This window comes from Tachyglossus aculeatus, chromosome 16, assembly GCF_015852505.1.
Source record: "Tachyglossus aculeatus isolate mTacAcu1 chromosome 16, mTacAcu1.pri, whole genome shotgun sequence".
Taxonomy (NCBI): Eukaryota; Metazoa; Chordata; class Mammalia; order Monotremata; family Tachyglossidae; genus Tachyglossus; species Tachyglossus aculeatus.
The window spans coordinates 4811383-4881995 of record NC_052081.1 but is presented as its reverse complement, the minus strand read 5'-3'; the positions used below and the strand labels follow the sequence as shown (position 1 = coordinate 4881995).

Below are 70613 nucleotides of genomic sequence, written 5' to 3'. Positions count from 1 at the left end.
AAATACCAACATCATTATTATTATTATTACAAGCAAATCGGTTTGGACACAGTCCCTGTCCCACGTGGGGCTCACAGACTCGATCCCCATTCTCCCCAAGAGGTCACTGAGGCCCAGAGGCTCGGCCAAGGTCACGCAGCTGAAAAGTGGCAGGGCCAGGATTAGAACCCACGACCTTCTGGTTTTCAGGCCTATGTTCTCTGCAATGCACTGGACTGCTTCTCTCTCTAGAGAGAGAGAGAGAGAGAGAGAGAGAGAGAGAGGTCATGTCCTCTGCTGAGAGCTTCATCCAGTGCTCTGCCATCAATCAGTGGTATTTATTAAACGTTCACTGCATACAGAACACTCGACAAAGGACCATTACAATAGGGTTGGTAGATAAGCGCTTAGTACAGTGCTCTGCACATAGTAAGCGCTCAATAAATACGATTGATGATGATATGTTCTGGACTGCAAGGAACAATAGACTGTACAAACCCTATTGTGCTCTCCCAAACGCTCAATCCAGCCGTCTCCGCAGCACAGGACTGTCAGCTCCTTGAGGGCAGGGATCATGTCCCCTAAAGCTACTATACTCCCCAAAGGGCTCCGTCCTGTGCTCTGCACGCAGAAGAGAAGCTCCTTGAGGGCAGGGCTCAATCTGTCGTATTGAACACTTACTGTGTGCAGAGCACTGTGCTAAGGGCTTGGGAGAGTACAGTATAACAGAGTTGGTAGATGCGATCCCTGCCCACAACAAACTTATGGTCTAGAGGGAAAGATGGTGTCAGTTACTCCACTGCTCTCCCATCATCATCATCAATCGTATTTATTGAGCGCTTACTGTGTGCAGAGCACTGTACTAAGCGCTTGGGAAGTACAAGTTGGCAACATATAGAGACAGTCCCTACCCAACAGTGGGCAAGCACTCAGTAATTAATTACTATTATTATGATGACATTTATTAAGAGCTTACTATGTGCAAAGCACTGTTCTAAGTGCTGGGGAGGTTACAAGGTGATCAGGTTGTCCCGTGGGGGGCTCACAGTCTTTTATCCCCATTTTACGGATGAGGTCACTGAGGCACAGAGAATAATAATAATAATGATGATGGATTTGTTGAGCGCTTACTATGTGCAAAGCACTGTTCTAAGCGCTGGGGAAGTTACAAGGTGATCAGGTTGTCCCGTGGGGGGCTCACAGTCTTTTATTCCCATTTTACAGATGAGGTCACTGAGGCACAGAGAATAATAATAATAATGATGATGGGATTTGTTGAGCGCTTACTATGTGCAAAGCACTGTTCCAAGCGCTGGGGAGGTTACAAGGTGATCAGGTTGTCCCTTGGGGGGGGCTCACGGTCTTTATCCCCGTTTTCCAGATGAGGTCACTGAGGCACAGAGAAGTTAAATGACTTGCCCAGAGTCACACAGCTGACAACTGAAGGAGCCGGGAGCACTTATTGAGTGCTTACTGTGTGCAAATCACCGTACTAAGCGCTTGGGAGAGCCCATTATAACATCAAACACACTCCCTGCCCACAGCAAGTTCACAGTCTAAGAGGGGGAGACAGACATTAATAGACATAAGTAAACAGATAAATAGATAAATTACAGATTTATCAGTACAGTGCTGTACAAAGGGCAGACTGTAAGCTCCTCTCTGAAGCGCTTAGTCCAGCGCTCTGCACACAGTAGATGCTCAGTCAATACTATTGATTGTTCTGGTTGGGAAATTCCACCGAACACAGGCCTTCTTAGTTTCTTCTCTGGCCCCAAATATCTGGTTGTCCTGTGGACTTTATTTTCCAGGCTGTTAATAAGCAACCCTCTCTAAAATACCCCATGCTTCTCCTCTGGGAGCAGGATTCTTATCCCTACTTGGAAGAAAAACTAATGGTTAGATGCAGGGGGGGAGGGGGAGGAGGAACCAGGAGGAGGAGAACCGCAGCTGCTTCTGCTGCTGCCAAAATAGACCTTCACCCTCCCTCCCCTCCACCCTATCAAAGAAAAAAAAAAGCAATTCACAAACAAAAAAATGTCTTTGACCCAGACAAGTGTTTTTATTTGCTCTCAGTGTGTTCTTACATATGGCTGCTCAATCCCCTCAGGATGTCCCGCGCTGAGCATCTACACACGTGTTAGCATGTAAGCCCTTTGGGGATCACATCTCTTCTTTATCTTCTTCCCAAGCACTTGGTACAGTACATGATATCATGTGAGCGCTCGATAAATCCCGCTACTACACTTTTTTTCAGCTCAGGAGCCAGCTAGGATTTTTATGACCTACCCTGCTCCTATTCACCCTGTGCAGTGAAGGTTTTTATCTTTTAATAGGCAATCTGCATTCCACTTTATAGATTACAATAGCCCTCCTGGTTTAGCTATTTTCTACAGAAATGGGCCCTTTTTCCTACTCTTCCCTTCATACATCAGGAAGACCAATCCCACCAAATTGGTTTCAGATACAGAAACCTGGAACAGTCCAGTAGAAGAACATAAAAGCCCTCATTTCCATTATTTTGCGGGCTCTAGAATGAAAACTACAAAGATTGATTTATTTATTTTTCCCAAACTCCTGTTTCTCAACCAGAAGACTTTGTAGACCAAGACTCTGCACACAGTAAGCGCTCAATAAATATGATTGATTGATTGGCAAAACAAGTCAAGTTCTCATCGTGGGCAGGGAATATGTCTGCCAGTTCTGTTGTATTGCACTCTCCCAAATGCTTAGTACAGTGCTGTGCACACAATAAGCATTCAAAAACCACCGATTGAGTAGAAGTTATTGAGGTGAGTTTACATGGGATAGTAGCAGGTACTCCATTCTCACATTATGCAGGGGTTAGATTCCTGAGAGACCCCTCATTAGAAAAATTCACATTATAGTCAGGGTTATTGCGTGCTGACTGTGTACAAAGCACTGTACTTAGCGCTTGGGAGAGTATGAGTCTAGAAGGGCAACAGGCATTAATATAAATAAATAATTGAATTTGTAGATATGCACGTAAGTGCTGTGGGGCTGAGAGTGGGATAGATAGCAAATGTGAGCTCCTTGTGGGCAGGGAATGTGTCTGTTTATTGTTGTATTGTACTCTCCCAAGTGCTTAGTACAGTGCTCAGCACCCAGTAGGTGCTCAATAAATGCGATTGAATGACTGAAATGCTTAAAATCACAGTCCTCAAGGCTCGATCAGTGCCACCCGTGTGCACACAATTACTTCTAACAAACACCGCATCGTGTTCTGTAGAGAAAATAAATGTTCCAATTCCCTAACAGCCTTCCACCCAAAAAGGCACAGTAAAAGCATACCTTTTGGAAGAGGAGTGGAGTTTATTTTAAAGCTGGCAACAGGAGAGTCAAAAGAGGCTAATTAGGTGTTTTGCATTTTTGTTGTAAAAAAAATGCATATTTGGTGAGAAACTGGAAACTCGGGTTTTATAGAAAGGTAACTTGGAAAAACTCCTTGGGAGTTTTAATGAGCCAATTCATTCATTGTGTGTGGCAATGATTCAAACATTTTAAGTAATGGGTACCCCGATAGAGGCATTTGAAAGCTGATGTTTTCCTAAAGTGCTTATCAGGGCACTGTGCCGAGTTCATCTGGCTCTTTACTAGTGTGGGCTTGCTGCTTAACATCCATTTGTCAATTCAATCACTCAGTAGTATTTATTGAGCTCCTATGTGCAGGGCACTGTACTAAACACTCTTCCCTAGCAGTCTTTTGCAGAGAAGAAAATCAATCATTCATTCAGTGGTGTATATATTGAGCACTTACTATGTGCCATGAGCTGCAACTGAATACTCTTCTCTGCAGTCTAAGTTCTTTCACTCACCAATGGATGAAATCATTGCTGAATTACACCACTCCCTAGGAGAGCTCATTGGCTCCCATGGCATCAGCTATACCCCTCTATGCGGATGATTCCCCAATCTGTGTCTTTAGCCCTGATTCTCTCCCTCTCTGCAGTCTCGCATCTCCTCCTGCCGTCAAGACATCTCTTTGTGGATGTCCCACCACCACTTCCAACTTAACTTGTCCAAAACAGAACTCCTTATCTACCCACCCAAACCTTGCCATCCCACTGACTTTCCCACCACTGTAGATGACACCACCGCCCTTCCTGTCTCCTAAGCCCATGAACTTGGAGTTATCCTAGATTCCTGTCTGTAATTCAACCCGTATGTTCAACCTATCACTACGTCCTGCCAGTTCAACGTTCACAACATCGCTAAAATCCGCCCTTTCCTCTCCATCCAAACTGCTCTTTATTCACCACCAACCGCACAGCATTTATGTATGGATCTGTAATTTATTTGTTTATATTAATGTCTACCCCCACCCCCCAGATTGTAAGCTCGTTGTGGGCAGGGAATGTGTCGGTTATTGTTTTGTACTCTCCCAAGTACTTAGTACAATGCTAAGTAAATATGATTGATTGACTGAAGGGAGAATAGTTTTTAAGTCTAGTGATTTCTTTTGTAAGTAAATATGATTGATTGAAGAGAGAATAGTTTTTAAGTCTAGTGACTCCAGGTACTGTATATCTTTGTTTATTGGATTTTTCAATTCATTTAGTATGAATTCTGTAGCAACTATTTTTATATTTTGCATAGGTAAAATTGAGGATATTAGAACTGTGATAGTAGTAATAGTATTAAGTGCTCTTACTGGGGCCAAAACACCGTACGTACTAAGCGCCGAGACCGAATGGGTGAGAATTAGGCCAGGGCTCACAAAGGGGACTGGCAACGGCCCCATGAGGACAGAAATAAAACAGTGGAGACAGAAATCAGCACAAAAGGTGGGAAGATGCAGGATAAAATACTGCGGTGAAGTGAGGAGTTGGGAATTCGGCACTGCGGTCGTGGCCAAAGCAGGCCGTGATGATCGGAGCAGAGACGCCAAGTAGAGAATCGAATGATGCCAGAGGTCTCACTTTTAACCCGCTGACCCCGATCATCCAGGTCACCAGAGAAGCCTCGTTGGCACCAATCTTCCGTGGGGCAATCATGCCCTGAGATTTCTTTCGCCTAATCTAGGATGGTCAGGAGGCTTTTCTAGGTTTCCCAACTGGGGCTTTTCACCATACCCGATTTGGCTTTTGAAACAGTACGACTTATCCAGATACCTCCACCCGATGCTTGTTTCAATGTTGAGCTTTTTTCTTATCTTTTTTTGGAAGGAGGGTGGTGTAAGTTTAACCAGTAAGAATGAACTTCTGCTTCAAAACTCCAAGTTGGGAAACAGCTTTTATTCTACCAGTGCTTAAAGCGATTCCCTCATTACGAGGACCCCTGGCAGACTGAAAAAGTTGATATTCTTCCAGCTAGGAAGTCACCAGGTCCTGGGACAATCAGGTTTCTTGTTTGAAACAATGCCTGTTGTCTCCCCTTTGCAGTGTGAGAGAGGGGAGTGGACTTGGCTTGTTTAAACCATCACCACTGCTGTAAATCAAGTCTGTGTCTCATTGGCCACGGGCTATCCTTTTCCCTCCCCCACACCCTGATTTCCATGTAAATAAGCAATTTATGTTGGTCCCTTGGCTAGAAAGACAGCAGTGCCACTTGGCTAGCTGCCTCCAAGGCCCTACTTTGGGAGCCAACATTCACCTCCGTAGGGAAGCAGCCTAGAAAATGTCCTCATGGTATTTTTTTTGGGGGGGTAGGGGGTGAGGGTACTGTCTTTTGAAGTGATTCAACCCTGTTCCCCGGGCAGTCCAGCCACCAGAATTTATGGTGTGTTCCAGAGATGTTTGCCAGCTAGTTGGACTGGTACATATTTGGGCAAAGGGCTGGTAAAAATCAGCCAGTCCATCGGTGGTATTTATGGGTCATGTCCTATGTGCAGAGCACTGGACTAAACGCTTGGGAAAGGACAAGAACAGCAGAGTTGGGAGCCCCGCCTACAATGAATTTACAGTCCAGAGGGGGAAAATGTGGTATCGTTAATTGGACAATGGGCTTTCTTTTTCATTCTCCTCTTCTTAGTCCTGTTTCCAGATCACTCTTGTTTTTGTGCTTCTTTTAATTTCCATAAATTTTGATCATCATCATCATCATCAATCGTATTTATTGAGCACTTACTGTGTGCAGAGCACTGTACTAAGCGCTTGGGAAGTACAAGTTGGCAACATATACAGTCCCTACCCAACAGTGGACTCACAGTCTAAAAGGGGGAGACAGAGAACAAAACCAAACATACTAACAAAATAAAATAAATAGAATAGATATGTACAAGTAAAATAAATAAATAAATAGTGTAACAAATATGTACAAACATATATACATATATACAGGTGCAGTGGGGAAGGGAAGGAGGTAGGATGGGGGGATGGAGAGGGGGACGAGGGGGAGAGGAAGGAAGGGGCTCAGTCTGGGAAGGCCTCCTGGAGCAGGTGAAGACCTTCTCTCCCACCCCTAATCCCAAGGAACAGCCAATTCATTCAATCGTATTTATTGAGCGCTTACTGTATGCAGAGCACTGTACTAAGCGCTTAATGATAGCATTTATTAAGCACTTACTATGTGTAAAGCACTGTTCTAAGTGCTGGGTAGGTTACAAGGTGATCAGGTTGTCCCACAGGGCCTCACAGTCTTAATCTCCATTTTCCAGATGAGGTAACTGAGGCACAGAGAAGTTAAGTGACTTGCCCAAAGTAACACAGCTGAAAATTGGCAGAGTCAGGATTTGAACCCATGACCTCTGACTCCGAAGCCCGGGCTCTTTCTACTGAGCCATGCTGAAGCACCTCATTGTCATTGCTTGGGAAATTGGGTGTTTTTTTTTTTCCCTTGGGGGAGGTTTAGGGAGGCTTCCCTTTTTGCCTGCTACCAGGACCTGGTATTTTCTGAGGGGCATTTCCTTGGAGTCAGCCAAAAAGACATTTCATCCACAAATGTCAAATGATTCAAATAGGCATAGCTTATAAATTAAATGTTTTAAGGGCTACCACTTACTTTGTTATAGTAATGAAAATTTGAGTTGTTTTCAAATTTGTAATTGACCCCAAGTACTCAGTTTAAGCAAACGGCAATTTTAAGAGGGTATCTCGGAATTTTGCAGTAGAAACAAGTGTAGGATGGGGTTTGAAGTACAAGTATTCTGGTTTCCTTTATCTTTTCATAAACAAAACTCCACTATTCAAGAGCGTGTTTCAGATTTCACACAAACCGAAGAAATCCCTTGGCGTTTATTCCAAACCTAGAGCTTGGTCGGCCCTCCCGAAAAGACCACGCGGTTGTAGTCCCAGAGATGGCCGTGGTCTTGATTTTGATGCTTTTTTGTAGCTTGTGAGGAATCTGGAGATTAAAAAAAAAACCGGAAGATCGAAAAGATCACCCAGGTCAATCGGTGCATCCACGGTATCATCAATTCATCGTGATTATTGAGGGCTTACTGTTGTGCAGAGCGCTTGGGAGATAGGGCCTTTAGGGTCACTGATCTCTTGGACACCTGCCTGCCATTCCCAAACCCCTGTCTTCCCCCTTCCCCATGCCCTCCTTCCCTTTGGCGATGTCCTCCAAGTTGACCGGTAGGAATGAAAAGTTGGCCACCATGAGTGGAGGGTGGGGGTAGCATCAGTGGGTGCATAAATATAGACCTGAGGGGTCACGGGGAAGGTGAGCAGCACTGAAGCCTTGTTGTGATCATCCCACGCCTCAGGAAGTGGTGTAGAGAAGGCCAAGGCTGGCGACGGGGAGGGGCCCAGGGCCTGTTGCTAGGGGACAGGCCTACTTCCAACGCGGTGTTTTTATTTCTAGAATAATAATAATGGCATTTATTAAGCGCTTACTACGTGCAAAGCACTGTTCTAAGCACTGGGGAGGTTACAAGGTAATCAGGTTGTCCCACGGGGGGGCTCACAGTCTTAATCTTCTAAGTCTAAGTTTTTAGACTGTGAGCCCACTGTTAGGTAGGGACTGTCTCTATATGTTGCCAACTTGTACTTCCCAAGCGCTTAGTACTAGTGCTTTGCACACAGTAAGCGCTCAATAAATACCATTGATTGATTGATGGATTGATGAATCCCCATTTTACAGATGAGGCAACTGAGGCCCAGAGAAGTGAGGTGACTTGCCCAAAGTCACACAGCTGACAATTGGCGGAGCCGGGATTTGAACCCATGACCTCTGACCACGCCGCTTCTCCAGAAAAATGCCGTGTTCTGGCGCTTTTGTCAGGAAGCTTTGTGAAGTGGAATAATAATAATAATGATGGCATTTATTAAGCGCTTACTATGTGCAAAGCACTGTTCTAAGTGGAAGTGTCCTTGCAGTCGACTGCCCGCCCCCCCTCTTTTTTTTGGTAGGGTATTTAAGTCCTCAGTCTGTAACAAGCACTGTAGTAAGCGCTGGTGTAGTTAGAAGATCATCAGGTTGGATATGGTCCCTGTCCCACATGGGACTCAGTCTTACTCCCCATTTTACAGATGAGGTAGCTGAGGCATGGAGAAGTGAAGTGACTTGTCCAAGGTCACACGGCCGACAAGTGGCAGAATCAGCCATGGAACCCAGGTCCTTCTGACTCCAAGGACTGTGTTCCTTACACTTAGAACGCGCTGCTTTGGAATTGGTTGGGTTGTGCCTTCCCTTTTTATCAATCAATCAATCAATCGTATTTATTGAGCGCTTACTGTGTGCGGAGCACTGTACTAAGCGCTTGGGAAGTATAAGTTGGCAACATATAGAGACAATCCCTACCCAACAGAGGGCTCACAGTCTAGAAGGGGGAGACAGAGAACAAAACCAAACATGTTAACAAATTAAAATAAATAGAATAGATATGTACAAGTAAAATAATAAATAAATAGAGTAATAAATACGTACAAACATATATACATGTTTTTAGGGTGTGGGGTAAGGAAGGAGGAGGCTTCCAAGCCTTCCTGGTTTGGGGCATTTCTGGAACAGATGAGCAGCCTGCGAGCCCACATCACCCCCCTTCCCAGGTTTTCCCCTCAGTGGAAAGAGCCCGGGCTTCGGAGTCAGAGGTCATGGGTTCAAATCCCAGCTCCGCCAGTTGTCAGCTGTGTGACTCTGGGCAAGTCACTTCACTTCTCTGGGCTTCAGTTACCTCATCTGTAAAATGGGGATTAAGACTGTGATCCCCCCGTGGGACAACCCGACCACCTTGTAACCTCCCCAGTGCTTAGAACAGTGCTTTGCACATAGTAAGTGCTTAATAAATGCCATCCCCCTCGTCCCCCTCCCCATCCCCCCATCTTACCTCCTTCCCTTCCCCACAGCACCTGTATATATGTATATATGTTTGTACATATTTATTACTCTATTTATTTATTTATTTATTTTATTTGTACATATCTATTCTATTTATTTTATTTTGTTAGTATGTTTGGTTTTGTTCTCTGTCTCCCCCTTTTAGACTGTGAGCCCACTGTTGGGTAGGGACTGTCTCTATATGTTGCCAATTTGTACTTCCCAAGCGCTTAGTACAGTGCTCTGCACATAGTAAGCGCTCAGTAAATACGATTGATGATGATGATCATTATTATCATTATTATTCCCCCAACGGTGAGGTGAGGGTGGGGAGGAAGACTCTGAAACTACACACCCCCTTCTAGACTGTGAGCCCACTGTTGGGTAGAGACTGTCTCTATATGTTGCCAACTTGTACTTCCCAAGCGCTTAGTACAGTGCTCTGCACACAGTAAGCGCTCAATAAATACGATTGATTGATTGATTGGCGGAGCCCCTGAGAGTGCGAGTCCCTCATTCAGGGTGACCCCATTTTGATTTGAGCAGGCAGGTAGGCTCCCAGCAAAAATTGGGGTATCCCCTAAGAATTTGAAGGCAAGACCTTTACACTCCTCAGGTCCCTCAGATGTGCTACCTTTCTGAAATATGCAAGGTGCTTCGCACAAAGTAAATGCTCAATAAATACGATTGATTTAAGTGGGATGAGCCATTTCCTTTAGAGACTTCAGGTTGAACTCTTAAATGATTTACAGATCACCAGTTTGGCTCTGTATTTATCCAGAGACCGGTATGGGATCGTAAGACCCGAATAAAAGTTCTTGGGCTTGTGGAGGAGCAGACGCAATTTATTTATACCTGTACTCTCCCAAGCGCTTAGTAGAGTGCTCTGCACCCATTAAGCGCTCAATAAATACCATCGATTGATTTAATCTTCCCTTTCGTAGAAGTATGAAAAGCTGGTGAATGGTGCTTCTTTACAGTAGGTGAAAGCTTTTGTGATCGCTAGAGTCCAAGTTGTATAACAATAATAATAATAATAATAACTTGTGGTATTTGTTAATAATAATAATGTCATTTTATTAAGCCCTTACTATGTGCAAAGCACTGTTCTAAGCTCTGGGGAGGTTACAAGGTGATCAGGTTGTCCCCACAGGAGGCTCACAGTCTTAATCCTCTTGTTAAGTGCTTACTTTGTGCCAAGCACTGTACTAAGGGATGGGGTAGATACAAGGTAATCGGGTTCCACAAAGGGCTTATTGTCCTAGTAGGAGGGAAAAGTCATCTTGAATCCCCGTTTTGCAGATGAGAGAACTGAGGCCCAGAGAAGTACAATAACTTGCCCAAGGTCATACAGTGGGTATGTGGCAGAGCCAGGATTAGAACCCAGGTTCTCTGATTCCCAGGTTCGGGCTCTTTCCACTGGACCACGCTGCAGGGAATCGAGGTGCCGTTGTTGCTCATTGGACACTTCTGTAACTTTAAAAAAAAAAGTTTTTATTCGTATTTTTAATAGCGTGGTTTAAGTACATTAAGTACACACTTACTGCGATGTCACATTTCAGGCCAACGAGATCTGTCAAGAACTTAAATGGTTGCCACATTATCCATCCCTCGAGGGCTTAAAGTGGTGTGGCTTGTGAAGTTGTATGAGCTGCTTGGGAAACCTGAGGTGCAACCTGTATATATGTATATATGTTTGTACATATTTATTACTCTATTTATTCTACTTGTACATATCTATTCTATTTATTTTATTTTGTTAGTATGTTTGGTTTTGTTCTCTGTCTCCCCGTTTTAGACTGTGAGCCCACTGTTGGGTAGGGCCTGTCTCTATATGTTGCCAATTTGTACTTCCCAAGCGCTTAGTACAGTGCTCTGCACATAGTAAGCGCTCAATAAATACGATTGATGATGATGCAACTTCTTCAGAAAGCCACGCCACCCCCATCACCCGTGGCAGAAATTAAAATAATATTCTGCAATCTCCAAAGTCAGCTTTGAGGCTAAATGTATCGGCCATTCCCAGCCAAGCTGAAATTAAATCTAGGGCAAAAAATGAAAACTAACTTTGGTACGCTTTCGTATACCCAAGAACTCTGCATTTTGCCTTTTCCGATCAGTGGTATGTATTGAGCGTCTACTGTGTGCAGAGCACTGTACTAAGCCCTAAGTAATCCCTCCCTTCAAGCAGCGTATAGTCATGAGGAAATTCCAAGGTTTTGTTCAGAAGAAGCAAGCGGGTGAAATCGTAGCACATTTTCAGCCGACCAGGTGGCTTTTGATGTAATCGCGCGTGACTTTTTCCTGTTGGCAAGCTGAGACTGCACAGTGGGGAGGGATCAGGGTTTCAGGTTGAAGTTCCTTGAGTGTTTCTTCCTCCCAGCACCCTGCTGGATCCCAAATGACCTTTTATTGTGTTTACATAAAGTTGAGCTTTCAAGCCTTATAACTGTCAAGTTGCAAAAAGCCACCCAAGCCCGGCCTAGAGGAAGGAGCCCAGTCCTGGGAGTCAGAAGACCTGGGTTCCAATCCCGGCCCTGCCACCTGTGCTGTGTGACCTTGGACCAGTCACTTCGCTTTCATTCATTCAGTCATATTTATTGAGCGCTTACTGTGTGCAGAAGTCACTTTTTCAGTCATTCAGTCATTTATTGAGCACTTACTGTGTGCAGAGCACTGTACTGAGCACTTGGAAAGTACAGTTCAGCAAAGAGAGACAGTCCGTGCCCACAACAGGCTCACAGTCTAGAAGGGGGGAGACAGACATGAAAACAAGTAAACAGGCATTAATGGCATCAGTATGACTAAACAGAATTAAATATATTTATACTCATCAGAACAGGTAAAACAGTCAACAAGTAAAACAGTTCCCTGTACCTCAGTTCCCTTATCTGTAAAATAGGGATTAAGACTGTGAGCCCCCCCTTTTAGACTGTGAGCCCACTGTTGGGTAGGGACTGTCTCTATATGTTTCCAACTTGTACTTCCCAAGCGCTTAATACAGTGCTCTGCACACAGTAAGCGCTCAATAAATACGATTGATTGATTGATTGAGCCCCAGGTGGGACAGGGACTGTATCCAATCTGATTAGCTTGTATCTACCTTAACGCTTAGTACAGTGCCTGGCACATATTAGGCACCTAACAAATACCGCAATTGTAAAAAAATGGACAAAGTTAGAATTAGCTTTTACTTTGGTCTGTTAGTAAAAAAGGATGCATGCAGTGTGTTGGGCCTAGTGAATGAGTACTACCAAGTGGTCCCTAACATATTGTAACTGCTGTATTTTTTTCTTCTCAGGTCCCAAAACTGTTTTTTTCTGGGCACCAATAATGAAATGGGTAAGTTGGACTTTGGACAGAAATGTAATTAGAACACAGACCTGAAGAGCTAGAGCTTTTTTAAAATTCTATATTAACAGGTGACTAGAAAGTGCTTTTCTTTCACGAGCTCTAAATAGATTACAAATGTGCTCATTAAGCTTCAAAGTCACCTTGCTCCCCAGGAGTTAGTCCCATTACCCGATGATTGATGTTTTTCACTCCAGGTTTCAGAGAACTGTGACTTTGGGGCGAGGCACTTCTGAAAGCTGGGAGTGGAGCCAGGATTTGAACCCTGAGCCAGTTTGTCTCCGGCCTTTCTTGAGGCTTCCCAACTGATGTGCCCAGAGGTATACCGAACCAGTCAATCAATCCGGGAAGAACCACTTATGCTCACGAATTCCTCTGGGCCCATCAAGCGTCTTTCTGTGCTGTCCATTCTGCATTGGAAGAGGCCCCATTTTGGGATATTCCGCCGTTTTTGACTTGACCTCCTTGACAACCCATGATTTCCAGTAGATCACGCTCACCCATCAGGCTCGATGAAATAACAGGACAATGATTTCTTTACTTCAAGCCATTAGAAATAAACCATTAGGCTGGCCGGACCAAAAAATGAAAATCCCAATAGGGTAGATTTTCCCTTTTTAACCAAAAAATCGTGAGAATTGGGGCAAGTGAAAGTCAGAGACGATCAGCCCTTTTTCAAAGGTGGTGTCTGTTCTGCAGCTTTCACGTGCCCCCTCGTTGCAGAAAATTCAGAAAGTTTCTGTGTGGCTGCTTCAGTGTCATTCAGAAAAGGGTAGTGATGGTGCTATTTGCGGAAGGGGCAGCCCTGGCTGCTTATCAGTAGAAACTATAGGAAATGGCGGGGTGGGGGAGGGCGCGCACATGCTTTTTTTTTTTTAATGGCATTTATTAAGTGCTTACTATGTGCAAAGCACTGTTCTAAGCGCTGGGGAAGTTACAAGATGATCAGGTTTTCCCTCATGGGGCTCACAGTCTTAATCCCCATTTTACAGATGAGGGAACTGAGGCCCAGAGAAGTTAAGTGACTTGCCCAAAGTCACACAGCTGACAAGTGGCGGAGCCGGAGTTTGAACCTATGACCTCTTACTCCAAAGCCCGGGCTCTTTCCACTGAGCCACACGCTTAGATGGGAGGGGTGTGCCCAGTGTTCATTTGTCCTTTTCGTGTTTCATTCTGACTGTCTTGAAACTTTTTGCTTCAAGCCAAATTTGATCCGTGTGTCCTTTTTATTATTTTTTTATGGTACTGCTGAAGCACATACTGTGTGCCAGGCACTGTACTAAGTGCTGGGGTAGATATAATAATAGTATTTGTTATGCACTTACTATGTGCCAAGCACTGTTCTAAACACTTGGGGTAGAGACAAGGTAATACATTCATTCCATCGTATTTATTGAGCGCTTACTGTGTGCAGAGCACTATACTAAGCGCTTGGAAAGTACAACTTGGCAACATGTAGAGACGGTCCCTACACAGCAACGGGTTCACAGTCTAGAAGGGGGAGGCAGACAACAAAACATGTAGACAGGTGTCAAAATCGTCAGTACAAATAGAATTATAATCAGGTTGCCCATGTGGGGCTCACAGTCTCAATCCCCATTTTACAGATGAGGTAACTGAGGCACAGAGAAGTTACGTGAATTACCCAAAGTCACACAGCAGACAAGTGGCGGAGCCGGGATCAGAATCCACGACCTCTGACTCCCAAGACCGGGCTCTTTCCACTAATCCAAGCTGTTTCTCATATAAGATAATCAGGTCGGACACGTCCACGTCCCACATGGACTCACGGTCTAAGTCGGAGGGAGGAGGATTGAATCCCCATTTTACAGATGAGGAAACTGAGGAGCAGTGACTTGCCCAAAGTCACAAGTGGCAGAGCCAAAGATTAGAACCCAGGCCCTCTGACTCCTGGGCCCAGGCTCTTGCCATAGGCCACGCTGCTCCCCTTTGAATTGTAGCTTGATTCGTTCAGTTAAGTCTTGTATCCTGACAGATTGTCCCTTGTTGGTTGTTTCCGTGTCCTTTTTAGAACAGGCATCTTACACGCCTGTTGCCATGGGTACTTTACTTACCTTGGACTGAAGCAGTCTTCTAGGGTAACCGGTGAAAGCAGTCTGCCCAAATGTTAATATTGCAGGGCCCTTCCCGGAAGATCAGGTTGGCTTCCAACTTGGCAGTTGGTCCCAATCGATCATATCAATCCGCGGCATTTATTGAGCACTTGAGAAGCCGCATGGCTCAGTGGAAAGAGCGCGGGCTTTGGAGTCAGGTCATGGGTTCAAATCCCAGCTCAGCCAATTGTCAGCTGTGTGACTCTGGGCAAGTCACTTCACTTCTCTGGGCCTCAGTTACCTCATCTGTAAAATGGGGATTAAGACTGTGAGCCCCCCGTGGGACAACCTAATCACCTTGTAACCTCCCCAGTGCTTAGAACGGTGCTTTACACATAGTAAGCGCTTAATAAATGCCATCATTATCATTATTATTATAGCAAGCGCTTAATAAATGCCATTATTATTATTATTATTATTACTATGCGCAGAGCACTGTACTAAGCACCTGGGAGAGTCCATTGCAACAGAATTAGCAGACACGTGCCCTGCCCATAATGAGACCTGGTGCTGAAGCCAACAGTGTGGGTTTTTGGCTCAGTCGGTGAATTGGCTTCTTTTCCTTCCTTCCTTCTTTTCCTTCCTTCCTTCTTTTCCTTCCTTCCTTCTGTTCCTTCCTTCTGTTCCTTCCTTCTTTTCCTTCCTTCCTTTCTTTCCCCTTACTATGTGTCAGGCACTGTACTAAGCTCAAGGGTAATAATAATAATAATGATGGCATTTGTTAAGCGCTTACTATGCGCAGAGCACTGTTCTAAGCGCTGGGGAGGAATACAAGGTGATCAAGTTGTCCCACGTGGGGCTCACAGTCTTAATCCCCATTTTCCAAATGAGGGAACTGAGGCTCAGAGACGTGAAGTGACTTGCCCAAGGTCACACAGCAGACACGTGGTGGAATCGGGATTCGAACCCATGAGCTCTGACTCCAAAGCCCGGACTCTTTCCACTGAGCCACGCTGCTTCTCTGATACGATATGAGCTAATCCGGTTGGACACAATCCCCGTCCAACTTGGGGGTCACACTCAATCCCCATTTTCCAGATGAGGTAACTGAGGCCCAGAGAAGCGAAGTGACTTGCCCAGGGTCACACAGCAGACAAGTGACGGAGCCGGGTTTAGGATCCAAATCCTTCTGACTCCCAGGCTCGGACAGTATATTTGAACGATTGTGGCGCTGTCGTGAATCCATAAATGCTAGGCCGACTACCAGCGCGCTTGCCTGCCTGAAAGTCCTTAACACACGGCTATTTTAAGCCCGGGTGGGACTTGTACATAACCTTCTGATGACAGCATAGCCATGGAAATACTTTCCTTTCTCTTTGCAGCGGACGTCTCAAGTTTGTTTACAGCGCGATACCCTACTGTCCTCCCCCGCCCCGCACAACCCAGCCAGACAGTACGAGTCATTTTTCTCCGATAACTCAATAGCGACCAAAACACGGGTAATGTGTCTGTCGACTCTAGATCTACCTATCCCTCCTCTATCTGCCCCCCTCTAGACTGTGAGCTCGTTGTGGGCAGGTAATGTGTCTGTTGTTATAGCGTACTCTCCCAAGTGCTTTGCACACAGTAAGCATGCAATAAATACGATTAATAATAATGATTCTGTCATTGTTCCCTCCCAAGCGCTTAGTACAGTGCTCGCCACACACTAAGTGCTTAGAAAATGTGATTTATTAATGTGGTTGTGAGGTTCCTACCTCCCGAACCACCAGAACCTCGGATTTTTGCCTTCCCAGGAAGAGTCCCGATCCGTTCATTCCCCCCCGCCTTTTCCCACTAGACTGTTCCAGGAATCTGAGAGGGGACTGTCGGAATTCCAGGGATATCAAACTGCACTTGCAGGGCTTCCAACAGCTGGATCTGCCGTGACAGAAGTCTGTCCGATTCTAGCCCGGCCTCCTCCATCGCAGAGAGCAACTGTTCTTTGTCTCTAACCTCAGTGTCCTTCGCTCTTGCCGTCTCGCCTTCTTTTCCCCCCCCTTTTAGACTGTGAGCCCACTGTTGGGTAGGGACTGTCTCTATGTGATGCCAATTTGTACTTCCCAAGTGCTTAGTACAGTGCTCTGCACATAGTAAGCGCTCAATAAATACGATTGATTGATTGATTGATTGATTGATTTTCCACCTCTCTCTCCTCTCCCTTTCCTCTCCTAGACAGAACCAAGGCAGTAGGCCTGAAACAGTGGGTCGGTGATTAGGGATCGAGGCATCTCAGAGTCAAGAGCCCGCAGAGTTACACGTTCTTCACATCCCTCCGGCTCAGTGTGAATCTGTTTTTCTTCCAGCTTTTCCCTTTGAAAGCCAGCAGAAGGTGTATGGAAATACTTAAATGTTCACATCCATATCCCCAATTTCAGTAGTAATAATAATAATAATGATGATGGTATTTGTTAAGCACTTACTATGTGCCACACACTGTTCTAAGAGCTGGGGTAGATACAAGGTAATCAAGTTGTCTCACGTGGGGCTCACAGTCTTAATCCCCACTTAATAGATGAGGTAACTGAGTCACAGAGAAGTTAAATGACTTGTCCAAAGTCACACAGCTAAGTTGCAGAGCCAGGATTAGAACCCACGACCTCTGACTCCCAAGCCCGTGTTCTGTCCACTAAGCCACGCTGCTTCCCATTAATAATTGGATGGGAATAATTATTCCCAGTAACAATCTGGGGTATTTGTTCAAATCCCAGCTCCACCACTTGTCAGCTATGTGACTTTGGGCAAGTCACTTAACTTCTCTGTGCCTCAGTTCCCTCATCTGTAAAATGGGGATGAAGACTGTGAGCCTCACATGGGACAACCTGATCACCTTGTAACCTCCAGCGTTTTGAACAGTGCTTTGCACATAGTAAGCGCTTAATAAATGCCATTACTGTTATTATTATTACTTTTATTGGCTTCTTCTGAGCAAGGAGTGACACCGCTAAATAAATTCTGTGGTGGCTTCTTCTGCTAATGAATTGAATGACCCGCTCACATTCCTGATGGCCATTGGTGTTGGTTTGTGTCTCCTAGGGGTTGGTGGGAGCTGGATTAGCTGACATGGCCAGACCTGCCGAAAAACTCAGCACAGCCCAGTCTGCCGTTTTAATGGCTACAGGTGAATTCCTCACTGTTCGACTTGCCTGTTTCATTGTATTTTAACTGAGTTGACATTCTGCTTCAATTTGATAGCCACTCTGGCTACATCGTGAAGATTCCTCTGACTCAGAGTCTCTTCTCTCTCATACCTTGCTTCATTTTTCTAGGTTTTTGTTTGGGGGAGGGGGGCGGGGAGGGATCTTTTCTTATCTAAGAACTAATTTTTTTATCCAATTGGGAGAAAAATCCTGTATTAAAGACTCCGTTTTTATTTATCGCTACCTACTTTTTGTATATTTCTCGCTCCATCATCCAGCCTCGGAATTGCAAAATACTTGGATGCTTGTTAAACTCATCCATTTTTATGCTTTTCTAACTTGTGATTTTCCCATCCAACAGGGTTCATTTGGTCAAGATACTCTCTCGTCATTATTCCTAAAAACTGGAGTCTGTTTGCGGTTAATTTCTTCGTCGGTGCTGCAGGAGCCTCTCAGCTCTTCCGTATATGGAAGTATGTTGGCTAATATAATAATAGTAGTAATAATAATTTGTGCTTTGAAAATGTGTCCAGGTTTGGGGCAATAGGTTTCGGTGTAGAACACCCCCATGGTTATGTAAGCGAGATAAATAGAAAAGTCTTTGGTGGTATTAATGTGGCAAAGGAAGAGAACTCAAATGGCTGAAAAACTCAAGGAGCACCCAAATCAGTTACAACGTTAGCAGGATCTCAAAACCGGGGAAAACTTTCACCATTCTTGGGAACAGTTCCCCCAACATACTTTCTGACTTATTAAAGGCTATCACGGCAGAGCAGGAGTGTCACTTTCAGTGAATTGCACTTGATAAAGTTAATAATGATAATAACAATAATTGTGGGATTTGTTAAGCCTTACTATGTGCCAAGCACTGTACTAAGCGCGGGGGTAAATACTAATCAGGTCCCACAGGGGCTAATCCCAGGAGTTGTGACTTGCCCAAGGTCACACAGCAGGGAGGTGGTGGAGCTGGGATTAGACCCTAGGCCTGTGCTCTTTCCATTAGGCTGCACTGCTTCCCAAGGTGACAGAAGAGCAGTCAAACAGTGATCCAGTGTGATCCAACCCAAACCTGTTGGTTGCTTGTGATCCCATATTCCCTTTCAGCCACTTCTGGCCACCCAGTCCCCTGAGCTCCCAGCTCCAGAGCTTCAGCCCCTTTCCCAGAGACTATTTTTATGTCCAGCCTTGGAGCCGGTCTAAAAATAGGGCTAGGAGTAGCCCAGACTTCCCCACCCAAAACTAAAGGGGTGCTACTGAGGAAAGATGGGGTGGTGGGGGTGCCCAGAGAAGAGAAACAGGGTGAGGAAAATTAAAAACCAGGAAAGTGAGGAAAGCGGAAATCAGCCAGATGGCACCTGAAAGTCAAAAATTCCAGGACAAAACACCAACAGAATGACCCATGAGGAAAAACTGTGTCCATCCTGCGGAAACAGACAATAGCTCAGTAAATTGACTGGGGGAAAAACGAGCACATGACTATGAAAAAGAGAATCCCAAGAGAGAAGTGGTAGTAGAGATTAAGTACAATTTCTCAAAAAAGACTAAAAATGTAGTCACGGGACTAAAAAGCATAAAAGCTAAATACATGCCCCAAGAAATCATTTCTAGGGACAATTAGTAACTGAGCAGTTATCATTTTGAAAAATGAGAAAGATGGTTAAAGAATCTATTATAGCTTTCACCTTGAAAAAGGTGAAGTCTGTTGACATCAGATTCGCCAGAGGGGTAGAAGGAAATAACCTTATAAAAATCTAGGTGGTGAGGGAGAAAGCAAGAAATTAAACATCCTTCCACTAACCAGGTCAGAGAGAACAGGTAATTTCACTGGTCAGGAATAAACTGTTTTGAGGGCCACTACTGTTAGCTAGCCAAATTGCTAAACTATCAGTCGGTGGTATTTATTGAGCTTACTGTGTGCAGAGCGCTGAACTAAACGGTTGGGAGAGTACAATACAAAAGAAGTGTTAAACATGCTCCCTGCCTACTGTGAGCTCACAGTCTAGAAGGGGAGACAGACAGGGCAAGCGGGTCTGACATGCAGAAATGGTTTGTGGTGGTGTGCAGGCAATGGAGTAACACCACCGGTTTGATGTGTAGGTGTACAGTGAGCACAGAGCCTTTCTAGAGCCTTTACTCGGGCGCTCCACAGTTTTAAACTTGTCGGAGTTCCCGGACTTGGCTTCTCCCATCCCTCTTGCCCAAATTACGCAGCAAGACTCGATCGTCTCCGCTTGCTCCGGCTCGATTCTCGTCCCAGTGCAAATCAGTGACGGGGTCGGAAAGCTCTGAATGCCACCCACCTGGCTGCAAAGAAGGCATTCTTCTCCAAAGATCCGAGGTGTGCTTATCTTCTGTTGATGGCCGAGCCTAAATCAGGTTGTTCTTCAATTTCCCGAGGTCCCGTTAGATGATAAGTGCTACTTAGATTCATAAGGGCTGTGCCCAGAACTGTCTGGAATATATTAAAGAGCCAGCCTGGGTTCAGGGAATTCAGCTGCTCACAACCTTCAAGTAGATAGTAAGGATCTTATTCGGTGGAAATCCGGTCATCTACAATGCCTTGATTTCATAGTCGATTAGAACTCGAGTAATGCCCATCCTTAACATAACCTCTAACAAACCTTAGGGTTCAGTGCATTTCTCCTCAGTTTATTACACAAATTATCTTTCCAATAAAATCTACCTGTAGATTTATTGCCCTTTCCTCCTGCCCGCTTCTCGTCCCTCTCACGAGTTTTTCAGAACTTTGTGTGTTCTCTTTTGGATTTCAGGTACCAGCAGGAACTAAAATCCAAGGAAAGTCAGTAAAGAGCCCTCGGTTTGCCGAACAACTCCACCAGTGGACGTAACCCCCGGAGGAACCTCGATTGACTAAGAATCGTCGTCTTTGGCTCTTCCGAAGAGAATGCTAATAATATTAACACCCTGAGAGGAAGTGTGTCTGTAACTAGCTATCATGCAGAGTCTCAATGAACTGATAAATAAAACAACCTTTTAGTAATGGTTCATGCAGATCCTTTGGCTTGTGTAAAGAATGGAAAATTCTCGGTCAACTCTGAAGAGGCTTATCTCTTTTCCAGCATGGCCGAAACTCACGGAAGACCGCCCAGTAAGAGAGGAATTCTTTGGATTTGCGAATCCTACGGGAAGCAACTCTCAGATATTCAGAATAATGGGGGGAGAGAGTTGACATGAAACCCCCCCTCAAAGCACACGCAGTCAACCATGTAAGTTAGACACCAATTTGTTGTATTTATGAACATTTCCATTAAGCTTCTGGCAGGACTGTGTATAGTTAAAGTACCCAGGAAGAAATATGCGTGGGTGGCAATCGCTTTGGAAACGGTGCCTTTTAGTGCAAAGACCGAGTCTCGGGCCTCAGCCCCTGATGAAGATGAATTTGAATAACCACTTCCCTTTTCGTTTGTAGCCACTCCAGAGGAAAGGCTCACAAAAGATCAAAAGGCAGGCAAAGGAAGAAGGAAGTGTGGGAAACCAGGAGCCTGGATAGTCAACCCCTGACTGATCAAGAGGAGATACTCACTAGGGTAATCCATCAATCAATCAACGGTATTTATCGAGTTCTTGTGTGCAGAGCACTGTTCTAAGTGCTTGGGAGAGGACAGTACAACAGAGTTGGTAGAGATATTCCCTGCCCACAACAAGCTTATGGCCTAATTACTAATTTCATTTCAAAAGCCACGCTGACGGGCGATCTTTTCATTAATAACAATAATAATAATGGCATTTATTAAGTGCTTACTATGTGCAAAGGGCTGTTCTAAGCGCTGGGGAGGTTACAAGGTGACCAGGTTGTCCCACGGGGGGGCTCACAGTCTTAATCCCCATTTTACAGATGAGGTAAATGAGGCACAGAGAAGTTAATAATAATAATGGCATTTATTAAGGGCTTACTATGTGCAAAGCACTGTTTTAAGCGCTGGGGAGTTTACAAGGTGATCAGGTTGTCCCACGGGGGGCTCAGTCTTAATCCCCATTTTACAGATGAGGGAACTGAGGCCCAGAGAAGTGAAGTGACTTGCCCAACGTCACACAGCTGACAATTGGTGGAGCCAGGATTTGAACCCATGACCTCTGACTCCAAAGCCCGTGCCCTTCTCCACTGAGCCACACTGCTTCTCTGCTTCATTAGAATCCAAGACCACATTGTCACACAGATCACTCCCCAAACACAACTGTCATTGGATTATTTGGGCCTTGGCCCAGCTGACTCTCCTCTCTATTATCGGCACTGTAGACAGGAACCGGCAAAGTCCTATTTATCCTCCTCCCCCTCAGCTGGGAACTCCTGTCAACCTACTTCACTCATAAACCCTGAGAGCTGAACGTGGTGAGGGGCCCACAGTAAACTCCAGCCAAAGCCCTCAGCGATGATCATCCAATTTCATCCAAGTCGGTGACTCTTCAGGATCCCCTGAGGTCAGTTTCAAAGTCACTGCTGCCCGCGTGATATAACTTGTTAGAGCGATGAACTGTCGTGTCACCCAAATGGCTAGAGACTTGTCGAGTCCCCGAATTTCATCACGAGATTGTCCTTGACGGACTCTACCGAGTCACCGGGACAGAGCCGGTTACGAAACCAGACGTGCTTCAGTAGTTGCCGGTCCACACAGAGATCTTTAACTTAACCGTCTGAAAGGTGGAATTGCTATCTATTTTGTAAGGGCTTCTCTGAGCCGTTCCCAGAGCCCAAGTCAGAAAACTGAACTACGGCTAGTCGGGAGGAGAAAAAGAAAAGTCGAGCAAAAGTGTTTGATTAATCCACGGCCTTCTGATTTGGAATTTTTCCACCCGGAGTTAACCAAGCTGCATAGATATTAAGGGCTTTTGTGGAAGAAGAGCTAATTGGATTGCAAAGGAAGGAGTTTGTTTTCTTTTGCACCTGTGGTTCTGTTTGAGCCAGCAGAGCAGCGGACGAATGCCCAGAGAATCGAGCTGAAAGCCAACTCTTGAAAATAAAGAGCCAAAGAAACTTTTCCATTTTGCTCACCTTTCTTGGACCATTGCCTCCGCTCTGCCTTTTTTTAAACAGCTCTTTTACTCGGGGTTAATGGAGAGCCCTGAAACCAGAAAAGAAGATGGGCATTTTCATGGAGCCAGTTGGGAGAGACGGTGGCTTTTTCTCAAATTGGGTAGACTGAAAGTTTGCATTTTTCTCCTGCCAAAGGCAGTGGTTTCCACTCAGTTTTACTTTTTGGCATAAAAGAGGCATTAAATAGATGTCATCAGTGTGTTCTTTTTTTCCCGGATCTATTTTAGTGCAATTTGAGGATTAGTTGTGAATGCCCAAATAATAATAATAATAACAATAATAATAATAATAATAATAGCATTTATTAAGCACTTACTATGTGCAAAGCACCAAATCAAACATTCTCAAGTTTTAAAGCTAGAATCCTTTCCAATCATGTAGCATGGGAAATACTCTTCATGGCAATGAGGTTCCAGGAGACCAGGATGTTGTTATTTTTTGATTTTTTTTTAATGGTATTTGTTAAGAACTTACCATGTGCCAGGCACTGTTAGGCACTGGGGTCGCTACAAGATAATCATGTTGGACACAACCCCTGTCCGACATGGGTCTCACAGTCTTAGGATGCTGTACAGGATCTCACCCCTCGTGACAGCTCTAAGAGTGTGGGATCAATTATAGAACTACAGGCCCATCCTCATGAAGCATTTGTAGGATTTAAGCATTTTGCCAACTTTCCCTGCCTTGTGAGCCCACTGTTGGGTAGGGACTGTCTCTATATGTTGCCAACTTGTACTTCCCAAGCGCTTAGTACAGTGCTCTGCACACAGTAAGCGCTCAATAAATACGATTGATTGATTGATTGATTGCTCCGCCTGCCTTCAGCCGTCTCTTCTGTCCACATACTCAGTTAATCATTTTTTGAGCACTTACTGTGGGCAGAGTGTTAGACTAAGCGCTTGGGGGGCTGCAATATAATGGTTGGCAGGCATGTTCCCTGTCCACAAAAAGTCTAGAGTCTAGACTCTTCTGTCCCATGTGCTCTCTTCCGTCCACCTAACCTGACTGACCCTTCTCTTCTCTCTTTCTTACTCCTTGCCTTCTTTCCTCCTCACCCCTCTGAACTTTGTTGTCCTCCCTCTCTCAGTTGCTCTTTTTTTCAATCAGTCTTATTTATTGATACTTAACTGTGGGCAGAGCACTGTAGTAAGCGCTTGGAAGAGTACAAGAAAACAGAGTTGGTTGACATGTTCCCTGCCCACAAAGAATTTACAGTCTGCGGGGGGCCGAGAGGGTGTTTAATTGCTTACTATGTACTAAGCACTGGGGTAGATGCAAGATCATCTGAGGTATTTATTGAGCGCTTACTGAATGCTGAGTACTAAGCTCTTGGGAAAATACAATACAGAAATTGGAAGAAAAGAAGCAATCCCTGCTTGCAAGGAGCTTACAGAAGCAGCGTGGCTCAGTGGAAAGAGCACGGGCTTTGGAGTCAGAGGCCATGGGTTCGAATCCCAGCTCCACCACGTCTGCTGTGTGACTTTGGGCAAGTCGCTTAACTTTTCCCTCCTAGACTGTGAGCCCACTGTTGGGTAGGGACCGTCTCTATATGTTGCCAACTTGTACTTCCCAAGCGCTTAGTACAGTGCTCTGCGCACAGTAAGTGCTCAGTAAATACGATTGATTGATTACAGTCCATAAAATAATCAGTCCAGAATAGTCCCTGTTCCACCAAAAGAAAGAGGGACAAAAGGTATTGAATCCAGTTTCTCCTCTCTCTGACCCCCTCCCTTCCTTCCCTACTGCCCCTATTTTTCTCCTCTCCCCCTACCTTTCAGGCCTCTGCTTCCATTTCCCTCATCCTGCTCAATCCAAGCATCTCCTCTATCCTTTGCAGCCCTATTTCTGGAAATCAGGGCTGAAGCGAGCCTTAGCTTGGGTTACAGAATTTGGGGCCGAGGAAGGAGCTTCACCTGACTCCGCAGTTCAATGCAAGTCACACTGAGTAGGGGAATGTACTTTGTATTTTAACCTTGCCATGAAAATGTAGGTCAGAAGCACTCCTACCGAAGGTAAATAGACCCAGCTTTTACCAGCAAGGTAGGTGGAGGGCAGATAAGGAAAGGTCTCTGGACTCTTTTTCTTCTTTGCTGCAGGGGCTGGGAGCCAAAATGGAAGGCGTATCCTAGGTTGTTGGTAGTTTTCCAGTTTATTTTCTTTCCTGGCTGTTCCTGAGTGTCCCCACACCTGGCCCTCTTCCACCTTTTTATGTACCAAGCTCAGACCTGCACCAGACAATGTTGATTTCAAGCTGTGATACCACCCAGAAAATCCCACACCGCAATGTAACAGGAATTTTGTCCTGTGGCCCTGTGTTTTATTCCTTCATTGACTGGTTTGGACCGCTCCGCCCTCACCTCAATCATGGAAGTGGGCCCCTCCCTCAACTTCAATTCCAGCACAAATACCTCAGTGGGAAGAGTTTTCTAAACCTGGCCGGGCTTTGTTTAATATAAACAGTGAAATTCCTACCTAAAACCACTCTTCATGGGTAAGGATCATGTCTGCCAACTCCGCTGAATTGAACTTTCCCAAACGCTTAGTACGCAAAGTAGGCTCTCAAATATAATGATGGTATTTGTTAAAAACTTTCTGTGTGACGAGCACAGTTCTAAGCGCTGAGCTAGATACAAGCTAATCGGGTTTAGGGATTGATTCAAACCACCCTCAGGCAGCCCACTGTTGGGTAGGGACTGTCTCTATATGTTGCCAATTTGTACTTCCCAAGCACTTAGTACAGTGCTCTGCACATAGTAAGCACTCAATAAATACGATTGATGATGATGATGATGATGGTGTATTTGGCAAGAGCCAATGGAGAAGGAGGGAATCCTCCGTGGGTTATTAATTGTCCCTCCCTGCCTGCTTCATACACACTTTGCCAATATTGTGAAATATTGAGTGTTTACTATGTGTCAAGCACTGTGGCAGATATAAGGTAATCGGGTCGTACACAGTCCCTGTCCCACAGGAGGCTTGGCACATAGCGCTTAATAAGTAAGTAATTAATTAGTAAGTAAGTAATTAGTAAGTAATTAATTAGTAAGTAATTAGTCAGCGCTTCAATTCCCAGACTGAGCCCCCTCCTTCCTCTCCCCCTCCTCCCCATCCCCATCCCCCCCGCCTTACCTCCTTCCCTTCCCCACAGCACCTGTATGTATGTATACGTTTGTACGTATTTATTACTCTATTTATTTATTTATTTTACTTGTACATATCTATTCTATTTATTTTATTTTGTTAATATGTTTTGTTTTGTTTTCTCTGTCTCCCCCTTCTAGACTGTGAGCCCACTGTTGGGTAGGGACTGTCTCTATAGGTTGCCAACTTGTACTTCCCAAGTGCTTAGTACAGTGCTCTGCACACAGTAAGTGCTCAATAAATACGATTGATTGATTGATTAATAAATGCTGCTATTATTATTATTATTATTATTCTTATTGGAGAGGGAGTAGGATTTAATCCCCAGTAAATGAGGGTGAGGAAACCGAGGCATTGAGAAGTAAAGTGACTTGCCCAAGGTCACGCTACAGGCAAGTGGCAGAGCTGGATTAGAACCCAGGTCTTTTGACTCCCAGGCCGGGGCTCTTTCCACTAGACCGTGCTGCTTCTAGGCTTCTGTTCTTGCCACCAAAGGGATCCGTCCAGCCCCCTGCAAGCTTTGGGTGCTCAGGATATAGTGCTATTTTTTTAAAGGTATTTGTTAGCCACTTACTATGTGCCAGGCACTGTTCTAAGCGCTGGGTAAATACAAGCTGCTGGGTTGTCCCACATCATCATCATCAATCGTATTTATTGAGCGCTTACTGTGTGCAGAGCACTGTACTAAGCGCTTGGGAAGTACAAGTTGGCAACATATAGAGACAGTCCCTACCCAACAGTGGGCTCACAGTCTAAAAGGGGGAGACAGAGAACAAAACCAAACATAGTAACAAAATAAAATAAATAGAATAGATATGTACAAGTAAAATAAATAAATAAATAGAGTAATAAATATGTACAAACATACAAACAAATATACAGGTGCTGTGGGGAAGGGAAGGAGGTAAGATGGGATGGAGAGGGAGACGAGGGGGAGAGGAAGGAAGGGGCTCAGTCTGGGAAGGCCTCCTGGAGTAGGTGAGCTCTCAGTAGTTCCCACATGGAACTCACAGTCTTAATCCCCATTTTACAGATGAAGGAACTGAGGCCCAGAGAATCAATCAATCAATCAATCAATCGTATTTATTGAGCGCTTACTATGTGCAGAGCACTGTACTAAGCGCTTGGGAAGTACAAATTGGCAACACATAGAGACAGTCCCTACCCAACAGTGGGCTCACAGTCTAAAAGGGGGAGACAGAGAACAGAACCAAACATGCCAACAAAATAAAATAAATAGGATAGAAATGTACAAGTAAAATAAACAAATAAATAAATAGAGTAATAAATATGTACAACCATATATACATATATACAGGTGCTGTGGGGAAGGGAAGGAGGTAAGATGGGGGATGGAGAGGGGGACGAGGGGGAGAGGAGAGAAGTGAAGTGACTTGCCCAACGTCACACAACAGACACGTGGCTGAGTCGGGGCAAAAACCCCTGTCCTCTGACTCCCGGGCCGTGCTCTTTCCACCGTTCTCGCTATTGATTGACTAGGCTTCTCCTTGGGGGAGGTTTCACAACAGGCTTTGATGTTAGTAAGTAAAGTTCCCTGACTCCAACCGATCTGATGTCAGACCCCGATTTGAAAGACCAAAAGTAGGCCAGCCTCAGGGAGACCGGTGGGCAGAGAGGAGGGTAAGCCAAGTGGGGGGGTGGGGGGGCAGGAGAGGAGCGGGTAGAGTGAGCAGCCAATCAGGTGCCAGGATGGTGGGGGGGTGTTGGGGGGGTACACAATGAGCAGCCCAACACAGGCTTCCAGAGAAAACTGCCATTTGCGGTGGGGTTGGGACAGCATGGCCCTGGAGCTAACCGGGGTCCTCTGACTAGCTTGGACCACGATCCCGCCCTCCTCATCACTCCCGGAAGGTCATTCCCATCCCGGGCACCCCTGTTCCCTCCGTCCATCCCGCGGGACTCAAAGACAACATCTAGGCCGCAACGCGGGAGACTAGAGACCGAGAGAAAAGGCCCTGGAAGGAAGCGGGTTGAGGTTAGAGGTTCGAGACGGAGAGGGCCCTCGTTTCCTCATTCCCTGTCCTGCATCTTAGAGATATCAATCAATCGATCGTATTTATTGAGCGCTTACTATGTGCAGAGCACTGTACTAAGCGCTTGGGACAAATTGGCAACATATAGAGACAGTCCCTACCCAACAGTGGGCTCACAGTCTAAAAGGGGGAGACAGAGAACAAAACCAAACATACTAACAGAATAAAATAAATAGAATAGATATGTACAAGTAAAATAAATAGAGTAATAAATATGTACAAACATATATACATATATACAGGTGCTGTGGGGAAGGGAAGGAGATAAGATGGGAGGATGGAGAGGGGGATGAGGGGGAGAGGAAGGAAGGGGCTCAGTCTGGGAAGGCCTCCTGGAGTAGGTGAGCTCTCAGTAGGGCCTTGAAGGGAGATATGACCCTTTGCCTTTGACTTGGCCACTGATTGCTTTGTAGTCACCCTTCTCCCAAACACAGTTCCACAAAATCACCCCTCACTCCATTCCCATGCACAATTTGTTGCGTTTTTTGTGTGGAGCAGAACTCCATTTGAAGCAGGCTTCCCCCCACATCTTTTCCTCCGGCCTTCCATCGGATGCTCTTTCCCGCTCGCCCCCCAGGGCCCCGGATGATTGATTGAGCCAGCGATGGACCCCGGCAGCGAAACCCAGGATGACCGAGCCATCATCAGAATCGCCGCCCACTTGCCAGATCTCATCGTCTACGGAGAATTCTCCCCTCAGTTTCCCTCGCTGGAATACTTTGACGGCGTCCTGATGTTTGTGGATATCTCAGGCAAGCCAAAAATGGGCCTCTCCTGTTCGATATGGCTCAGCCAGATCGCGGCCTCAGGGGAGGAAGCGTCAGTGAGTCAATCATATGTATTGAGTGTTTACTGTGTGCAGAGCACTGTACTAAGCGCTTAAGAGAGGACCATATAACAATAAACACATTCCCCGCCCACAAAGAGCTGACAGTCTAGAGGGGGAGACAAACAGTAATAGATATATATACGTGACAGATGTGGACTTAAGTGCTGTGGGGTTGGGAAGGGGAATGAATAAAGGGAGCGAGTCAGGGTGACGCAGAGGGAGAGAAAAAGGAGGAAAGGAGGGCTTAGTCAGGGAAGGCCTCTTGGAGATGTGCCTTCAATAAGGCTTTGAAGTGTGGGAGAGGAATTGCCTTTCTGATACGAAGAGGGAGAGCATTCCAGGCCAGAGGCAGGATGTGGGCGAGAGGTTGGCGGCGAGATTGACGAGATGGAGGTACAGTGAGAAGGTTGACAGTAGAGGAGCCAAGTGCGTGGGCTGGGTTGTATTAAGAGAGTAGAAGAGGCATGTGATAGGGAGTCCAGAGTTGGAATAAAGGATGTGTTGGAAGCTTTTTTACCCGTTTTTGTTAAGCGCTTACTATGTGCCAGCCACTGTACTAAGCGTTGGGATAGTTGCAAGGCAATCAGGTTGGACACAGTCCCCGTCCCATGTGGGGCTCACAGTCTTAATAGTAATAATTGTGGTATTTGTTAAGCGCTTAACGTGTGCTAAGCACTGGGGTAAATACAAGATGAAGGAGGAGGAAGAACATTTTATAGCTGAGGAAAATGAGACACAGAAAAGTGAAATGATTTGCCCAAGGTCACACAGCAGAACCCATGTCCTCTGCCTTCTGGGCCCATGCTCTTTCCACTAGACTGCTTGTTAAGCCCCTACTTTTGCCAGACACTGAGCTAAGCGCTGGGGTAATCAAGTTAGACAAAGTCCCTGTCCCACATGGGGCTCACAGTCTGAGTAGTCAGTCAGTCGTACTTATTGAGTGCTTACTGTGTGCAGAGCACTGTACTAAGCACTTGGGAGAAGACAATAGAACAGTAGACAAACGCGTTCCCTGCCCATGATGATCTTACAGTCTAGAGGGAGAGACGGACTTTAACAGAAAGAAAGAAATGATGGAAAGGAGGTAATCGTCTACCACTTCTTACAGTCTAGAGGGAGAGACGGACTTTAACAGAAAGGAAGAAATGATGGAAAGGAGGTAATCGTCAACCACTTCCATATTTTTACCAAGAAAACTCTAGGGATTCACTACCAGAACGATTGCAGATGGAAGTGGGGCATTCCGGGAGAGATGTGTCCGTGACGTTGCTATGGGTCGGACACGACTTGACAGCATAAGACAACAACCACAAAGTGGACATAAATGCTGAAGGGCTGGAAGGTGGGGATGAATAAAGGGAGCAAGTCGGGATGACGCAGAAGGGAGTGAGAGAAGTAGGTGGGAGGCTGGCCGAACGGCACGTAGGGAAAGCACCCCCTGAAGCCCAGGTTTCATTTGGCACCTCCAAGACGCGGGCTGAGGGTCTCGTGCGCGTGCTCCAGGTTTCACGGCGATGACGGAGAAGTTCAGCACAGCCATGTACATGGACCGCGGAGCTGAGCAGCTGGTCGAGGTTCTCAACCGCTACATCAGTGCCATAGTCGAGAGTGAGTCATAATCATCATCAAAAAATAATCATAATTATAATGGTATTTGTTAAGCACCTACTATGGGTCAAGTGCTGTCCTAAGCCCTACGATACAAGCTAATCGGGTTGGACACAGTCCCTGTCCCACAAGGGGCTCACAGTCTTCATCCCATTTTACAGATGAGGTAACTGAGGCCCAGAGAAGTTGAAAGACTTGCCCAAGGTTACACAACGGACAAGGGGCAGAGCTGGCATTAGAACCCAGGTTCTTCTTAATGGGACGCCGCTTATCCTGCCCTCCTAGGGGTCTCCCCTCCCCCCCCCCCCCACAGATTCTCCACTGACGTGGTCCGGGAGAGAAGGTCTCTCATCCCCCGACATAGTGCTCATAGGAGGTTACAGGTGACATTTTTTGAGTGCTTACTGTGTGCAGAGCACTGTACTAAGCGCTTGGTAGAGAACAATAAAACAGTAAACAGTGACAATCCCTGCCCCCAGTGAGCTTATGAGGACTCAGGTCTCCTGACTTCCAGCCCTATGCTGTTTCCACTAGGCAGCTTCCAGGATCCCAGGAGGGATTGGTGGGAGATTATAATAATGGTATTTGTTAAACGCTTTCTATGTGCCAAGCACTGTTCTAAGCACTGGGGGAGAGACAAGGTGATCAGTTGGCTCCACGTGGGGCTCACAGTCTTAATCCTGTATATATGTATATATGTTTGTACATATTTATTACTCTATTTATTTTACTTGTACGTATCTATTCTATTTCACTTTGTTAGTATGTTTGGTTTTGTTCTCTGTCTCCCCCTTTTAGACTGTGAGCCCACTGTTGGGTAGGGACTGTCTCTATATGTTGCCAACTTGTACTTCCCAAGCGCTTAGTACAGTGCTCTGCACACAGTAAGCACTCAATAAATACGGTTGATTGATTGATTGATTGATTGATTAATCCCCGTTTTACAAATGAGGTAACTGAGGCCCAGAGAAGTGAAGCGACTTGCCCAAAGTCACAAAACTGACAGGCGGCGGAGCTGGGATTAGAACCCACAACCTCTGACTCCCAAGCCTGGGCTCAGTGGAGTCTGCCATTTTTCTTACCGTAGCCTCTGATAGTGTACTCTATCCCACGCATGAGCCCTATGCCCACCCCTAGCCCTCTTTTTATGGTACTTATTAAGCACTTACTATGCACCAGGCACTGTACTAAGTGCTGGGGTAGATATAAACTAATCCGGTTAGACACAATCCCTGATTCACATTGGGTTCACAGTCTTAATCCCCATTTTCCAGATGAGGTCACCGAGGCAAAGAGAAGTTAAGTGACTTATCCAAGAACCCAGGACCTCTGATTCCCAAGTCCGCGCTCTTTCACCTAGTCCACACCTGGACATGTTGTCTCCCAGCCTCTGCCTTGCAAGATTCCCTTTGGATGCACTTCTGCCCTCGTCCCACCTTATGGGTGGGTGGTTCCTTGTGGGTACCAGAGGGAAGGATGCTTTTTCCTTGGGAAGAAATCCGTGACTGACTGCTTTTTCTCTCTTTCTCAGAGGTGCTGATTTATGGAGGGGACATCTTAAAGTTTGCAGGTACGGGGGCCTTTTGGCTTTGAGAGGGCAATCAGTCAAGCAATCGATGGTATTTATCGAGTGCTTACATATCCAGAGCCCTGTAGAAAGCGCTTGGGAGAGTACAATACAGCAGAATTAGCAGACATGGTCCCTGCCCCTAATGAGCTTACAGTCTAGAGGGGGAGACAGACATTAATATAAATAAGTGACATTTATAATACATAATTTAATAATAATTATTATTCTGGTATTAAGTGCTGTGTACCAGACACTATACTAAGCACTGGAGGTATACAAGCAGATGAGGTAACTGAGGCACAGAGAAGTGAAGTGACTTGCCCAAGGTCACATAGCAGACAAGTGGTGGAGCTGGAATTAGAACCCATAACCTTCTGACTCCCAGCCCCATGCTCTATCCACTATGCTGTGCTGCTTCTAATACCGTTCAGACTGACACACTTCCACCCTGGCTGCTAGAGGACCGTTGATTGATTTGAAGGTTTAGCACTAACGCATCTCTTGATTTAGGGGGGCTCAAATGGAGGAGTCCCTTGGAGGCAAAAGACCCCCACCCCCAACCCTCACCCCCTCTTCCTTGGGTCTTTTTCCTGAAGGGGACGCCTTGCTAGCCCTGTGGAAAGTGGAAAGGCGGCTTCTGAAAAATATCATAACCGTGGTGATTAAATGTAGCCTGGAAATCCACGGGATATTCGAAATTCAAGACTCTGAGGAAGGCCTGGATCTCCGAGTGAAGATTGGTAAGTGGCGGCTGGGCGTTGCAGAGGGGCGACATGTGAGAGAGCTTCAGGAATCCCGGTGATGTTGTTTAATATTTATTAAGCACTCACTCAGAGCTAAGCCTATGATGCAGCTCATGGACCACATCATCAATCGTATTTATTGAGCGCTTACTATGTGCAGAGCACATGGGGCGAGAGCAGATTATCTTATCCTTGATTTACAGGTGAGGCCCAGAGAGGTTAAACAACTTGCCCAAGGACACACAGTGGGCCAGGGATAGAGTGGGGATCTGGGCCTGGATCTCCTGCCTCCCTGTACCTAGATCTTTTCCCTAGGCCATGCTGCCTCCCCTCTGACTCCTCTGAGTGGGGGAAATCTCTACACTGAGAACTGAAGACAGGGAAAACTTAGAGATCCTTTCCACCAGGGGAGAGGGACAACTTAACCCCCCCTTTCCCAGCCACCTCTACTCTCATCAACCCTGACGTTGAAAGACGAACCCCATTGCAGGCGGTTCAGGTCCTTTTTTTAAATGGTATTTGTTAAGCGCTTCCTATGTGCCCGTCACTGTACTAAACGCTGGAGTTGGACACAGTCCCTGTCCCACATGGGGTTCACAGTTTCAATCCCCATTTTATAGCTGAGGTAACCGAGGTACAGAGAAGTGAAGCAACTTGTCACGGTCATACAGAACAGTGCTTGGCATATAGTAAGTGCTTAACAAATACCATCGTTATTATACAGCAGACAAAATGGTAGAGCAAGGGATTAGAACCCAGGTCCTTCTGATTCCCAGGCCTGGGCTCTAGCTACTAGGCCAGGCTGCTTCTCATTCGGTCAAAAAGCCCCCCAGGACAGGCAAGGGATAACCACGGAGTGCCCACCAAGGGGGGAATAGGTCCCCAACCTGGTTTGTCACCGACTCAGGGCTGTCGGCCGGCCACGTCACCAAGGTGGTGTTCGGGGACGAGCTGAGGAGACACTTCCTGGTGATCGGGCAGGCTGTCGAGGACGTGCGCTTCGCCCAGGGCCTGGCCCAGATGAACGAGGTCATCCTGTCCCCAAACTGCTGGCAACTGTGCGACCGGAACATGATCGAGATCGAGCGCATCCCCGACCAGAGAGCCGTCAAGGTGACCGCCGAGAGGGGGGCCCGGGGCTGGGGGCGGAGGAGGCACATTGGCCCGGCCCAGGGTTGGTCCTCTGTGAGTCCCGCCGGGTCTGGGCCCAGAGTAGAAGTGGGATTGAGGAGTGGAGCGGAATTGCCCAGGGGCTACCTGATGGGTTGGGGGCGGGAGGAGAGAGGGATGATTTTATGAAATTTTCAGGCCCTTCTAAAGGGTGTCATTGAGGTGGCCCAGCATCCTCTCTGTGGCAGAAAGGGACCCGGGTTCCACAGCCTCTGGACAGGGATGGGGGGGCGGGGAAGAAAGGGAGAGTCTAAGGCTCCCCCGTCCCCCCACCTTCCCAGGATTGGTCTGGCACTCAGAGGACCCCAGATTCTGGACCTTTTCTAGAGGCCGCTCTTGGGGAACACCAGTGCCCACAAATGGGATGGACAACGACGTCAATCCACTGGCTTGAGTTGCGTTCCAGAGGGCGGGGATGCAGCAGGGGAGACCGTGGCTGCTGAGGCCCACGTCGCCCAGACCGTTCGAAAGACCGAACCTCCTGCCCTCCGGGAGCTTAGCAACCACAGCGCCAGCCCGGTTGGGGGGGACAAAAAGTCACTTCCTCCATTCTTTTCTTCCACGGATTCAGGTCAGCTTCCTCAAGCCCCCCCCGATGTTTAATTTTGACGAATTTTTCACAAAATGCATGACCTACATGGATTTCTACCCCACCGGGGAAAATCAAAGTGAGTCCAGCCACTCCGATCCTTGCAACCCAACTCCTCCTTTAATTCCTTTCCCGTACTCCTCCTTGTCATCTTTCTCCTTCAAGAACTATTTGTGTCTCTTTCCCCTTCCGTGCTGTAGGTGCAATCCCCCTCTTGATCAAGTGAGCACTTACTGTGTGCAGAGCACTGGAGTAAGCACTTTGGAGGGGACAATACAGTTGGTAGACACTATCCCTGCCTACATGGAGCTTACAGTCTAGTGCTGGAGACAGTAAAAGGAATTCAAAGTAGAAAAAGCCAAAGGGGTGGGCAGACTATCAAAATGCTAGGGGGTTTAAACAGACGAGCCTAGGCAACTCAGAATAGGATGGGGAGGTGAGTGATTAGGCAGGGAAGGCTTCCTGGAGGAGATGGGCTTTTAGTCAGGGCTGTGAAGCTGGGGAGAGTGGCGGTCTGTCTTATATGAAGTGGGGAGGGAGTTCCAAGTCAGAGCGAGGGCGAGAGAGATGAAACCGAGGCAGAGCGACTAGGCTGGTGTAAGAAGAACGAAGGGTTTGGGCTGGGTCGCAGTGGGAGAGGAGGCGAGGATAGGTAGGAGGGAGAGAACTGATTGACGGTCTTAGAGCCGATGGTGAGGAGCTTCTGCTTAATGCTAAAGTGGATCGGCTGGAAGTTTTTGAAGTGTAGAGAGGTGTACACACAATGATTTTTTTTTTTAATAAAAATAATCCGGGCAGCAGAGTGAAGAGTGGACTGGAGAGGGAAAGTGCTGGAGACTTGGAGGCTGATGCAGTAGTCGAAGTAGGATATAACAAGTCAATCAATCAGTAGTATTTACTGAGCGCTTATTGAGCGCTTACTGTATGCAGGGCTAAGCACTTGGGAGGGTCATAATAATAATGATATTACGGCACTTACTATGTGCCAAGCACTGTCCTAGCCACTGGGGTAAATACAAGGTAATCAGGTTGGACACAGTCCCTGTCCCACTTGGGGCTCACACTCTTCATCCCCATTTTACAAATGAGGGAACTGAGGCCCAGAGAGTAAAGTGACTTGCCTAAGGTCACACAGCAGACAAGTGTGGTTGGAGAAGCAGCGTGGCTCAGTGGAAAGAGCACGAGCTTGGGAGTCAGAGGTCATGGGCTCAAATCCTGGCTCCGCTGCTTGTCAGCTGTGTGACTCTGGGCAAGTCAGTTAACTTCTTTGTGCCTCAATTACCTCTTTGGTAAAATGAGGATTAAGACTGTGAGCCCTTCGTGGGACAACCTGATCAACCTGTATCCTCCCCAGCACTTAGAACAGTGCTTTGCACATAGTAAGCGCTTAATAAATGCCATCATTATTATTATTATTGTTAAGCGGTGGAGCTGATGTTAGAACCCAGGTCCTTCTAACTCCCAGGCCCGTTAATTGGGCAAATAATTGTCCGTTGGATATGAGGAGGGAGGGCGTTCCAGGCCAGAGGCAGGATGTGGGCGAGAGGTCAGCGGTGAGACGTCTTACTTACCCACCTCTGCCTGTCCTGTCCGAAGTGCTGAGACCACCTCCCCTCTCCATTCCCCCAGACCTGCTGAGACTTGCCTGTACCCTGGAGTCCAACGCCGAGCTGGAGAATTTCCTTCAAAAATACATCATGGAAAACATTTTGAAACAGGTATCTCCACATGTGCATCGGCAAGCTTGGAAGGTGTCAAGAAATCACCCAGCCTTTAAAGACCCTCGGTACCAATAGAAGTAATAATTGTGGTGTTTGTGAAGCAGTTACTACGTGCCAAGTACTGTCCTAAGCGCTGAGGTAGATTCAAGGTCGCCGCGTCCCATTTGGAGTTCACCGTCTGAATGGGAGGGAGAGCAGGGATTCAATTCCCATTTTGCCGATGAGGGAACTGAGGCCCAGAGAAGTTCCAGGTGACTTGCCTAAGGTCACACAGCCGACAAGTGGCAGAGAGGGGATTAGAACCCAGGTCCTCTGACTCCCAGGACCAGGCTCTTTCTACTAGGTCATGTTGCTTCTCTGTTCCTCTCACGATTGATCTTGTCAGCAATTGATCTGGTCAGCTTCCCTCTCTTTCCCCTTGGTGCTTTAGTTACCTGGTTCTAGTTAAAACAAGGGTTGGCTTTGGGGTCCCAGTGGGGTGGTTAGTTCTGGGTGGAGTTCTAGGGGTCTCTCCAGAGCTTCCTGAGATGGGGGGGATTAGCACCTGAACCCTCTAGCCCGACCTAGAGCAAACCTTAGAGAAGCAGCGTGGCTTAGTGGAAAGAGCCCGGGCTTTGGAGTCAGAGGTCATGGGTTCGAATCCCAGCTCCCCCACATGTCTGCTGTGTGACCTTGGGCAAGTCACTTAACTTCTCAGAGCCTCAGTTACCTCATCTGTAAAATGGGGATGATGACTGTAAGCCCCACGCGGGGCAACCTGATCACCTTGTATTCCCCCCCCCAGCGCTTAGAACAGTGCCTTGCACATAGTAAGCGCTTTTTCGACCCCCGGCCCACGTCATCCCCCAGGCCTGGAATGCCCTTCCTCTGCCCATCCGCCAAGCTAGCTCTCTTCCTCCCTTCAAGGCCCTGCTGAGAGCTCACCTCCTCCAGGAGGCCTTCCCAGACTGAGCCCCTTCCTTCCTCTCCCCCTCGTCCCCCTCTCCATCCCCCCCATCTTACCACCTTCCCTTCCCCACAGCACCTGTATATATGTTTATACATATTTATTACTCTATTTATTTATTTATTTTACTTGTACATATCTATTCTATTTATTTTATTTTGTTAGTATGTTTGGTTTTGTTCTCTGTCTCCCCCTTTTAGACTGTGAGCCCACTGTTGGGTAGGGACTGTCTCTATATGTTGCCAATTTGTAGTTCCCAAGCGCTTAGTACAGTGCTCTGCACACAGTAAGCGCTCAATAAATACGATTGATGAAACGCAGGCTCTCCATCCTACTGAATTTCCAGGGACCTTCTGGTCTTCTGGGAACTCTGAGAGTTGCCCTAAGATTCAAAGGTTTGGGCCTGCTCCTTCAGGCCTGACCCCTGTTCTGGATTAGCTGCAGTGTGGTTAACAGTGGTGTGACAGGATGGTTGCCGCCCAAATGAGAGCCTTGGCACGCCTTGAGCACCTCCTTCTGAGAGCCCAGTGGGCAGGGTTTTTTGTTTGTTTGGTTTTTCATGGTATTTAAGCCCTTAATATGTGTCAAGCATTAGGGGTAGAAGCAAGTTGACCACACCGGATACAGCTCCTGTCCTACATGGGACTCACAGTCTCAGTAGGAAAGAAAACAGGGGTCAAATCCCCATTTTCAGTTGAGGTAACTGAGGCCCGGAGAAGTGAAGTGGCTTGCCCTGCCAAGTGGCGGATCCGGGATTAGAACCCGGGTCCTCTGACTTGTTCATTCATTCGACCGTATTTATTGAGTGCTTTCTGTGTGCAAAACACCATACTTAGCCTAGGACTGAGCTCTTTTCACCAAGGCCGCACTGTTTCCCTTTGCCTGCCAGTTAACAGGCGGGATTCTTTTGTCGTGGGTGCAAAGCATCGTGGAAGAGTTGTGGGCCCCAACCCGAGAAGACCGACATCCCTGTCTTCCAGCCCCCTCTAGACTGTAAGCTCCTTAAGGGCAGGGAACGCGTCTGCTAATTCTGTTGCATCGGACTCTCTCGAGCGCTTAGTATGGTGCTCTGCACAGAGCACGCGCTCAGTAAAGACCATTCTTTGACATTGATTCCAGATTGACGACAAGCAGCTGCGGGGCTATTTGTCCGAGCTGCGGCCGGTGACCATCGTGTTCGTGAACCTGCAGTTTGCGGAGCATGGGAAAATCGAAGACGTGGGCCAGGCCATCCAAGACGCCAGCATTCACATCTCTGCTGTGCTGAGGACCTTCAGAGGCCAGATCAACAAAGTCTTTATGTTTGACAAAGTGAGCGGGAAACAGTTAAGGAGAAAGCAGGAAGACCCCCCTGGGATCCAGAAGTAGGGAATGTGTGGTCTTTTGGGGTCCCACTTCAAAAAAAGGGGGCACCCTCGGGTTGGCAGCACTTCCCCAGATCCCAGCCACTTCAACTGCTCTAGAAGAAGAATAATATTAATGCTGGTAATAATGCTAATGATTATGGTACTTGTTAAGCGCTTACTATGTGCCAGGCACTGTTCTAAGCACTGGGGTAGATACAAGTTAATCAGGTCGGATACAGTCCCTGGCACACATGGGGCTCTCATTCTTATCCCCATTTTACAGATGAGGTAACCAAGGTCCAGAGAAGTGAAGTGACTTGCCCAAGGTCACGCAGCAGACATGCGACAGAGTCGGAATTAGAACCCAAGTCCTTCTGACTCCCAAACCTGTGCTCGCTCCACTAAGCCACGCTGCTTCTCCGGTGTTCATTAAGCGCTTACTGTGGGCCAAGTCCCATGCTAAACACTTGCCTTGTAACTACCCCAGCACTTAGAACTGTGCCTGGCACCTAGTAAGCGCTTAATAAATACCCTAAAGAAAAACTGGGGTAGGCAACACAGTCAGCACATTTCTGTAGAGAGATGGCCACCCTTCAAGATGTGAGCGGCAGGGTGGGAGAAGAGTCCAGTGGGGCGAGCGACAGTTACTTCCTGCAGCTCTCTTCGACCCCCGCCGCTGACTGGCAGGTGCTTCTGGACGCTTCCACTCTGCCACTTTTAGACTGTGAGCCCACTGTTGGGTAGGGACTGTCTCTAAATGTTGCCAGTTTGTACTTCCCAAGCACTTAATACAGTGCTCTGCACATAGTAAGTGCTCAATAAATACGATTGATGATGATGATGATGCCACCACCACTTACCCCGTTGCCCCACTCCCACACTCACGGTCCTCCCTAGTGTCCAGGAGACTCAGCCACGTCCCCTGAAGCTCCGGGGCCTGTTTCAAACTCTCGCTCACTCCCCCGAGGGTCAGTTAGACTTCCCTGCTGCCATCCATTCTTCTCCACCTCGCCCACAGCGGTGGGCGTTGCTTAGATGCCGGTGGCTCATAGATTGTTATCCAAGGCCTGGTATTCGGGATCCTGCATTGCCCCGTGATAATACGTCACCGCAGGTGACGCCGATGAAAAGAATCAGGTGGGTGGGAGGCCGGGGGATGCCCGGTCCAAAGCCAGGGATCTGGAAATCAGACATTCCAACTATTCACAGGCATTTCATGAGCGCTTCCAGAAACCCCGTAGATTATTGTTCTTTCCCGGTCCCCTCTCTCTCTCACACCATTAATTATCACTCCCGGTGCAGGAAGCCGGAGAAAAACATGCCAGTGGAGTCCTCTAGAAACGGTCTCACAGGGGGAAAATCACTGCTTGCCAGCCCACTTTGCCCGGCGATTATAGTTCTTATTCAGAAGCTTCCCTGTCTGTCTTTTTCTCCCCTCCCGGTCAGGGCTGCTCCTTTCTCTGTGTCTTCGGTTTCCCCGGGGAGAAGGCCCCCGACGAGATTACCCACGCCTTGGAGAGTGCCATAGAAATATTCAACTACTGTTCTCAGATTTTCAAAATTAAGTAAGTGTCGCGGGGGAGGTGGTGGTGGGCGGGGGCGACTTTCCCCTGCTTGAATCCAGAGAAATGAGGAAAGGCGGTGGGGGGAAGTGGGGAAGGAGGTTGCAGTGGATAAAAGTTATTTTATCTGAGAGTTGGGACTCCATTATGACTAAATCACTTCCAGCGGTAGTATTTATTGAGCTCCTACCGTGGGCAAGGGAGCTAAGAAGAGTACGATAGAGTGCATGTGATCACCATCTTCAAGGAGTTTACAAGACAAGCAGTGTGTCCTAGTGGAAGAAGCCCAGGCTTGGGAGTCTAAGGATCTGGATTCTAATCCCGGCTCCGCCGTTAGCGCGCTGTATGACTCTGGGCAAGTCACTTCGCTTCTTGGTGCCTCAGTTCCCTCAACCATAAAATGGGGGTGCAATACCCGATCTCCCTCTTACTTGGACTGTATAGGACAGGGATTATGTCCAACCAAGTTATCTTGTCTCTCCCGCAGCATTTAGAACAGTGCCTGGCACATAGTAAGCACTGAACAAATACCACAATTATCATACTTAATAATATTTAAATGTGGAACGGAGACTGTGTCTGACCAGATTAACCCATATCTTCCCCAGAGCTTAGTAAAGCGCTTGGCACATAGTAAGCCCTTAACGAATACCATTATTGATATTAATGATGATCTGGTAGGGGGGACCTTCAAATAACTTTCAGAAAGGAGGAAGAAAGAAAAGGAGGCCTCCACATGAGTTGGTGCTTAAGTGCTCTGGGCAATTAAGAGTCCAGGCAGTTGCCAAGTGTTGCAGAGGAGGCAAAGTTGCACGGGGGCCAGGAAAGAGAAAGGAAGGAAAAGCTGTAAATAATAATAAGAAGAATAATTACGGTACTTGTTAAGCGCTTACTATGGGCCAAGCATCGTTCTAAGCCCTGGGGTAGGTACAAGTTAATCAGGTTGGACACAGTCCCTGTCCCACATTGGGGTCACGCACTTAATACCCATTTTACAGATGAGGGAACTGAGGCTCGGTGAAGTGACTTGCCCAAGATCACCCAGCAGACAAGGGGCGGAGCTGGGATTAAAATCCAGGTCCTTCTGATTTCTAGGCCCGGGCTCTATCCACTAATCAATCAATCAATCAATCAATCCTATTTATTGAGCGCTGACTGTGTGCAGAGCACTGTACTAAGCGCTTGGGAAGTACAAGTTCCCAAGTACTAAGCCACGCTGCTTCCCAGCCACGCCTCGTGAAAAGGCACAAGCCTCCAAGTTTAGGAGTCCAGGCTCAAAGGGTAAAGGGTGAAGCGGAGACCACCGTGGAGAATTATTTTCTTCTCCCAGCCCTCCCCCGTCCCCCCGGTGTCCTCCGACAGAGCCGGGAGTGGTGACGCCATCGTCACTGTTGCTTCTCGTGGGTTTCAGAGTCGTGTCCATCGGGGTCGCAAGTGGGACGGTGTTCTGTGGGATCGTCGGCCATTCCGTGCGGCACGAGTATACAGGTACACACCTCCGGAGGGGAATCGGGGAGCCTCCGCGGGAGGAATTCACCTCAAAATGGAGTAGCCCGTGTGGTTGTAGGGAGTGCGAGGTCTGAGGACGGGACCGGGACATTAATAATTACAGGATTTGTTAGTGCTGGCCACGGGCTAAGCGCTGGGGTAAGAGGCAGGGTCATCTCTATTAACGTCTGTCTCCCCTAGTAGACTGGCAGCTCGTCAGGGAGCGTGTTAACCAAGTCTGTTGTATTGGTCTCTCCCAAGCGCTTAGTACAGTGCTCTACACACAGTAAGCGCCCGATAAATACCATTGATTGATTGAGCGAGACAGAAACAGTGCCGGAGGCTCACGGTCTAAGTAGGAAGGAGAACCGATATTAAATCCTGATCAATCAGTGGCATTTATTGAACTCTTACTGTGTGCAGGACACTGTAGTAAGCACTTGGGAGAGTACAGTAGAGTCTTTTAGACTGTGAGCCCACTGTTGGGTAGGGACTGTCTCTATATGTTGCCAACTTGTACTTCCCAAGCGCTTAGTACAGTGCTCTGCACACAGTAAGCGCTCAATAAATACGATTGATGATGATACAGTACAATCGAGTGGGTAGACATGATCTCTGCTAATAAGGAGCTTATAGACTATTTGACAGATGATTTATCTATTTATTTCTTTATATTAATGTCCGCCTCCCCCCTCTAGTCTGTGAGCTCGTTGAGGGCAGGGAATGTGCCTGTTGTTATATCGCACTCTCCTAAGTGCTTAATACAGTGCTTTGCATACAGCAAGCGCTTAGTAAATATGACTGAATGAATGAATAAATGAGGAAACTGTGGCCCTGATAAATGAGGTGTCTTGTTCAAGGCCCCACAGCAGGCGAGTGGCAGTAATCGTGACAGTGGTAGTGGCAGTAAGAATAAATTTCCTGACTGTCCACTGCAGGCAATGCGCTGTACTAAGCTCTCTTGTTTAGTACACAGTCACTTGTTCCCTGCCCACAAGAAGCTGATTTTCTAGTTGAGGGGACAGATGTAAGAATGCTTCCCACTAGAGACATCACAGCATTGAAATACAGTTGAAAGACCAGATACACACAAGTCCTGGGCTGGGAAGGAACTAAATATGGCCAGTGGGTTTGAGAAGCAACATTGGCCTGGTGGAAAGAGCCCGAGTTTGGGAGTCAAAAGACCTGGGTTCTGATCCCGGCTTGGCCACTTGTCTGCTGTGTATCCTTGAGCGAGTCACTTCACTTCTCTGGGCCACAGTTACCTCACCTGTAAAATGGGGATTAAGACCGTGAGTCACACTGAGACTGTGTCCAACTTGATTATCTTGTATTTCCCCCAGTATAGTGCCTGGCACATAGTAAGTACTTAACAGATACCATTTTAAAAAAATTAATTGCTCAAGGGGGTTGGAGATGAAGCAGGAAAGACCTGCTGGGGGATTCATTTGGATCTGTGACCTTCGGGCATTTGATATTCACCCCAACCTCACAGTGCTTACGTACATATCTTTAAATTATATATTATAGATTATTTATATTAATGTCTGCCTCTCCCTCTAGTCTGTCAGCTTGTTGTGGGCAGGGACCGTGTCTGCTGAATTCTGCTCTACTGTCCCATCCCAAGCGCTTAGTCCAGTGCTCTGTAATCAATCCATCAATCAACGGTATTTATTGAGCACTTTGTGCAGAGCCTTGGGCTAAGCGCTTGGGAGAGTACGATACAACAGAATTAGCAGACACGTTCCCTTAACAAGCTTACAGTCTAATGCAGGAAGCGCTCCGTAAATGCCATTGATTGACTGGGGGAAGGTGGGATTTGTGGGGGCTCGTCAGGGCTCAGCGCCGGCCGTCAGGGTGGACCCAGGGCCGGGCCCCGGGGGTGCTGCCCAAGGCCAGTCGGCGTGTGGACGACAGGACCTTCTTGGAACCAAGTCATTTCTTTTCCCTCCGATCCCCCTCCAGTTATCGGGCAGAAGGTGAACATCGCAGCCCGCATGATGATGAACTACCCGGGGATCGTGTCGTGCGACTCGGTGACCTACAGCAATTGCAGCCTGCCCTCCTACTTCTTCAAGGAGCTGCCCAAGCAGGAGATGAAGGGGGTGGTCGACCCAGGACCCGTCTACCACTGTCTGGGCCTCAACGAGAAAATGTGCGTCCCCGGCTAAAGCACGGAGGGGGAGGGGGAGCTGGGAGGTGATGAGAGGCTCACCGCTCCCCAAGACTCCCAAAGAATTCCCCACCCCGATGAAGGCGTGGATAGAGCACAAGACTGGGGGTCTAATTCCAGCTCCGCCACTTGCCTGTTGTGTGACCTTGGGCGAGTCGCTTCACTTCTCTGGGCCTCAGTTACGTCACCTGGAAAATGGGGATCGAGACTGTGAGCCTTACGTGGGACAAGGGCTGTGTCCAACCTGATTGGCTTCTATCCACCCAAGCGCTTAGTACATTGCCTGGCACATAAAAAGCACTTAGCAAATACCACAATTACTATTATTATTATTATCTTTTTCCAGACTTTCGCCCCCCTTCCCCAACCAACCAGGAGGAGGCTACAGTTCCCTGACTTTCCCCGGGATGAGGGGACAGCGAGGAGGTGGGAGATCAGGATTCCCCTGAGTGGGGTTGAGGAGGAGCAAGGGAGAATAAGAGAGATGCCACCTATCATATAAGCGGCAAGGGGAAGGTTGGGATCAGCGGGAGGACCCCCAGCTGAGTGACTCTCATGCCACCCTTCTTGTTTGTCCCCTTAGCATGTTTGGCATGGCGTGTCTCACCCGGAACCACCAAGAGGAATACCCCCTGTTGGGTAAGCAGCCAGATTCCGGGCACGGGAGGGGGCTCGGTAAAGATGACAACCCACGGGACTGTGTGGATGCTGAGGGGTTGCGTGTGTTAGGGTGGGTGTCATTGTGGCAGGGGTCCCGTGTCCAACTGCACGCTGAGGCTGGCACCTGTAGACGGTTTCTTCAAACCTGCCCGGCGCCTACAGCTCTTGTCCCTCCCCTCCCCCAGGGCGGGATAAGGAGATCCACTTCTTCATGACCATCCTGAAAGACTTTGTGGTCTCCAGCTGCAGCCGGGTCCTGATGTTTGAGGGCTGTGCAGGTTATGGGAAGAGCCAGCTGATCGTTGAACTGGACTTCCTGGCCAAAAGCCAGAGCCACAGGTCGGTCCCCTGCCCCCGGGGCGGGAGGCCTAGTGCCTTGGGGTCTGCCCGCGGGCTCACGGACAACAGAAAAAAAAAATAAATCTCAACGGGTCTGAGGGAGCCACCAAACCACCTCACTGGAGGCTGGTCTGCTGCCGGTCACCCTGTTCTCTGTGTGTGGCTCCTGGAAGCCTCGAGTCCAAGGGACGTGGTGAATTTGAAACCGAGGATTATTGTCTTTTTTTTTTTCTTTTTATGGTATTTGTTAAGCGTTTACTGTGTGCCAGGCACCCTACTAAGCGCTGGGGTAGATACAAGGTTGGACACAAGCCCTGTCCCACATGGGCCTCATGCTCCTAATCCCCATTTTTCAGATGAGGTAACTAAGGCCTGGAGAAGTGAAGTGACTCGCTCAAGGTCACACGGCAGACAAGTGGCCGAGCCGGCGTCTTTCGAACTGTGGCCTTAGAGAGATATGGGGGGACGGAGCAGTTTCTCCTTGTCTTCCCCGGCCTGGGCATCCTCTGACCTGTTCCGCCGCCCTCCCCACGCCCCTCATCGCCCCGGCCCCCCTTACGCAGGGTCATCGCTCTGGGGCTCACCAAGATCAGCATTCATCAAGCCTTCTACACCATCCAGCTACTCATGGCCAGCGTGCTGGGGCTCGACACCTGCAAGCATTATAAAGAGAGACAGACGAATCTCCAGCTCAAAGTCGGGGACCTGATCGACGAAAAAATCTACTGCCTCCTCAATGACATTTTCCACGTTCAGGTACCCGGCCCGATGATGGCACTCTGTAAGCCCACGGGGCATGACTGACTCCATGTTTCCCTTCCCCCTAGATTTTGGGCTTTGGTTTGTCTATTGCCTCCCAGGGCCCTGCCGTCAGAGGCGGGCCCAGCCTCCCTGGACCCCAGTCCTATTGAATAAATAATAATGGCGATTGGGGTATTATCTCGATCAGTGGTATTTATTGAGCGCTTACTGTGTGCCGAGCACCGTACTAAGCACTTGGGAGAGTACACTACCGCAGAATTAGCAGACATGTGCCCTGCCCCATAATGAGCTTACAGCCTAGAGGGGGAGGCAGACATTACTATGAATAAATAATTCCTAATGTAGAATTTAGAGCTTTGGGGCCGAGGGTGGGGCAGATATCAAATGTCCAAGGGTATTAAGTGCTAACTGTGGGCCAAATCCCTGTGCTAATCACCGGGATAGAGATGGGATCATCGATCGGATCAGACACAGTCCCTCTCTCACATGGGGCTGGCAAGAGGGAAGCAGCATGGCCTAGCGGGAAGAGCCTGGGCGTTACAGGACCTGAATTCTAATTCTGCCTCTGCCACTTGCCTGCTGTGTGGCCTTAGGCAAGTCATTTCACTTCTCTGGACTTCAATTTCCTCATCTGCCAAATGGGGGTGAAATACCTGTCCCTGCATCCCTATTTTACTTGTACATATCTATTCTTTTTATTTTATTTTGTTAATATGTTTTGTTTTGTTCTCTGTCTCCCCCTTCTAGACTGTGAGCCCACTGATGGGTAGGGACCGTCTCTATATGTTGCCAACTTGTACTTCCCAAGCGCTTAGTACAGTGCTCTGCACACAGTAAGCACTCAATAAATACGATTGATGATGATGATGAGCTCTGCCACTTGCCCGTTGGGTGACCTTGGGTGAGTCATTTCACATTCAGGGGCCTCAGTTGCCTCATCTGTAAAATGGGGATCCTGTTCCTGTTCTCCCTCCTGCTTGGACTAAGAGCCCGGTGTGGGACAGGGACTGTGTCTACCTGATTAGATTGTCTCTACCCCGGTGCTTAGTACAGTGCTTGGCAGGTAGTAAGCACTTAACAAATACTACAATTATGATTATTGCTGTGAAGCCACCAGCCCCCCGTTCCCTATCCCCATCCATTCCCTGCCTCTGAGCCGGTCTGATGGGAGGCAGTCAGTCAGTGGTATTAATTGAGCACTTACTGTGTGCAGAGCATTGTACTAAGCGTTTGGGAGAGTACAATATAGCTATAAAACAGACATATTCCCATCGGATAATGATGCCCAGTCTTCTCTAGCCTGTGCGTACCGCCCCAACCGGCTCACGTCCGGACGGTTTTTCCTGTGCAGTTTCCCATGTCCCGCGAGGCTTCGAGGATGAGCCACCAGCAGAAGCAGAAGGAGATCGAAGCGTTGTTCATGCACGTCCTGGAGCGGGTGAGTGCCCCTCCGGGCCCCGGGGTGGGGTGGTGGAAGGGGAGCGGGTCAGAGGCGGCGGACCCTGGCTGCCCGGGGGCCCCTCTGCCCAGCCTCGGCCGTGGCTGGGAACCCGGAGACCCCCAGCAGCCAGAATAATAATAATAATAATAATAGCATTAAGCTCTTACTATATGCAAAGCACTGTTCGAAGCGCTGGGAAGGTTACAAGGTGATCAGGTTGTCCCACGGGGGGCTCACAGTCTTAATCCCCATTTTACAGATGAGGTAACTGAGGCCCAGAGAAGTGAAGTGACTTTGTCACCCAGCTGACAAGTGGTGGAGCCGGGGTTTGAACCCATGACCCTTGACTCCAAAGCCTGGGCTCTTTCCACTGAGCCACGCTGTTTCTCTAATGTGAATACCTCAGGAGGCTTAGAGAAGCAACATGGCCTAGTGGCAAAAGCACGGGTTTGGGAGTCGGAGGTCGTGGGTTCTAATCCCGACTCCGCCATGTGTCTGCCGTGTGACCTTGGACAAGTCACTTCACTTCTCTGTGCCTCAGTTACCTCGTCTGTCAAATGGGGATTGAGTCTGTGACCCCCATGTGGGACAGGGACAGTGTCCAACCTGATTACCCTGTATCTACCCCAGTGCTTGGCACAGAGTAAGTGCTTAACAAATACTATTATTATTAAGTTTCCCTTGTGGCATATCTGGCCATTGTGGCAGTGGGGGGAGGCCACCAGGCCCAGGGAGGTGGCTGAAAATGACATAATAATAATAGTAATAATTGTGGCATTTGTTAAGCTCTTACTATGTTCCAGGCACTGTTTTAAGCACTGGGGCAGAGTCAAGCAAATCGGGTTGGACCCAATCCCACGTGAGGACAACCTGATCTCCTTGTAACCTCCCCAGCGCTTAGGACAGTGCTTTGCACATAGTAAGCACTTAATAAATGCCATTATTATTATTATTATTATTATTATTATTATTATTATTATTATTATGTGACGTCTGGACAGTTGGACCACTGGGAGTGGAGCCAAGTCAGTGATTAAAGAGCCAGGCAGACCCCACCCTCTGACCTCTCTAGAGAGAGGGTGGACTGGATACTCTGCTGGGGCTTGAGATTCCCCACTCTACCAAAGTTCAATCTCCTGAGCCCGGTCAGGGTTCACAAATCTGAGCTTCTCAAAACAACTTGAATTTACTCTCCTTGCCCTCTTCCCCTCAGAAAGTGTTTGCCACGGGCCGGACAAAGGATCTATTTGCCATTAATCCCAATCAAGGCCCTGAGGTGCACTGGAGGAATTTTAGAAGAGCAGAATGAGTGAAGTAATAGTAACAATAATAATAATAATGGTATTTTTTAAGCACTTACTATACACCACACGCTATATAGGGACTGGGGTAGATACAAATAATCAGGTTGAACACAGTTCCTGTCCCACATGGGGCTCACAGTCTGAATCCCTATTTTACAGTTGCAGGAACTGAGTCACAAAGAAGTGAAGTGACTTGCCCAAGGTCACGCAGCAGACAAGTGGTGGAGCCGGGATTAGAACCCAGGTCCTCTGACTCCCAAGCCCGGGCTCTGTCCACTAGGCCATGCTGCTTCTCTAAATAAATCATCATCAATCATATTTATTGAGCGCTTACTGTGTGCAGAGCACTGTACTAAGCACTTATAAATAAATAAATGGCATAACTAACTCAGCCCACCCTCCCAGCAGACCCCATTCACGGGAGTTTGGTTTCCTCTCCCTCCGCCCAGGAAGCTAAACAGGAGAAAATCATTTTCATCATCGACGAAGCCCAGTTCATCGACGAGACGTCCTGGAGCTTCATGGAGAGGGTGCTGCAGAGAATCCCCATCTTCTTTATCCTGTCGCTGTCGCCGTTCTTCGACATGCCATGCGACGCCGCCCAGGCCATCATGAAGAGCCGGGACACCACGTACATGGTCCTGGGGGAGATGACACCCGCGGACATCCGGGCCAAGGTCTGCCTGGACCTCAACGTAGCCAGCATCCCCAAAGAGCTGGAGATGTAAGTCACTCGATCAGTCAATCGTATTTATTCAACCCTTACCAGAGCACTGTGCTAAGTGCTTGGGAGAGGACGATAGAACAATAGAACAGACACATTCCCTGTCCATAGTGAGCTTACAGTCTAGAGGGGGAGACAGACATGAATAGAAATAGATAAATGACAAATATGGACGTAATGTGGGGCTGGGAGGGGGATGAATAAAGGGAGCGAATCAAGGTGGCACTGAGAAGAGGAAAAGAGGACTTAGGGAAGGCCTCTTGGAGGAGATGGGCTTTCATTAAGGCTTTGAGGATGGGGAGAGTCGTCGTCTGTCGGTTGTGAGGAGGGAGGGCGTTTCAGGCCAGAGATGGGACGTGGGTGAGAGGTCGGCGGCGACAGAGACGAGATGGAAGGATGGTGAGAAGGTTGGCATTAGGGGAGCCAAGTGTGAGGGCTGCGTTGGAATAGGAGAGAAACTAGGTGAACAAGGGGAGAGACTGCTTTAAAGTTGATGGTAAGGACTTTCTGTGTGATGCAGAGGAGGATGGACAATTGCTGGAGGTTTTTGAGGAGTTGGCTGAGGGTGGTAGGGGAACCCAAGCGACCTGGGCTCCCTACGGGAAGGAGGGCTGGTCGGCTGGGGAAGAGCCAAGTGTATGACCCCCTAGCGTGGGGAGAGCTCGGACCAGGGTAGATACAAGTTAGTCAGGCCGGATACGTGGGGCTCACATTCTAAGTAGGAGGGAGAACTGGTATCAAGTCCCCATTTTGTAGTTGAGGAAACTGAGGCACAGAGAAGTGAAGTGACTTGCTCAGGGCCCCATGGCAGGCAAGTGGCGGAGCTGGGATTAGAACCCAGGTCCTCTGGTTCCCAGGCCCATGCTTTATCCAATAGGCCACACTTAGTGGCAGGTCAGAGGGGGTGCAGTTCTCCTCATCCCGGGTCCCACCTGCCCCAACCACTGAGAAAATACGACTGGTGGGGCTCTCCCCCCAGCCCCCCAGCCTCCCAGGTAAATCCCCAGGGTGGACTGGGCCTGGGGGTCCAACCCTGTTCCCCACTTGCTTCTGGTGCAGGTATCTGGTGGAAGGGAGCTGTGGGGTTCCATTTTACTGCGAGGAACTGTTGAAGAACCTGGACCGGCACAAGGTCCTTCTGTTCCGCACCTTGGTGAACGAGGACATCAAGATGAACGTGACCTGGGATGTCCTGTTCAGTGAGTCTCCCGGGCCCCGCGGCCCCCCCAGCACCGGGTCCACACGCAATGGGCCTCACTCTCCCCTCTGCCAGGGTGGTCTTTCGGTGGGGCGGCTCTGTGGGGCCGACTTACCGGCTCTGCCCAGAGCCACAGGGGAGGGCACGATACGCTAGTCCGTCGATGGGTCAGAGGGGGAGTGTGGCTTAGTAAAAAGAGAGTCCTGGGAGTCACGGAGGAGTTAAGTCTCTTCGCCTCTGGTCCCACCAACTGGTACTCTTCCCTTGAGGCGGGTATCATGAACATTTCTGAACAGGAGAGCTGATCAGCCCCAGGCACAGAGTACCATAAACAGGCAAAGATCCACTCCCCTCCCTCAAGAAGTTCACAGTAGGAAGAGAGAAGCAATCAATTCATCAAGGGGATTTATTGAGCACTTACTCTGAGCAGAGCCCTGTACTAAGCGCTTGGGAGAGTACAATATGACAGAATTGGCTGACACGTTCCCTGCCCATAACGAGTTTACAGTCTAGAAACTGTGCTGCTTCGTCGCAGCAGAGGCGTGAAAAAGCAAGTGAATGGAAAAATGAATAAGGCTAGACCTGGAGTAGGTGAACTGAGCTGTACATAAAGCTGCACTGGGGCGGGCAGAAATTAGTAAGGAAAAGGAAAGAGCAGCAGCCTGGCTGAGTGGAGAAGCAGCGTGGCCCGACAGAAAGAGCCCGGGCTTGGGAGCCAGAGGACCTGCGTTCTAATCCCAGCCCTGCCAGTTGCTTGATGTGTGATCTTGGGCAAATCACTTCCACTTCTCTGTACCTCAGTTACCTCTTCTGTAAAAAGAGGATTCAGTTCTCCTCCCTCCAGCATAGTCTGTGAGCCCCATGTGGTGTGTGGACTATGTCCAACTTGATAAACTTGTGTCTTCCCCAGTGTTTAGAACAACGATTGACACTCAGTAAGGGCTTAACAAATACCATTTTTTAAAAAAGTGGGGGTCCGCTGGAGGAGGTGGGCTTTTGGGTGCTGTCTGGAGATGGGGAGAGGGGAGGGATGGGGTCTGGTGGAGTGGAAGGAGGAAGAAGTTCCGAGCAGAAGGCCAGGAACTTCACTGATACCCTGATTTTCCCAGTATGTTGCTCAAATCACCCCACGTTCTCTCCGTGGCCAGGGAAGTGACATGAAAAGGGGCAGGGGGTCACTAAGGGGACTCTGGAGGGAGAAGGGTTTTTCCATAGACCCCTCTCTCCACCACCCCCGTTCCTTCAGGGGTGGGATAATCATAATAATATAATAATAATAGTAATAATAGTAATAATTGTTACGGCTTGCTAGGTGTCAAGCGGTGTTCTAAACACTGGGGTGGATACAAGATAATCAGGTTGGACACAGTCCATATTCATTCATTCATTCAATCATATTTATTGAGCGCTTACTGTGTGCAGAGCACTGTACTAAGCACTTGGGAAGTACAAATAGAATTAAAGGTATATGCACGTGGGGCTTACAGTTCAAGTTGGAGGGAGGTGAATTTCATCCCTATTTTACAGATAAGGAAATTGAGGCACAGAAAAGTTTAAGTAACTTGCCCAAGACCATGCAGCAGACCGGTGGCAGGGCCAGGATTAGAATCATTAGCATCATCATCATTATCATCAATGGTATTTATTGAGCGCTTACTGTGTGCAGAGCACTGACCTAATACTTCACAGAAGACGATTCAAGAGAATCTGTAGAACACTCTCCCTGCTTGCAATGAGCATACAGTCTAGAGGGGGAGAGAGACATTAATAGAAGTAATTCTACATAATTTAAAGGTATGTGCATCCTCTGATTCTCAGGCCCGGGCTCTTTCTACTGGGCTACGCTGCTTCAGGACAGAGAGCCTCTTCCCACAAGGTCAAGGGTCAGACTTGGGTTACTCAAGTCTGCCCAGGTCGGATCCTGAGCTCCTTCGGCCAAAGGAGTGGTCTTTAGCGGTTGTCCAGTACCCGACAGGGAAAGTGACCCGAACGTGACTTCTCACCTCTCTTCCTTGTTTCCTTCCCGCACAGAAAATTTCACCAAGCCCCAGCATATTGTGGGCTTATTTCCTCTGCCCAACATCGACGAGGGCATCGAGGTCTGTGACCTCACAAAGGGCGTCAGGCTGAAAAACATGTCTCCCCCATCGACGTTGAAAGGTGAGGAACCAATGGCCTCTGGCTGACAAGACAACTTGGCCCCAGGAATAAGCTAGGCATCACACCTCTCTTCTTTCCTTCTCCACTCCCTCTACTGCCCCGAAAAGATTTAGCCAAGGTGCCGCTGTTCTGAGAGGAGCAAGAGAATCGTTTTTGGTCGGCCATCGGGGCAGCCTAAAATGGACAGTTTCTTCCATCAGGGCCATTCTTAGGGCGTGGGGCGAGGCCTCACCTGGCATCAGGAAGGGAGTTGGGGTGAGGGGTGATTGGGGAGGAGAAGGGAAGGGGTGGAGAGTGGGATGACAGGACTAGTTTAAGAGTTAGGAAAACTTGACTGACAAATGCCATGAATACTGTGAATTCTGGGACTTTAGCCTTTGGATCCTATGTGTTTGTCTATTTGCCTTGGCGTACTGGTTTCTCTGAATAGGTGGAATCCTGTGTAAGTGCGCCTGAGTGACTGTGAGTACTGGGCCTCACCAGTGTGGGTATGTTAGAGGCTGCCTGCCTCTGTACCCTCAAATCTGGGTCTCCGCAATGTCATCGCCTGGGGTCTCCGGGATGACTTTCTCTGTGATGCTGTCGATTGGCCTGCGACGATGTTCTTTGCGATGGCAACTCTGAGATGGTTTTCTTTGTGAGGTCATAGATCGGCATCTTTGTGATGCTGGTGGGCGTCTCTGTGTTGACGCCCCTTACGATGTCACCGACCGGCCTCCGCGTCAGCTTCCTTCGCGATGTCGTCGATTTCTGCGATGGCTTCCTTTGTGACATCATCAGCTGACCTCTGTGATGGTGTCTTTTGTGATGTTGTCAACTGGCCTCGGTCACGGCGCCCTTAGTGCTGGCGTCGATTGGCATCTCTGTGATGGCGTCCTTTGCCCATTGCCAAGTCAACCCAAGAGTGACAGGGGGACGGCCTGTCAGGCCTTCCCCCCGCCTCCCACCCACCACCCACTGCCGTGGACTCCCCGGCTAGTACGGGGATTGCCGTTAGCCCAGGCGGGTCCGGGGCAGGGGGGCGGGCTGGCTCCCGACCGTTGGGTTATTCTCCCCCCCTGCAGAAATCTCCCTGGTCCAGCTGGACAGCATGAGCCTGTCCCACCAGATGCTAGTGCGGTGTGCCGCCATCATCGGCCAGACCTTCAGCACGGAGCTCCTGTTTGAGGTCCTCCCTTGCTGGAACATGAAGATGATGATCAAAGCCCTGGCCATCCTGGTGGAATCGTCCATCTTTTACTATTTCCGCAACAGAAAAGAGTTCCGGTCGGTTATGAACCAGCACTCTTCCACCTTCGAGGTGCATTACCGTTCCATAGCCCTGAAGGCCCCAGGAGGGCGGGGTAAGTGACGTCCCTCCCCCTTTCACACACACACACCCCCCACCAAGTCTCCCCTGGCTACGGTCCCACCCGGGTTGGCAGGCCAAAAAGAGAAGCAGCGTGGCCTAGTGCCTAGACCCCAGTCTCGGGAGTCAGAAGAACCTGGCTTCTACTTCCTCCTCTGCCACTAATCAGCTGTGTGACCTTGGGCCAGTCACTTCACTTCTCTGGGTCTCAGTTTCCTCATCTGCAAAATGGGGATTAAGTCTGTGAGCCCATGTGAGGCACGGACTGCGCCCAACCTGATTAGCTTGTTTCTCTCCGGCACGCGATACAGCACCGGCCCATAGTAGGTGCTTAACAGATGCCATTAAAAAAAAAAAATGACAGCCTCTGACCCTCCCCACCAACCGCCCACCTCCCCCAATTTTTCTCCAGCGGTCGGAGAAGAGGAGCAGATCCGGGACCTGGAGAGCGAGGTGACCGAATGCAGCGTCATGTGCTTCTGCAAGCCGATAATGCAGAAGACGGCCTACGAGCTCTGGCTGAAGGACCAGAAGACGGCCCTGCACCTGAAATGCGCCCGCTTCCTGGAGGAGGACGCCCACCAGTGCGATCGCTGCGGCAACGGGGACTTCATCCCCTTCCACCACTACACCGTGGACATCCGCCTCAACTCCTTAGACCTGGACACGGTCAAGAAGATGATTCACCTTCATGGAATTCACAGTAAATACCCGCCCTCCTACCCGCAACTGCCCCGCATCCCGCCCGAGGCAGGGGAGCCCCAAACTGGGAACGGACGGGGATTAAAACTGTGCGCCCCATGTGGGACGGGGACTATGTCCGACCCGAATCGCTTGTATTTACCCCAGCGCTCAGTACAGTGCCTGGCACGTAGTGTGCACTCAACAAATATGTATATTTTCCTTCTAAATAAAGGACCTTATGGTCTAATCTCATAAGCTCATCTCATTTTTTTGAGGTTCAGCCATGTCAAGGCTGTGTTGTGTTATAGGGTGGAAACGGTCTTCTTTCTTTTCCTTTCCAGAGAACAGTCGCAGCTCCTCGTCCAAACTGAAGACTCTGAAGAAATCTGAGGTTTTTCTGGAAGATCTCAGGTACAGAGGTGTAGCCTAGTTTTGCAAGTTGGCAGTAGACATCGAAGTCAGGCTCCAACCACCGAGAGGGCCTCGCATCGCTTATTGCCTTCATTGTATGGATGGAAAGACTGTGCCAGACACTGTTCTAAGCCCTGAAGTAGATACAAGATAATGAGGTTGGACACAGTCCCTTGCCTCACGTGGGACTCACGGTCTTAATCCCCATTTTACAGATGAGGGAACTGAGGCGCGAAGAAGTTAAGTGACTTGTCCAGGGTCACACAGCAGACAAGAGGCAGAGCCGGAGCTGCTCTGGAGGTGGTCATTGTAGCTCTGCATCTTGCTGTACTGTTGTTCTATTGTCCTCTCCCAAGAGCTTAGTACAGTGCTCTGCACACAGTAAGCTCTCAATAAATACGACTGACTGAGTGACTTGCACCCTTTAAGTACTTGCTATTCACCCCATCCTCAGCCCTACGGCATTTAGGTACATCATTTATTTTTATGTCTGACCCCTCTTCTAGATTGCAAGCTCCTTGTGGGCAGGGAACACGTCTACAGTAAACGCTCAGTAAATATGATCGATTGGTTGAGTTGGCAGCCGAGAGGTTGTGATGATAAGTTGTTCTTCTTCTTGTTTTCTTCCCCCTTTCGGACAGCGCCGAACAGATAGGAGGAAAGGTCTTGGCTTTCTTTGACTTAATTTTAGAAAAAATTAAGACGCCCGAGGAAAACCTCATCCCCATAGAAGCCTGCCAATGCCACGAGATTCTGGAGTCTGTCGTCCTGCCTCTCGCCTACCACTTCATGGCTCTGGGTGAGGAGAGCAAGGCCCTGTATTACTACCTGGAAGTCGCAGCCGCCTACATCAACGTGTCCGACAACTACTTGGTAAGCGACCTCTCACCTCTGGAACGCCCTGGACCGTCTTCCCACAGTTCCGGTTCGCCCCGACTGAACCCTCCCGTCCCGAGCCCCACGTTCTGGGGGTCCCCGTGCATCTTCTTGACAGAATCGGGGTGGCCAGGCCCAGATGAGGCCCGGTTTCCGATATGGGGTGATAGTTGGCTTCGTTCGTCCACGGTGACCCCTCTGCTGGCCGACGCCAATTTGTGCTTCCCAGGCGCTTAGTACAGTGCTCTGCACATAGTAAGAGCTCAATAAATACGATTGATGATGATGATGATGACGCAGGATTGTAGCCAGAGGGGTCTCTTTGGGGGCAGGACGGAGCCCCCCATCTCACGAGGTCAGGAAGCCCCCCTACAGTGGAGTCCGTTGGAAACATCACCCTCCCCTTTACGGCCCAGGCCGGCCCAGGTAGAGAGGAAGTGGCTGAGGGGCCGGCCGGCTGCAGTAGTGGAACAATTGATCCTCTGGCCTGTAAGCTTGTTGTGGGCAGGGAACGTATCTACCAACTTAGCTATGTTGTCCTCTCCCAGGAGCTTAGCTCCACACACAGAAAGCGCTCGGTAAACACCATCGAATGGAACAAGAACAGCCAGTCTCAAACTCTTGTCCCATCCCTGTCTCATCTCAAAGCACTGCCCCTCTTGCCTGGCACCTTGACTCAAGAGAGAGAGTTAGAGTGTGTGGATCCTCTGGCCTGTAAGCTTGTTGTGGGCAGGGAACGTATCTACCAACTCAGCTATGTTGTCCTCTCCCAGGAGCTTAACTCCACACACAGGAAGCGCTCCATAAATACCATCGAATGGAACAAGAACAGCCAGTCTCAAACTCTTGTCCCGTCCCTGTCTCATCTCAAAGCACTGCCCCTCTTGCCTGGCACCTTGACTCGAGAGAGAGAGTTAGAGTGTTTGTTGGGGTTTTTTTGGTCCGGAGAAGAGTCTGACCCCGCTTGACCGATTTATTATTGTATTGTACTCTCCCAAGCGCTTAGTACAGTGCTCTGCACAGAGGAAGTGCCAGTAAATATGATTGACTGACTGATTGACCTTGCTTTCAGGCCTACATCTATCTGAATGAAGGAGAGAAGTTGATCAAATCGCTGAAGACTAAAAAAATCTACCACCAGTCCGAGGCAGCCACTTTCTTCTGCCTGAAGGGCCAGGTGAGGAGGAATCAGTCCATCAATGGTATTCATTAAGCGCTTCCCTGTGAGCAGAGCACTGTATTAAGTGCTGGCGAAAGAACAATGTAACAGGATCGAAGGGGGAATTTATTCATTCAATCGTATTTATTGAGCGCTTCCTGGTTGCACAGCACTGTACTAAGTGCTTGGGAGAGGACACTACAACAACGAACAGGAGCATTCTTGCCCACAAGAGGGTGCGACTGTGGAGTGATAATAATAATAATGGCATTTATTAAGCGCTTACTATGTGCCAAGCACTGTTCTAAGCGCTGGAGAGGTTACAAGGTGATCAGACTGTCCCACGGGGGGCTCACAGTCTTAATCCCCATTTGACAGATGAGGTAACTGAGGCACAGAGAAGTTACGTGACCTGCCCAAAGTCATATGGCTGACAATAGGCGGAGCTGGGGTTTGAACCCATGACCTCTGACTCCAAAGCCCGGGCTCTTTCCACTGAGCCACGCTGCTTCTCCTTCCAATATTCCTGAAATGCCACCAATGAAACCACAACAGTCTCCTTCCACATAGATAGTCGTGCTTGTAGGATGTTGATGATGATGATCATCATCATCATCAGTCGTATTTATTGAGCGCTTACTATGTGTAGAGCACTGTACTAAGCACTTGGGAAGTACAAATTGGCAACATATAGAGACAGTCCCTACCCAACAGTGGGCTCACAGTCTAAAAGTGGGAGACAGAGAACAAAACCAAACATACTAACAAAATTAAATAGAATAGATATGTACAAGTAAAATAAATAGAGTAATAAATATGTACAAACATATAGACATATATACAGGTGCTGTGGGGAAGGGAAGGAGGTAAGATGGGGGGATGGAGAGGGGGACGAGGGGGAGAGGAAGGAAGGGGCTCAGTCTGGGAAGGCCTCCTGGAGGAGGTGAGCTTTCAGCAGGGCCTTGAAGGGAGGAAGAGAGCTAGCTTGGCGGATGGGCAGAGGGAGGGCATTCCAGGCCCGGGGGGTGATCAGAATGTAGACTGTAGGCTGGTTGAGTGATGGAGCCAGGATCTCTTCCCAGCGCTTAGAACAGTGCATTGCACATAGTAAGCGCTTAATAAATGCCGTCATTAGTATTCCAGGCCCCGTCCCCTCTGTGGGAGGGAGGGAGGAAGGGAAGGAGGGAGGGAATGAGGGAGGAAGAGAAGTGCGGCTCCTTTAGAGAGTTTACGGTACGGGAGCCGTTCAGCGCAGGATGGCCCCCTAGTGGCCTGAAGGAGTCAAAGCGCCTCACTCATTCCTTCTCTCAGTCATATTTATTGAGCGCTTACTCATCATCATCATCATCAATCGTATTTATTGAGCGCTTACTATGTGCAGAGCACTGTACTAAGCGCTTGGGAAGTACAAATTGGCAACATCTAGAGACAGTCCCTACCCAACAGTGGGCTCACAGTCTAAAAGGGGGAGACGGAGAACAAAACCAAACATACTAACAAAATAAAATAAATAGAATAGATATGTACAAATAAAATAAATAAATAAATAAATAGAGTAATAAATATGTACAAACATATATATATATATACAGGTGTGTACAGGTGCTTACTGTGTACAAAGCACTGTACTAAGCACTTGGGAGAGGACACTAGAACAATAAACAATACGCCCTGCCCACAACGAGCTTACAGTCTAGCTTCCTCACTCATGACCCAGCCAACGACCAGGGTAAATGAGGGCTGCCGGAGAGGATGGAGGCCCTTACCCCCATACCCTACTAACCTCCCCAAAGCTAATAATAATAAAGGTATTTGTCAAGCACTGTTCTAAGCTCTGGGGAAGATACGAGGTAATCAGGTTGTCCCACGTGGGGCTCACAATCTTAATCCCGATTTTACAGTTGAGGTCACTGAGGCACAGAGAAGTTAAGTGTCTTGCCCAAGGTCACACAGCAGACAAGTGGCAGAGCCGGGATTAGAAACCTCGTCCTCTGACTCCCAAGCCCATGCCCTTTCCACTAAGCTAGGCTGCTAACGCACCAACCAGCCCCAGGCCTAAGTCCCAGCCTCCTTCCTCTTCCCGGGAAGGAAAAGGCAACTCAGGTCTCCCTCTTTCTCCAAATTTAACTGATCATTTTACGAGACCTTGGGCACAATCCTTAAAAAAGAGAGAAGGGAGATGAATCCCAGCTGCTCCGAGAGAAGGGCCCCCTTTCCCATTCCTCTTTGGGAGTGGGAACTCTCCCTCCTGGCCCTTGTCTGCACTCTTGATTCCCTCCAGGAGGTCGGGGGGTTGGCGAGGGTGGCTGGAGGCCGGACCCTGACCCTGGGCCCTCTAAGGGCCCGGCCGGGCACCGACTGGCCGCGGATGAGGAGAAGCTGCTCAGCTCCACGGTGCCACAGTGAGGTTTGCTGTGTGGCTTCTCAAGTCTTTGACCTCCCTAACCCGGGCTTCGCTTCGAGCCAAATGGGATTTCCTTCAGACTCAGACCCTTCTTCCCTTGGTAGCAGCTGGGTTCACCATGGGCCATCCACTCGAGGCCCAGAGCCATAGCTAGGAGTTGAATCGTCCCAGGCCAAGAGGGACTGCCTAGTGGAAAGAGCCTGGGGCTGGGAATCAGAGGACCTGGGTTCTTATCCCCGCTCCACCACTTCCCTGCAGTGTGATCTTAGGCAAACCACCTCATTTCTCTAAACTGTAAGCTCATTCCATGTCTGCTCATTCTATTGCACTCTCCCAAGCGCTTAGTGCAGTGCTCTGCACATAGTAAACGCTCACTAAATACCATTGATTTAGGTCGTACGGTTGGCAAGCGGCAGAGCTGGAATTAGAACCCAAGTCCTGCGATTCCCAGGCCTGGGCTTTTTCCAGTAGGCCCCACGATACCACAGTTGGCATCATTAGAGACGACTGTGAGCCCACTGTTGGGTAGGGACTGTCTCTATATGTTGCCATCTTGTACTTCCCAAGCGCTTAGTCCAGTGCTCTGCACACAGTAAGCGCTCAATAAATACGATTGACTGATTGATTGATTGACTACGGCCCACCCTCCGCCCTCACCCCCCGCCCCCAGGGACCGAGGAAGGCGCTGACGGTCTTTTTCCTCCCTTTCCTCGCCCAATGGACAGGTCTGCTTCAACATGGGCCAGATGGTCCTGGCCAGGAAGATGCTGAGAAAGGCCCTCAAGTTGCTGGACCGGGTCTTCCCGTACAACTGCGTGTCGGTGTTCTTGCAGACCCACGTGGAGAAAACCCGGCATTATGCTTACCTGAACCAGCCCAACGAAGAGAGCCCCCCGCCCGGGTAAGAGGCCCAGCCGGGGCAGGGGGACCTTGCCCGCTTCCGGTGGAGGTGGGGTGATAGCCCCCGAAACCATTGCCAAGGATGCCCGACATTCTCCCTTCAAGGCCCTGCTGAGAGCTCACCTCCTCCAGGAGGCCTTCCCAGACTGAGCCCCTTCCTTCCTCTCCCCCTCATCCTCCCCTCCATCCCCCCATCTTATCTCCTTCCCTTCCCCACAGCACCTGTTTATATGTGTATATGTTTGTACATATTTATTACTCTAGTTATTTATTTATTTTACTTGTACATATCTATTCTATTTATTTTATTTTGTTAGTATGTTTGGTTTTGTTCCCTGTCTCCCCCTTTTAGACTGTGAGCCCACTGTTGGGTAGGGACTGTCTCTAGATGTTGCCGACTTGGACTTCCCAAGCGCTTAGTACAGTGCTCTGCACACAGTAAGCGCTCAATAAATACGATTGATGATGATGACTGAGCGTATGTAGAGCTTTTAGACGGAGCTTTTCGACTGTGAGCCCACTGTTGGGTAGGGACCGTCTCTAGATGTTGCCAACTTGGACTTCCCACGTGCTTAGTATAGTGCTCTGCACACAGTAAGCGCTCAATAAATACGATTGATTGATTGATGGATTGACTGAGCGATGGGTTGGCGGTCTGCCTCCTGGGAGCAGGAAGAAGAGGCTGGCCCAGCTGTACCAGCAGACACGCTGCCTCTCCCTGCTGTGGCAGATCTACAGCCTAGACTATACTTTCTACTGCAAATACTTCGCCCACCTGGCTGCCATGATGCAGGTCAACTCCGCCCTGGAATCCCAGGATGACTTTCAGGTAGGTTTGCCCTTCATTCATTCATTTATTCATTCATTCAGTCGTATTTATTGGGCGCTTCCTGTGCGCAGAGCCCCGTACTAAGCGCTTGGAAAGTACCATTCAGCCATAGAGCCAATCCCCCCCTACCCCGGGCTTACGGTCTACAAGGGGGAGACAGACATCAAAACGAGTAAACGGAAATCAATATAAATAGAATTATGGCTGTAGACAAATCAAAACAAGTGAACAGGCCTCAGTGTAAATAAATAGAATTATAGATATATACATAAGTATAGATAATTAATTATCTATAAGAATTATAGATCTATACATAAGGGGAGGTGAGCAAAGGGAGCAAGTCGAGGTGGCGCGGAAGGGAGGGGAAGCTGAGGAAAAAGGGGGCTTGGTCTGTGAAGGCTTCTTGGAGGAGGTCACGACCTCAGGGGGTTGCAGGGGCCGGGTCTGGAGGGCGACCGGTGGTAGTTTCCTCACGGCGCCTCATTCTCATCTCCTGCCTCGAGCCCCTCGTTCTCGCCCCCCCTCCTGCCTGGACTCCCCTCCCCTCTTCACCACTGCCAGACCACAGCTCCCTCTCCAACTTCAAAACCCTCCTAACAATAATAATAATAATAATATTAAATATATTATAATAATTATATAATAATTATATTATTAATAGATTATAATATTATTAATTATTATTATTATTAATGATTAAGCGCTTAGTAAAGTGCTGTGCACACAGTAAGCGCTCAATAAATACGGTTGATTGAATAACAATAATAATTGTGGTTTTTAATAATAATAATAATAATGATATTTATTAAGCGCTTACTATGTGCCAAGCACTGTTCTAAGCACTGGGGACGTTACAAAGTGATCAGGTTGTCCCACGGGGTGGGGGCTCACAGCCTTCATCCCCATTTTCCAGATGAGGGAGCCGAGGCCCAGAGAAGTGAAGTGACTTGCCCAAAGTCACACAGCTGGCAAGTTAGACTGTGAGCCCACTGTTGGGTAGGGACTGTCTCTATATGTTGCCAACTTGTACTTCCCAAGCGCTTAGTACAGTGCTCTGCACACAGTAAGCGCTCAATAAATACGATTGATTGATTGATTGATGATTGAAGTGGCGGAGCCGGGATTGGACTCCCAAGCCCGGGCTCTTTCCACCGAGCCACGCTGCTTCTCTATTTGTTAAGCGCTTACTGTGCGCCAGGCACTGTACTTGAGAAGTAGCGTGGCTTAGTGGAAAGAGCGTGGGCTTGGGAGTCAGAGGTCATGAGTTCTAATCCCATCTCCACCACTTGTCAGCTGTGTGACTTCGGGCAAGTCACTTCACTTCTCTGGGCCTCAGTTACCCATCTGTAAAATGGGGATTAAGACTGTGAGCCCTACGTGGGACAACCTGATCACCTTGGATCTGCCCCAGTGCTTAGAACAGAGCTTGGTATCAATCAATCGTATTTATTGAGCGCTTACTATGTGCAGAGCACTGTACTAAGCGCTTAGCACTGTACATGGTACATGGTAAGCGCTTAACAAGTACCATTATTATTATTATTATTATTACTAAGCGCTGGGGTGTATTCAAGCAAATCGGGTTGGACACAGTCCCTGTCCCACATGGGGCTCACAATCTCAACCCCCATTTTACAGATGAGGGAATGGAGGCCCAGAGAAGCAAAGTGACTTGCCCAAGGTCACACAGCAGACAAGTGGCGTAGCTGGGATTAGACATCCCCTCCAGGAGGCCTTCCCTGATTAATCAGTCAATGGCCTTTATTGGGGCTGTGCAGAACACTTGTATCTCCTTCAATTTCCTCTTGCATTCTCACAGCGATGCACACGCCTTCACACTCAATTTCTTCCTCCTCCTTGGATTTCAGTGTCCGTCCAATCAATCAATCGTATTTATTGAGCACTTACTACGTGCAGAGCACTGTACTAAGCGCTTGGCACTGTACTAATCTACCCCTCTAGATTGCCGGCTCCTTCAGGGCAGGGATCGTATAACCCGACCGTTGTCCTCTCTCAGGGGCTCAGCCCAGTGCTCTGCACACAGTAGACTGTCAGCTCCTTGAGGACGGGGATCTGTCTCCTATCGGATGCTCCCCAGCGCTTAGTACGGTGCTCCGCACCCCGGGTATATGCTCAGTAAATACTGGTTGAGGACAACTTTCCCGCGAGCACGGGCCGGGGCCCCCATCCACACCACACTCCGGTTTGCGCCCCACGAATGCTCTGGGCCCATCACGGCGTGACCGCAGCGGTCGACAGAGGACACGGTCGCGTGGACCGTGGGAAGGGGACGGGGTGAGGCCCGGAAACTGAGGCCCGAGGCGTTGCATGTGCCCTCCCCGGGGATCCTGGGAAGAGGGGGCGAATCCCCCCGACGGAGGACCCGCCCGAGGCTCTGACTCCGGCCCCCCGGGACGTGGCAGATCATCTCCGCCTTCCTGGACTACTCACTGCACAGCCAGCTGGCCGGCTACCAGGGCATCTGGTTCAAATACGAGATCATGGCCATCGAGCGGACCTTCCAACTGCCGCTGAGGGGGAAGGGGGTGGAGATCATCGCCTTGGTGACGGACAAGCTGTCCTACATCAAGCACTTGATGGGCTACCTGGACCTGTCCATCCAGCTAGGTGAGCCCCTCGGCCCCCTCCCTCCCCGCCCCCCCTTCTGGGGCAGCCCGGCACCATCCCGACCCCCCGTCCCCCCATCTCCCCGGCAGGCTACCAGGCCCAGAGGATGTGGGGGCTGCTCAAGAGGCCCGACAAGCACTACTTGGTCCTCTGCAGACTGTCGAAGGCGCTCTTCCTGAAAAACAGGTATTCGCGCCCCGGCTGGAGTGGGGTCCGGGGCGTCCCGGGGTGGAGTGGGGAGCTCCCCGCAGCCGGCCCAGGCAGCTCCAGAGAACGGGTCGGTGGGTCGGTCGCCCTGCCCATCTGGAGGCCGGGTCCTGACAAGTCACGAGCCCTAATTCCGGTTCTACCACCTGTTTGCTGTGTGATCTTGGGCAAGTCACTAAGCCTGGTATGGGCGGGGATTATCTCTATTGCTGAACTGTACTTTCCAAGGTCTTAGTACAGTGCTCTGCACACAGTACGTGCTCAATAAATACGATCAAATGAAAACTTCTCAGTGCTTAAGTTCCCTCATCTGTAAAATGGGGAGTGAGACTGTGAGCCTCAAGAAGGACAGGCACCACGGCCAATCCGATTTGCTTTTATCTACCCCAGCGCTTAGTGCAGTACTTGGCATATAGCATGCGCTTAACAAATAGCAAATTATTATTATTAAATCTCCCGCCAGCCTTCTCCACAGTGGAGAAGGGCTTCCCCCAACTGTTCCCTGGCCTGGGGGCTGGAGGCTACCTCCTGGGCATTTGGGCTATGAAGCTGCCTCTCCATGGGGCACCCACGTAGGAGACTGAGTGACCGTGACGACACGGCCCCCGTGTCTCCTTGGATGAGGGAGGCATCTTCTGAGGTCACCCTGGCGACGGACCTGAGGTCCGGGGGTCCTATTTCCAGCCGGGCCGGAGCTTCTGGTGGGCGAGGGGCCAGACCAGAGGGTGTCCCCCGCTGCCCTCTCCCCCACCGTAGGTACAAGAATCTGATTCAGGTGTTGAAATGGCTATGGGAACTTTCTGTCAACGAGGACCACATCATCAGCAAGGCCTTCTTCTACTTCGTCTGCCTGGACCTCATCCTGTACGGCGGTAAGGACTCCTTGCCGCCGGCGAGGAGGCGGGGAGGCCCTGCCCTCTCCGAGGGATGGGGGGTGGGGGGCAGCCTCTGGGCGGGATGAAGAGGGGGAGGGAGAAGGAGAACTGCCACCCCAGTTTCAGCAGGTTCAGCTTTGGCTGACCAGGGCAGAGGGAGCGGGGTGGCATCCCAGACATGATCGTTGTGGGATTTAAGCGCTTACTATATGCCCGGCACTGAGCTGGATACAACATAATCAGGTTAGACACAGTCCCTGTCCAACATGGGAAGCAAGCGTGGCCTGGTGGAAAGAGCCCGGGCTTGGGAGCCGGAGGACCTGGGTTCTAATCCTGGCTTCGCCACTTGCCTGCTGTGTGACCATGGGAAAGTCATTTCACTCCTCTGTGCCTCAGTTTCCTCATCCTCAAAACGGGGATTCAGTCCCTGTTCTCCCTCCTATTTAGACTTATGTACCCCACGGGGGACCTGATTCATTCATTCATTCATTCAGTTGTATTTACTGAGCGCTTACCGTGTGCAGAGTACTGTACTAAGCACTTGGAAAGTACAATTTGGCAACAGAGACAAACCCTACCCAACAATGGGATCTAGTATCTACCCTGGGGCTTGGCTCACTGTGTGACACATACAAAAATATCCCAGTGATTCTTGGGGAGCTCGCAGCCTAAGAGGACGGGAGAACAATCTTGAGTCCGCGGAGAAGGTCGGTTGGCGGGACGTCCCTGCTGATTCTCGCTTTGCCCCTCTGCGCCTGGTGCAGGCTTCATTTACCGGCCCTTCGATGAGTGCCTGGGCTTCACCACCCAGAACGACGACAGCAATATCCTCAAATTTCACAGCGGCATCATGATGGGACTCTATTCCGCTATCGCAATCTGGTACCGGGCCTACCCTGCAGCCCCTGCCCTCCTCGAGACTGGCAGCTTCCCGCAGGCAGGGAATGTGTCTACCAAAGCGCTCAATCGATACCGCCGATTGAGCGGAAGCCCCCTTCGGCGGTTGCCCATCCACCTCCGCATCAAGCAGAAAGTCCTGGCGATTGGCTTTAAAGCCCTCAATCCCCTTGCCCCCTCTACCTCACCCTGCTGCTCTCCTCCTCCAACCCAGCCCGCACACTTGGCTCCTCTAATTCCAACCTCCTCATGTACCTTGACCTCGTCTATCTCGCCGCCGACCTCTCCCCCACGTCCCACCTCCGGCCCGGAACGCCCTCCCTCTTCAGATCCGACAGCCAATTCCTCTCCACCTTCAAAGCCTTATTGAAGGCTTCCAAGAGGCCTTCCCTAACTAAACTCTCCTTTCCTCCTCTCCCACTCCCTTCTGCGCCACCCTGACTCATCCCCCGTCCCAGTCCCACAGCATTTATGTCCATATCCATCATTTATTTATTTCTATTCATGTCTGTCTCCCCCTCCAGACCGTAAGTGCGTTGTGAGCAGGGAATGTATCTGTTTATTGTTCTGTCGTCCTCTCCCAAGCACTAAGTACAGTGCTCGGCACACAGAAGTGCTCAATAAGACTGGCTGACCGACCGACTGAAAGTGGTCCTGGGGTGCCGGCGGACACGGCCCTTAAGGGAGGGTGGGCACGGGGGCAGGGGGCAGAGCCTAAGCGAGCCGATCCTCCGGGCCCGCCGGGCAGGTATGCCAGGCTGCAGGACTGGGAGAGCTTCGGGGAGTTCTTCAACCGAGCCAAGAAGCTGGTGACGAGGAAGACGGCGTCCGTGCTCTACTGCCAGGGCTTCTCCCGCTTCCTGGAGTGCCAGGTCCTGTTCCTGCAGAGGCAGATCGAGGAGCAGGCGCCCAACGCCCAGGACAGCGGCGTCGAGCTCCTCAAGGTGAGGCCGGTCGCGGCCGGGGCGGCCCGCGGTCACCCCCCGGCGACGCCGGGCCACCGCCCTCGGCCCTCACGGTCCCCCCACCGCCGTGCCCCCCGCAGAGCCTGGAGAGTTTGGTATCTCGCTGTACTACCGGTCCCATCTTCCACCCACGCATCTATCACCTCATGGCCTACGTGTGCATCCTCATGGGGGACGGGGAGAACTGCCAACTCTTCCTCACCACCGCCCTGCAGCTCTGCGAGGCCCACGGAAACCTCCTGGAGAAGTGTTGGCTGAACCTCAGCAAGGTCAGTCCCCTTCTCTCCCCTCCTCCACCGCCATTTCCTGGAGAGAAAGGGGTGTGGGTGTACGTGCGGGCGAGGGACACGCGTGTCTGTGTATCTGCCGGCCTGAGTCAGCCGATCGGGTTGATTGAGCGCTTACTGGGAGCAGAGCACCGTACTAAGCACTTGGGAGAGTCTGTTTTACTCTCGCGATGAGCTTACGGTCTAGAGGGTATAATAATAATAATAACTGTGGTATTTGTTGAGCGCTTCCCCCCCTCCCTGCCCCCCCACGGCACTTATTTAACTATATCTGTAATTTTATTTGTTTATATTGATGCCAGTTGATTTGAATTGATGTCTGTCTCCCCCGCTCTAGACTGTGAGCTCATTGTGGACGGGGATTGTCTCTTTTTATTGCTGTATTGTACTTTCCCAACTGCTTAGTACAGTGCTCTGCACACAGTAAGTGCTCAATGAGTACGATCTCTCCCTTCTCATCAGGAGCTTAAGCACGGGACTGGGAGTGAGGTGACCAGGGTCCGAGTCCCCGCTCCGCCACTGGCCTGCTGGGTGACCAAGCCTCTCTGGGCCTCAGTTTCCTCTTCTCTAAAATGGATCTATACTAGATTGTGAGCTTTGTGGGGGACAGGGATGACTGTCCGATTTCATTACCATGAATCCACCCCAGAGTTTAGCACATAGCAAACTCTTAAACACTTTATGATTTTCCTCTTCCTCCCTCTTCCACTCTGGTCCTAGATTTTGCCCCTCTCCAATGGCTCTGCAGGGCAGTTTTGTGGGGTCCAGGCCCTCCAGCCCCCCCAGCTCCTTCAGGACAAGGAGAGGGTGCTTTAGAGAAATAGAAGCAGTGTGGCCTAGTGGGAGTCAGTGGGCTCTGGGTTCTAATCCAGACTCCGCTGCTCGTCTGCTCTGTGACGTCAAGCAAGGCACTTCACTTCTTTGGGCCTCAGGTCCCTTATCTGTAAAAAATGATAATAATAGTAATGATGGCATTTGTTAAGCACTTACTATGTGCAAAGCACGGTTCTAAGTGCTGGGGGGTGGGGAACACAAGGTGATCAGGTTGTCCCACGTGGGGTTCACAGTCTTAATCCCCATTTTACAGATGAGGTAACTGAGGCACAGAGGATAATAATAATAGCATTTATTAAGCGCTTACTATTTGCTTAGAAAGCACTGTTCTAAGCGCTGGGGAGGTTACAGTGTGATCAGTTGTCCCAAGGGGGGCTCACAGTCTTAACCCCCCATTTTCCAGATGAGGTAACTGAGGCACAGAGAAGTTAAGTGACTGCCCAAAGTCACACAGCTGACAGCTGGCAGAGCCGGGATAGTTAAGTGACTCGCCCAAAGTCACCCAGCTGACAAGTGGCGGAGCCGGGATTAGAACCCACGACCTCTGACTCCCATGCCCGGGCTCTTTTCACTGAGCCAAGCTGCTTCTCGGAGGTGGAGGTTAAGACTGTGAGCCCCGTATGGGACAGGGTCTGATCGGATTAGCTTGTATCTACCCCAGTGCTTAGTGCAGTGCCTGGCGCGTAGTAGCAAATACCATAAAAAGGAGGGGCAGCAGCATGGCAGGGGGTGGGTGCTCTGAGGCCACAAATAGGCGGCCACTCGCCCGGGCTTCGAAGCCCTTGGCTGAGGATTCCCCAAGGCGAGGGGGGCCCGGCCTCGTCCCGGGTGCCCCCGGGCCCACCGCCCCTGCCGCCCACCGCCTTTCCTTCCTCCCCCGTCCCGGCCCAGAAGTGGTGGTACTCCGGCAAGGACCCCGGCGACGATCACTGGCTCCAGACGGTCCTGAACCTGCCGCTGTGGGATGAGGTGCTGACGGGCCGCATCAACCTGGAGGAGATCGAGCAGAACAAGTTCCTGATGAAGATCACGTCGGCCGACAACCCCCTCCGCAACTTCCAGCCGCGGCACAAGGCCGCCTGCAGCTCCCTGGATTTGAACCACCTGCTGCAGTCCTACAGGATGGCACCCGACTGAGACGAGCCCGCCGGGCGGGCATCCGCCCCTTCCCCGCTTGCGCCGGCCTGCCTCTCGCTGGCCCGGCTTCAGCCTCCTTGGCGAGGGCCTTCTCTCACGCCAGGCCAAATGGTCCCAGCGGGAAAGGGTGAGGGGCCCGAGGAGTCACCGCCCACGTCCCCATCCTGGCCCCGAGCCCCTTCCCCGCAACCCCCCACCCCCGGGCGTGGCAAATAAAGCGGGGAGCAGGTTTACCTCGACAAAGCGTCCGACCTTGCCACCCTAAAGCTTCTCCCCCTTCCTCAGGGCTCCGGCCTTCCGGTCCCGGGATTGGCCCGGAGGACGGAGGAGGAATGTCTCTCGGGGTGTCCCCAGCGGCTTCCGTCGCGGCGGTAATAATAGTGACGGTGGTATTTGTCAGGCGCTTACTATGTGCCAGGTGCTGGGGTCGATTCGAGCCGGTTGAGTTGGACGCAGTCCCCGTCCTACGTGGGGTTCACAGTCTCGATCCCCAGCTGAGGTAACTGAGGCACAGAGAAGTGAAGTGAGTCGTCCAAGTTCACCCAGCGGACGAGTGGCTGAGCCGCGACTAGAACCCACGACCTTCTGACTCCTAGTCCTGTGTTCTGTCCACTGTGCCACCCACCCATCGTGGAAACCTCTCCTTCCTTCTTCCGGAACCCCGGGAAGGCTTCGCTCTCGGCCGGATTCTCCATCGACAGGCCTGGACGCGAGGCTCCTCAGAGAGCTGGCAGCCTCCTGGGTTGGGCAGCCGGCCCCCAGCGCCTGCGTTCATTCAGTCGTATTTATTGAGCGCTTACAGTGTGCAGAGCACTGTACTAAGCGCTCGGGAAGTCCAAGTTGGCAACATATAGAGACGGTCCCTACCCGACAGCAGGTTCACAGTCTGCGGTCCAAAACCCAGATGCAACCAGAGAGCCTCCGACTGCGCCCACCGCCTTTCTGAGGCAAACGCTCCATCACTATGAACCGTTACAGCCCCGGGAAAAAGCTGGATGTGCGTGGGGGTGAGCTAATCCGCCCTTCTTTCTTCAGAGGAATAACTTTATTTTCCTGCCACACACAATGTTCCAGAACAACGAAATCCCAGCCGGTTGCAAAAAGTCTCTAAGCCACCCCAGGTCGCAGAAGAGAGAACACAATTCCCTTCGAACCCCTGGCCGGGGCGAAGGATCCCTCTGTAGCCCGGGAGAATCCTGACTGCCTGGCTTTAGTACAGTGCTTTGCACATAGTAAGCGCTTAATAAATGCCATTATTATTATTATTATTTGGCAGCTGAGGTAACTGAGGAACAGAGAAGCGTCTTAAAACTGGGTTGTCAGTTTGAGGGGACCGGGGACCCCCCCGCCCCGTGCTCAGCAGTCCCTCCTGGTACCCACTTCCAGAGAGATGAGGGCGGTTTCTTCAGTGGCAGCGACCCCGCGGCGACGGCCTCTGCTCCCGAGAAGCAGCATATGGAGGGGCCAGAGCCTGGGCCCGGGAGGCAGCAGGTTGTGGGTTCTAATCCTGACTCCGCCACGTGTGAACTTGGGCAAGTCGCTTCACTTCTCTGTGCCTCAGTTCCCTCGTCTGGAAAACGGGGACTGAGTCCGTGAGCCCCATGTGGGACAGGGACTGCGTCCAACCCGGTTTGCTTGGATCCACCCCAGTGCTAAGTACAGCGCTTAACAAATACCACAATTATTATTAGAAGCAGCGTGGCTCAGTGGAAAGAGCCTGGGCTTGGGACTCAGAGGTCATGGGTTCTAATCCCGGCTCCGCCACTTGTCAGCTGGGTGACTTTGGGCAAATCACTTAATAATGATAAT

General features: G+C 49.4%; 2 protein-coding genes across 6 annotated transcripts in view; both read left to right on the top strand.

Moving 5' to 3' along the window:
* The window catches only part of MPC2 (mitochondrial pyruvate carrier 2), a 23758-nt gene extending 2968 nt beyond the window's left edge, over positions 1-20790 (top strand). The window contains exons 2-5 of the mRNA XM_038757799.1: positions 12500-12540; positions 17679-17763; positions 18144-18255; positions 20554-20790. Coding sequence (XP_038613727.1) covers positions 12500-12540; positions 17679-17763; positions 18144-18255; positions 20554-20590 — 275 coding nt within the window. The 3' untranslated portion in view covers positions 20591-20790. The remainder of the gene's footprint in view (positions 1-12499; positions 12541-17678; positions 17764-18143; positions 18256-20553) is intronic.
* Positions 20791-27780: 6990 nt separating this feature from the next.
* Positions 27781-69021, top strand: ADCY10 (adenylate cyclase 10). Of its 5 annotated transcripts, XM_038757795.1 has the most exons (33): positions 27781-27848; positions 28608-28782; positions 30363-30467; positions 31999-32037; positions 32634-32777; positions 33688-33893; positions 34522-34618; positions 36169-36257; positions 38326-38517; positions 39999-40117; positions 41526-41602; positions 43568-43757; positions 44359-44414; positions 44621-44774; positions 45338-45530; positions 46888-46974; positions 48731-49005; positions 50065-50204; positions 52235-52363; positions 53428-53706; positions 54124-54414; positions 54737-54806; positions 55448-55679; positions 56755-56859; positions 59971-60146; positions 60818-60974; positions 63398-63602; positions 63692-63788; positions 64566-64681; positions 65449-65566; positions 66330-66525; positions 66627-66815; positions 68559-69021. In XM_038757795.1, exons 2-33 carry the CDS (start codon positions 28635-28637, stop codon positions 68802-68804), a joined length of 4917 nt encoding a protein of 1638 aa, XP_038613723.1. In that variant the 5' UTR covers positions 27781-27848; positions 28608-28634; the 3' UTR covers positions 68805-69021. The 5 variants fall into 5 exon arrangements, with proteins under 5 accessions (XP_038613723.1, XP_038613726.1, XP_038613724.1 ...); XM_038757798.1 differs by lacking the exon at positions 27781-27848 and having other exon boundaries at positions 28476-28782; positions 66762-66815; XM_038757796.1 differs by lacking the exon at positions 27781-27848 and having other exon boundaries at positions 28476-28782; positions 68562-69021.
* The last annotated feature ends 1592 nt before the right edge of the window (positions 69022-70613 follow it).

What these genes read in the sequence shown, in the direction of transcription:
- ADCY10 (XM_038757795.1), top strand. Translation starts at nt 28,635, where the DNA reads ATGGACCCCGGCAGCGAAACCCAGGATGACCGAGCCATCATCAGAATC. An exon ending in AAGTCTTTATGTTTGACAAA is followed by an intron (nt 38,518 to 39,998) that starts GTGAGCGGGAAA and finishes CCTCCCGGTCAG; the next exon opens with GGCTGCTCCTTTCTCTGTGT. An exon ending in AATCCCAGGATGACTTTCAG is followed by an intron (nt 60,975 to 63,397) that starts GTAGGTTTGCCC and finishes GGGACGTGGCAG; the next exon opens with ATCATCTCCGCCTTCCTGGA.